The 72,089-nt window shown below is 38.1% G+C and overlaps 1 protein-coding gene across 1 annotated transcript; it reads right to left on the bottom strand.

The window, feature by feature from the left end:
• Positions 1 to 37,018: 37,018 nt before the first annotated feature.
• On the bottom strand, positions 37,019 to 53,028 carry HNF4G (hepatocyte nuclear factor 4 gamma). Its single transcript, XM_049823976.1, has 9 exons — positions 52,866 to 53,028; positions 51,155 to 51,249; positions 47,412 to 47,518; positions 43,199 to 43,354; positions 40,902 to 40,989; positions 38,634 to 38,786; positions 38,216 to 38,452; positions 37,605 to 37,727; positions 37,019 to 37,214 (listed from the first exon to the last, which is right to left on the bottom strand). Exons 1-9 carry the CDS (start codon positions 53,009 to 53,011, stop codon positions 37,096 to 37,098), a joined length of 1,224 nt encoding a protein of 407 aa, XP_049679933.1. The 5' UTR covers positions 53,012 to 53,028; the 3' UTR covers positions 37,019 to 37,095.
• Positions 53,029 to 72,089: the final 19,061 nt, after the last annotated feature.

Genomic DNA, 72,089 nt, shown 5'->3' with positions numbered 1-72,089 from the left:
CATGTAATGAGACTTCTTGAAATAACTGAATTCCTTCTGGACTGTGACTGAGTGAGGCCAGATATGTTCTCAATCTTTCAGGGAAAATATAGTTGATCTAGCTGAGACAAGTCTGAAAGTATGAGTAAATGTAAGTGTGAAAAATGATAGGGGGCGGTTTTTGCCCTTAATCACTAAACAGATCCTTAATGCAAACCCAGTCCTGACAAAAATAATTTAGGTCTATGTTCATATGATACCTTGTATGAGTAAGTGGAATAGGAATATGATGCTACGCTAAAAATATTAACCTCATCCTATGTTGTTATAGAGATATGAGATTAAAAAAAAAACAAACCTGCCTTTTTGTCTCTTCCAAACAAACATTTATACTTTTTTCCTTTGTATTACTAATTTTGTTCTATCATCTGTCAGAATATTAACAATTTATACAACAGGGGTATCCTCTTGACATAATATTTGAAAAAAATAGAATAATTTGCAACACGTGGTGAAAGATAACCAAAGACTTAATTACATAACAAACCTTTTGAGAAGAGCAAAAAATATAATCATTTCTGCACACCAAGAAACATCTTGAGAAGGCAAAAAGATTCAAACTGCTGTCAAAAAAAATTAACAAAACCAAAACATATTAAGCTGTGTATTATTGCAGTTTATAAATTCAATTATATATTGAGACTATATTTTACTAATTATGGCATAAAAAGTAGAGACCTTTCCCAAAATTTTGGACAGAAAACTCACTTTCCAGGAATTTTGGACTTTGTCCCTGCACCACCACCACCCTACCCCAAGTTATTCTGCTGCTCAATGCAAATAGCCTGAAAGCTACAGATTTATTATGGGGTGGGGTTTTTTTGTTTGATGATGGCAACTTTTTTTTTTTTTTTTTTAAAGTACTTATACTGTGGGGTTTTTTAAGTAGATGATAGACAAACATAAAATAACTCTTGAACACTTTGGGAAGGTGCCAACCGCAGAAACTAGCTATACATTTTTGAGTTAAATTTTCCAATCTGTTGGTCCTGAATGTGGATTGTTTCATATTTTCTTTTTCTCTAAGTGGTCACATTATTCAAAACTGAGAGGAGACAATAATTCCTTCCCCCCACACCCATCTCCCCTCCAAGTGCAAGAATGGTAAAACCATTAGAAGTCCATACTACGGGCAAAATTGTTCTCTCTGATCTGCACGGTGGATCCAATATTCCCAATGGGAATTCTGTGCTATGTCAATAAAGAGACAAATTTCACTAATATTATGAAACATAATTTTACTATGCATTCACTGGTACTGTTAACACTGTAATTTCTACTTCACCCATTCATAATCCCCTTTGTCTGTTCCAAACAGACAGAAAGGACAAAAACACTGTGCACTTCAGACAAAAAACTTCTCTTGTATGCATGATTAACCTTATATTGAGCAAATTCATATATGAGCAGGAATGGAAATAGGATATGGAGCATTTCACTTCTGCTATAGGTTACCAGATCAAATCTGGTTCAGGTCACTAGTAACCTAAAGATATTACAGCCTAATGGCCAGTTTGTGACCCACATGAAATAGGCTGGAATTATTCAAATTCATGGAAATACATTTCTGTATCACAAAAAAAACCACAAAAACCGCACAGGACAAGCAACCTTCCTGGTAACGTTAACAGCAAACAGTAACTGTTGAATTGTAGCAGAGATCAGACTATCTTTTCACTTCAAATGGTGGTCATACGAGAAAGCTGCAGCGAGAAAGCAGTTGAAGTGTAGGAAAGATAGAGAAAGAGGCAGAGAGGGGATGCTGTGTTTGTCTATGTATCGTCTGATATGTGTACAAAGAGAAGACTTCAGTCTCAAGGCCTGTCAGTTCGGCACCTTTCACAAGTACAAAATGTCATGTACTACATACTGATGAAATAAAAGACAAAGGTGTCAAAGGCACCATTACACTATATTCTAGCAATGATCAGAGGATCAACAGCTTCCCTTCTAGATTGACACTATGTTAAACTATGCCAGCATATTTGGCCTGAACCTCTTCTTACCTGTCCTAGTTTTATACCATGGATGGAACTTAATTTCTCACAATTGCCTCACACTCTGTCAAGCAGAAGAGAAATGAAATACATATGTATTTCCTTTCTAGGTTATCTTTTGGCTATTTTTCAATAGACTATATGGCTGCATACAATCACATGTATGAGGAAGCTTACTGTTTCTTCTGTTACCAAAAATAAAGGGTGTATGTTTACTCACCATATGGATGGAGTGAGTAATCACAGTAGGTAGAATAACACCTTGCACCAAGAGGGCTGCTTAAAGCTGGGAGAGCAATGTGTGAAAATACCACTGCTTCAACTTCACATCATCCTGCATATTTGGCTCACAATATATTTCTTGCATGAACAGACTCTTCTGTAAGTACAGATAGTTATGGAAGAGCTGTACATCTCAGCTATCATGAATTGTGATGGCCTCATAGATACCAGAATGTATTATCCTCTGGTGTATTGCACCCACAATAGTTAATACATGTTGAGACTTCTCTGAAAGACTAAACATTTGAAAGATGCTCCTAGCAGTGCTTCTGGCCTGAAATGTCAGAAATGACTTGACATGACTTTCCAAACTGATAGTCCAATTAAAAACTTCCGATTTGATTACTGAACTTGAAAAATCATTATCGAAGAAAGAATCTCTTCTTTTTTTTTGCCATTATAGTGTCCTTTACAACCATAACTGCTGCAGCAGCAGTGTCCATTTGTCGAGTTAGGTTACCTCATCCAGTCAAAATTAGATTAAATGGCTTTAAAAAGTTTAGATACTTGCTTTCCTCACAAATGTTTTTACTGGTTCGCAAACCTCCAACAGCTTTGATTATTCAGCGAATGTAGGCTAATTGCCTACAGGTCTCCCTGTATTACACCACTTACATAAATACAGTTACTAGTCTTCAAAGAGTAGCGAGTTCACTTTTACAGGACCTAAAGTGAAATAATATGTAGCTTACTCCTTCCCAGACACACCTTTTTCCTGGCAGGAGATTTCCCCAATCCATTCCAGAAGCACAGCTATAATGCACAGCTATAATGATGGTTGACTGCTGCGCGGAGCCTTCTGTTGCTGACCAGCACACATTCCTAGTGGAATGGAGGCTTCTCACACTCACAAAGAGTTACTACTCTTAGGCTCATTTCTTAAGAAAGATGCCCTAAAAGACTGTTCAATTTTAATTACATCATGTAATGCAAACCATTTAACAACCATTATTTGGACAGATGCTAGGGCTCTGTAGCACAAATGGCAGCCTGAAAACAAAAAAAAAGGACGGAAGGAAGGAAGGAAGGAAGGGAAAGAAAGAAAGGAAGAGAAAGAAAAAAGAAAGAGAAAAGAAAGAAAGAAAGAGAAAAAGTTGTGTTACAGCTAATGTCTTCCTACTGTGTTCATCACCATTACACACAGTAGGAATGTCTTGTCATTCCTACTACATCGCCTCACCATGAAGTATACCTCATGGATAACTTTTCACCCTTTATTATGTTTGCATAAAGAACATACCTACTTCTTTATCTAAAATTAATATTCATAATCAACAAGCGTTGTGGAATGAGTGCACAGTGGAATGAGTACACAGTGGTTCAGTCACATCTGAACTGCTCACATGGCCTACCCTAGTCTTCTTAGTAATTTACTTACACCATGAGAGTCAGTTTCACAGATTTCTTCATGACTGGTCACTTTTGTGGGGGCTCAGGTAGCTTTTCTGAAATTTTTCTCCCATTTTCTGCCATTCTTTCAGCCATTATCCTGCAGGCAAAAGGCTCTAAAACCCTCTTTCCTTTTCTTAAGCTTGCAGGATAGTTTAAAGTAAAAGAAGAAAAGGACAGAGACAGGCACTCTTCTGTTGATAGAATGTCATTTCAGAAGTCCTTCTGTGCTTCCTACTTTAGTCTGACCTGCAGCAGTTCAGCAACTTTGCCTGAAGTTTAAAAAAAAGTCTAGAAAGAAACATGGAGTTTGAAAAGGTTCACTCTGCATTCTTAGAGCTGGTCAGCACAAAAATTGGTGTTAAATTCCAGCTCTTCTTGTTGTCATGCACAGAGACATGCAGTCACCGTAACAGTTCAGAAGAGAAACATCTAAGTAGAAACACAAGCCTGTGTTTCTAGACCAGAGGTGCTCAGGTATATTTATATTCTGACCTATTAATGAAGAAATAAATGTTCAAGGTTTGCAATAGGACAAAAATTCACAAAGAATCCCTTGCATGCTCTAGCGCTGCTGAGCAATGCTAGAGGGTGTAGTGGGGGGGACACAATTTGCCACATTCATCAGATGGGCATACATTAGAGAGGTATTTCCAAATAGTCTCACAGGTTTTACCAATCACAAGTAGTCAGAAAGACATCTGATTAAGAAGTGTATTTATTCCACCATAAAATCCACCTGTGTAAAAAGGTGACGCCCACTTCATCAGCCAAACATAATTTTTCCCCAGTCTCCCTCCACACCTCTCTGCATTCATAAGACATAATAAAGTCCAAAGTAACCAAAAATTTGGCTTGTGCAATGAAAATCAGACTTTAACTACCTCAGACTGAGACCATGTTGTATTGCAGTCTGGAATCACCCACCAGTACCCCCTTACCACACATGCACACGAACATTACTATTGCCTAAAAGGTGCTGCTGGTTCATCAACCCCTCGGTTCTTGATGCTAAAGTCCAAAGAGGCAATCCCTGGTATAGAAGAACCTCTGGTACCTCACTGAGATTTTTAAAACAGGTCACAGGATTTAAATATTTTTTCCAATGACATGTCAAAAATCAGCCACACCCTTTTGGGGAACGTCAGACTACCAGTCTCATGCTGGATCCAGCATCAAAAGAGGAACAATCTGGTTTACACAGGGTCTGAGCTACAGAGGACTTTATTAGTCAGAAGTACATCTCACATTTCATCAAGAAACAAATGGGAAGCCAGTGCAATCTCTGGGGACAGATATCAATGCTGCTCCCACTAATCAGGTACATTACTACTTGCTGAACTCTGAGACCCCTAAAGGGGCTCATTGCAGCCAAGCAAGCCAGAGGTAGCAAAGGTTTAGATAGTGCTAGAAGATCTTGCGTCTGGATCAAGATTTTGCCAATCTGGTGCCTAAGAGGGAACGGAAAGAACATGTTTGGCCAGTTCAAGTATCCTGCCCTCCACAAACAGCCAAGTCTCAAAGGGCATCCATGGTTGTGAATCTGAGTAACAAAACACAGGCACTTGCATTCAAATAACGGTAGCCCTGAATCTGCTGTCAACCCTAAGGGCAAGGACACTTGTACATCTGCCACACCTGACTTTTCGTTATTTTTTTTTTTTCTACCTTTCAGTGTTTAGAGGTATCTGCCATAGGGGGTCTTGACCCTTTAGAAAGAGGACATGATAACTAGATGCTAAAGACTGGTATGAGGGTCTTTTGCTCCCACCTCAATAAGCTGTCCAAGAGGAACATAAACAGAAAAGGAGCTTTCTGAACGCTAAGCGCTGTCCTGTCTCAGTTTTGGGTGCTGAACGTTGGACCCACTGAGGTTTACATAGAAGACAACCAAATCCTTAATCTTCTGTCTCTGAAAAATGTACTGGCATTGTGTACATCTGAGGCATCGCTCCGTGCTTTACCACTTCATTCATGAGAATAACAACTGTGAAGACATAGCTTTTTCTTCCTGCCTTTAATATACACACACGTACAAAGGCAGAAATACACACACATGCACACATATAAACAAATAAGCGCAGGTATAGAGCCACATAAAAATTCACAGTAAGGCTCACAATCAAACAGAAAATTTGCAACTGCTCTAAATGTAACATGCAGGCTAACTAGACATACAACAAAAGACTTCTGAACCTTTATCAAATACAAATTAACAGGAATACATTTGAATTGTTAAGACGAACATTGCCTTTCAAATAGGTTCGGAACCATTCCCTCCTTAGCATAAGGCCGGGAAACCTATTGTCGCAGCTCCACCTAGTGGAAAATGGGGAAAAATACAGGGGCGAAGCACAGTCCCGGGGGGCCGCGACCCCTCGGCGAAGGAGCAGCCGGCAGGCGGGGGGGGGGGAGGGGGGGCAGCGGGACGGGGACGGGGACGGGGACGGCCCCGGCGGAGCTGCGGCCCCCGGCGCCGCGCACCGGCCCCGCAGGCTGCTCTCACTCCGACCGGGGCGTGGACCGGTCTTTTTCAACCATACCAAATGCTCTCCTTTGGAGACCGAAGATGAGAGGTTATTCGGTTTTATTTCCTTCTCAGGTAGGGCAGCTTTGTCAGAAAACAGCACCCTTTGATACTGGCAGGATCATCCATCAAAACAAAAGACAAAGCTGCCAAAAATGATATAAGTTTTTAAGCAAAAAGAGTCTGAATTTTCCTATGCGTTCAGAATTTTCCTACGTCCTCTGCCAAATTAAAAGTAAGGGGATTTACCGTGTACACACTTTACTGCCGTATTCATTTGCACTTCTGTAACACACTTAATTGCTCCAAAGTTCTTTCCAAATATTAACGTGTCAGTATTGTACCTGTAGCTAGACACAAGTGAATCCAGGGGATGGTTCCTGAAATCTCTCTGTGCCTCACTTTTCTTTACCTTTGCCTGACGCTCCCAAGTCGACAAAATATGAGAATCATATGAGGTCATACAAATGCATCACCTCTTCAAGGCAGACACTGAAGGCAGGACTGTAGGCAGGAAAAAAACCAGAACCAAACCAAACCAAACCCCTAAACCCTTTTGGTCTGTATAGGTGTTACGCTCCACAGCAGTTTTCTTTTCTGAAAGGCAGTGAATGAGATGGAACGTTCTCAGCTGAAACCCTTGATTGACTTTATTTTTATTATTCACTTTTTGAACGTTTTCTTACTGTTTCTTCCACAAGCAGTCTGTGTTTCACTGTGGCCCATTAAAATCATCCATCTTTTTGAAAGTCAGAGCACTCTGTCAAGGCCTACTGTGTAAGCAACATCTTCTGCTCCTGTATTTTTACCAAGTTGCTCCACTACTCAGTTTCTCAGCTCCGCATGTGACAGCAAGAACTGACCTCACATTTTGCAGGGCTCTCAACCGCTGGCACTAAAGTCCAGGGCTTGAATAGCCAACACTCCAGCCCTGCTGCCAGAGGGGCAATCTGATGCTGAGCTGTTTCCTCCTACTAGAGGAGGTGACATAAAAGAGAGACCTGCGAACAGAAAAGATATCAATGGACAACAGACTGCAGATGAGTAGGGCTACACTGCCTTTGCTTAAGTGTAGCGTATCCATAGATTAATTTAAAGCAGCAATATAAATAATTTTGTCATACAAATAATTTCAATCTTTCCAAAATATGTAGTACCTATTCTGCATAGTAAAGGGAATAATTGCAATTTTCTGCATGTTCTTACAAAAATGCTTGGTACCCTATGGGGTAAAAATGAGAAGAAAAATCCTGACTGCATGTAGTTTAAATAGTGAAAAGATTTCGTCAGATGTTGAAATTGAAGCTTGCAAGTATTCCTGTTGCAGCTAATGGGACAGTTCACAGACCTTAATTGAGCATGTATATATATATATATATATATTTGCAGAGATGTGGCTCCACATAAGTAACAGAGGGAAGGGATCCATCCACTAGAATTATTTACTTCAATATTTGTGTCTATTCTAGTTTGTTTGTCCTGAGAATGTAAATATTTTTTCCCCAAAGAAGAAACCTGAAAGGTGCATAATGATTTCACTAAATCCACGTTAACTATACAGGGTAAATTAGGCAGAAAACATAAAGGCCAAACACTGTACACAGTAATTAAGCTCAATATTACAGGGCTGTACTGTAATAATTACAGTCAGCATTGCATGCACACTCTGATAATTCACTTAAATTGCCTTCAGAACATGCCAAGAAAATCTCCTTTACCCAGACAGCAAAAAAGATTAAAAAAAGAAAAAAAAAAAGAAAAAAAAAAAAAGAAAGAAAGAAAAGCAAATTTGTACTTTTCATTTTGAAAACTATCATTTTTCCTTTTCCTATCTTGTCTCTTCTGGAAAAAAAAGTCCTAAATATAAATAGAGCATTTGCTGTTGTCTTTCTACTAAAGCTTTTAAATTTAAGGAATAATAGATGCCTGTCTAGACAACCCTAAAATTGTTTTAGTTACTGATGTATGGATGACTGATAAATGTCATCTTTTCTGCCTGCAGTGCATTTTGCATCCAGTCTAGTGACATTTGTCTATAGCTGACCTGAGTCTGCATTTTTCATTTGCATTAAGCATTTAAATTTTACAACTCTGGAGCTTGAGGATTCACTGTTTACCGGAAAATACAATACAATTCCCTCCTCCCCCCTCCACCCCAAAGGAGAGATGCTTTCTTTGCTTGTCACATGGCCATTTTTAATTAAACCAGCAGGGAAGATTCTAATCAGACAAAGGCAATGGAATTTGCTTCATACCTTTCCAAGTGAAATAATTATTAATTCCCTAGTTTCACATTTCTCATACAGATAAAATGAAATATGTAGCATGGGCAGTGAAAGGAGGTTTTTATTTAAATATGGGCAGGTTTTTTGAAACAAAGCAAAAACATTTAAGTATTTCATGGTAAATGACAAATACATGGAGATGTAAGAAATTAATAGGTTTACGACTTGCTTTTAAAATATGCTTTATGCTATTAACATCTTCAGGCATGTAATTGCAAGATGGTAGAATTACCTCATATAGAGATTTCCATTGCAAAACAGATCACTGTATTTTTGCACGCTTCTGCTGAGAAATGTTTGTTGCTGCCTACTTTGTAATACAGATGGTTCCAATATTTTACTGTGTGTGAACCATATTCTCCAAGCCATCATTGCTCAAACAAGGCATGACTTTTGTGGTATGTCACCTTAGAGGACTGAACTCAGTTGAAAATCTTTGCAACCTATAAGCAGTTCCCCCTGATTTTGACCATGGCTTGTTTTGTAAAGACCATGCAAATCTGGGATTGCAGCAAGCTTTTGCTGTTCACAGTTAGTGAAGGCTTTTATGCTCTGGGCTTCTTAAAAAGTCACCAAAAAATAATTCTACAGAAATTACTGTTTTCTATTAATGTTTTTTGGTGACAAAACTAGAACCTTTTTCATTATAAACATTCAATATAATTTTCTCTTTGCAGGTTTTTCCTACCAGTACTTTCACAAGTGTTACCAAGGTAAAAGCTGGAGGAACTGCTTTGCTTTTTTGTTAACTAACAACAGAATGGCTTGGGTGGAAGTAACAGAAACCTAAAGCATGTGTCAAACTTTACATACATGGATAGTGCCATAAAGGCCAATGGATTTGCATACTTTCCATTAAGGGTGTACATAAGTAGTCCACAATAGACTTCTTGTTCGACTGATAAAGCTACATGTGGGTATATGCTTTCCTACAAAACCCTTGGGCAAACATTTTGCCCCGCTGACTGGGCACAGTTACTCACAGCTTTGGGAAAGTCTCACTCCCATATACCATTTTCTTTGACAGGATTATGAAAACGTTTCTCTTTGGTGTAAACCTATCAGGACTGTTCAGCTAATATAAGAAAAGGCAACTATTTCTCCTATGCCTTCCCTACCTTTGACAGAAGTACATCAATGTAAGAGAGAAGCAGGGGCTTGTACAAATCTCACCCTACCTGGTAGGAGACTCCCTATAGTTCCTTCGGTCTAGGCAAATTTTCTCTTGGCAGTTTTTGGTCAAGCTATACCTCATTTGCTCTCCATTCTACAGAGCTGGCTTTAATATTTTCACTTCTCCAGCACAAAGTAGCCCAGAAAACCATCAACCATCAAGCACCCCCAGCAGTCAGTCACAGCTACAGTGGGAAGAAGCATTTGGGGCATGTATTTTTCTACTAACCACCCCTGCTAAAAATACAGCCAGATCCTAGAAAAGCAGAGCAAGTGGAAAAGATTGCTGTACATTTTTAACAAGCATAAAGGGTACAATTTTAAAATGGGACTTTTCACCAGGTCTAGTCAAATAATGCCCCCCCCCCCCCCCAAAAGGTTCTTTTGAAATAGTATCAAGAAAGCATATGCTCTGAGCTCAGAGGAAGTTGTAGAAAAAGGAAAACAGAAAGCAGTTAACCTCCACCTTGTACATAAATCAGTGCAACAGATGTAAAAGTAAGTGTACATTTGGAACCTACTGACCCAGAACACCAGCGCTGAACCTTTGTTTTCTCTCCTCTCCAGTACGACTCCATCCTGTGATTTTTGCTCACAAGGCACAGAAGACAGAGTAGTTTTGTTCTTTTGCAAGATTCACTGAGAGAAACATTTCTGCCTTGTCTTCTAATGCATCTCCTTTCCTCAGGAGAGGTGAGGAAAGGTGTCATCGTAGGACAACATCCAGCATTCAGGCAAGCTAAGCCACCTGGCTGGTATTCTTAAATGCAGGGATCAGGTACTGCCAGACCTGAAGAAAAAAACCCAACCAAACAGTAACACAAAATCACTCAAGGATTGGCCTAAGTACTCCTCATCAACATTCAGCAGCAGTGCGATAGCAAAGAGGAGAAAAAAAAACACCCCACAGACACATGAGAAGCAGAAAAGATAAAAGGAGTCCTGAATGAAGAAAAATGTGTTATTTCTTAACTGAGCTGCGGATTAGGAGGAGGAAAGGGGCTCTGACATGGCCTGCAGCTCTTTGTTTATAAGAACATCCTTCCAGTGATCTGAACCAACATCAGATGGGAGCACAGAGCTACTCTTCATCTGTTTTCAGTACTCTGGCTCCTATGCAAACTTAGGGAGATACTAAGTGTAAATTTGTGTGAAAAGGCTTGTTATCAAAGGCTAGGAACAGATTTTATTTCAACGCCTCACGCAGAATCTTTAAATTCAGTGCTAGGAAACACATTAGAGGTTTACAGGCTTCTCAAGAGTGATGCTCTCTTACAAGAGCTCACACGTACTATACATCAAGGTCCCAATCCTGCAGTTAAGCCTCTGTGAGTAGTCCTTTGCAGCCCATCCCAACTTCAGGAAATCAGAGACCTATGGAAAGATGAACAGCACAGCAAGAACAGTTCAGACACTGATTTGATTTCTAAAGCAGAAGGTCTGCAGAAAGAATAATAATAATAAAAAAACCCTACTTATAAGTGCATATATAATTTATTTTTATATATAAGTACTTTTAAATACGTATACATTCTAGTCAACAGAAAATTGGAAAAGCTCTTACAAGCCTTCATTTATTTCCTTTCATTAGGAAGGTTTTCTCAAAATCTTATTTCCTTTTTAAAGGACTAAGTAGGCATTTTTCTTTGAGAGTCTCATACACTCTACATTGCAAACTAAAACTCTTTAATTTGCAAAAAAACTTCAAAATTGTCTTCTTGTGACAAAAAAATTCTCTCTCCATAAGAGTAGATCCTTATCCGAAGGCTTAGGTTTTAGGATCCAGCTTGTACATGAGAAATTTCTTAGAAACCAGTTGTGCTAAAATGAAAGGGAATGCACCTGTATTGCTTTAAGGATCTGGTTTTATATCAGTTACACAAGCTGAAAATCATTCTGAAACTGCTTGTGTTACATCAGTACAAAACTGATCCAAATTTGACCATTCAAGCTTTTTCAGGAGAAAATGTGTCCTTCTACAAGGGGCAGATTATTCTCTTTCCTTGGGCTTTTCTGTTGTTGTTCTGACTGCTGAAGGAGACAATTATTAGGACTGTCCTCTATAAATCTCTCTGTTTATCATTTTTATTTGTTTATTTGTCTATTTTTAAGCCATCCTTCTATTTCACTTGCCTTTGTAATAACAATAGGGTTTGCTTGACACCTACAGGGAGATTCTTCATGAATTTCTGCATACCATGCATCCATTTATGTATATAATGTGGCATTTAAATACAGAAATAATGCCATGCTATATTGGAGAAGATTGCATCCACCAAATATTTGCCTGGGAGAGATAGGAGGCTAGATAGATGGAAGTTTGGAAATGACATTAAAGGAAGGACAGTTTGCAAATTGTTTGATCAATACAGTGGAGCAATGGAGAGAAGAACTGAAAAAGTCTATATCCTATAGGGATAAGGAGGAATATGGGTCAGTGATGAGAATTCAATTGCCATAATAAAAGAGATGGAAATGAAAAAGCACAACTTTCATGCAGGGGCAATAATTGCCTTTGCATCCAATGGCTAGCGCTCGAAATAAAAAACAAAGCTATAAAAGCAGAAAAATAACATGAAAATAATAATGAACAGTTGGGTCCCACTGCGTGCGACTGCTCTCTCCGTGCCTGTTCTGCCTCTGCAAATCCCTGCCTGTGCCCAAACACATTTCTGGAGCTGGTCCACACAGGTTTTATAACCTGCTTCTAACAGTGCTGATATTTAGTAGACAACTGCACTCAACAGTTGCTTGTATTTGGGGATCTTCAAGGGCTGTGGAAGTGGCATGGATTAGATGTTTTCTGTTTGCAAATGGGGAAATTGAGAAAGCAGAATTTGCATATTGTCTCATGGGGACTCAGTGGCAGGGAGGAAAAGCTGCTGCAGGAGCCTCCTTAACAGCAGGCTATCTTCAAGCCCTCTCTCCAGGGACCAGCCAAGCCTGTATCACCAGATGTGAAGCTTGTAGGAGGGTTTTCTGCCATAAGATAGAAAGCAGCATGCAGTGCATTTCCTGGGCAAGGAGGTACCATAACCCTTGGCTCTGGTGGGCGAAGGGCTGCCCCTGCAAGCTCTGAGGTTTCACACAGTCCCTCTCTACAGCTGAGTGTTCTCACCCTTCCCTGCCGTTTGACTCCCCTGTTAGCTGTGTCCTTTAACATAGGCTCTCAGGTAGTGTGGTCTCTACGAGCAAAGCAGTGAAAACATGAGAGTTCTGGCTAGAAACACGACTTAGCTCTGTATCTTTTAACTCTTAGCTCCAGACACCGTTCTTTTCTCCCAGAGAAATTCCTATACATCCCCCATGCTCAACTGCATGACTGTAACAGATCTCTGTCTTCAAGAGTATGTCTTTCTTGCCATCGTATGAATCAGATGTATAAAACATGAGCCTTCCTTCTCAGCATGGGAGACTGTTGGTACAGACACCATTACAATACAGCATCAGTTGCAACCCTTTTCATGTTCATCAAATCAAATTCAGACTTTCATAACCTCCTGACATACCTATTTTGTGGGCTGAAATTACATAAGTGTAGGTTCTTCCTAAAATGAAATTATTTAGGCTGCAAAAGTTTTCCAGCTATTTCCAAGTGTTAGTAGAAAGACACATAAAAGGGAAAAAAAAGTCCTGTAAATCTAAATGTTGAAGAGATTGAGAAATAAAATAGCTCTTGATAAAAGTTGAATTTTGGCCTAAGTGACAAAGAGCATATAGATTAGTACCCAAACTGCATATTAAAAAAAAAAAAAAAAAAAAAAAAAAAAAAAGCTAGCCTTTTAAAATTGTAAATTGCTCATACTGGGGTGGGGGTGTATGTGTGCGCATTTTAAAAAAGCCTATAATTCATAAACTTTTCACACTAATGAATCTTCTATTTTACCTTATAAAAGATGATAAAGGGTGCTTTACCATATAAAAGATGATAAAGGATGCCATCCTGAATAAGATTCACCAATCTTACATGAGATCATGATAGTAATTTTTTTCCTTACTATAAATCTGCTCCTTTCCAAAGGATGTAGTTAAGGTCTTCCACAAAGTTTTAAGATGTAATTTTTATGTGAAACTAGTGACACTGGAGTTCCTAATTTCAAAAATTCTGCCTGCTAGCAGCACATTCCAGTATGCAGCAGAAGACCTAAATGCCTAATTACAGGTGACTCCACAATCCCTCATGTATTATTTTCATCACCAACACATGCTCAGTTCTATTGTGCTGGGGAGGCTTTACTTCTGGTGGGTTTTTTATGGAATAATACCAACATTGTTTCTCTCCCCTCAGTTTAACAGGACAGTCAAGAAGCTCTACTTTCACCTCCTCAGAACACGGGAAAATCAAGTTGCTTGCTCCCAGAAAAGGAGGATGTGTTAGTGCCATGGCAGTAAGGTCAATGGGAAGCTGTACCCCAGCTCCAGTGCGGTCTGGATCCCAGATCTTAACCAATCTGCATTTTACCTCTCTCTAGATTCTTAAATATCCTTGACAGCATTGCATGGTAACTAGCAAAGCCCTCAAGTAGCATTTAAAAGAAGTAAGATTTGATTATATTTTGTTCAGTGAGAACTATGCAGCCTTCTTACAACTCAAATACGAGTTAATGTCACTTCATGGAAAAAGAAGGAAACCAGATCATTCGAATTACAAGATTGTTGATGGATTAATTTGTGACAGAAGAAAGTGAAAGTGAGGTGGTGACAAGGGGATTAGTTAACAAGATGCAGTAAGAATGCTAGGAGAGCTGCTCTTGCTTTACAAATACACTAGACTTTTTGAAGGTATTGCTAGCATGACAGATAAAGGGAATGTAGCTGCATTATATATTTAAATTTTCCAAAGGCATTTGTAACGATACTGCACAAATGGCTTATTTTGAAAATAAAAGCCCATGTGATGCAAAATGAATTAAAATGTAAGAAGAAAGGAGGGGGAGGAAAGGAATAATGAATATAATACATTTAAAATGGAAGGTATTCTCTTGAGAAGTATCACAGAGCTCTGCAGGCTTAAACCAGGGCACCTGCACCTTGTTATTTAATCTAAGTAATGCTTTGCTTATAAACTCTTATTTGACTGAATTGATGAAAATAGTTTATGGGAATGCTGATGTAAAAATATTTTTTTTTTCCCTTATTCGTAGTATTTATACTATATTTAAAGTATGAAGCTCGTTTCTTGATATCACAGAGGTGGAAGAAGAGATTAGCAAAAGCCTCAGCCTTACAAAACTCACGTTGCAGGCTTAATTGTTACAGAAATCCTTTCCCCATTCAGATACAGAAATGATTTTTCTGTAGTACCTCTGTTACAGCTCAACTTATACTGAATACCTGGAACCTCTAGAAAAGAAGTGCCTAGTGGACTCCATAACCCAGAGGTGTTCCTTCTTAACTAGTTTCTCATTTCAGCCTTTGTGAATCACTGGCTCATTATCTTCATGCACTATTGTGTCCTTAGATATCAATGCACAGAATTTACATCGTCCCATTAACTTTGTTCCTGCAGTTTTATAATTACACTCATAGGATGTGAGAAGCACCAATATCCCATTTTTATGGAGAAGGAAAAAAAGACAGGGAGAAACTTAAAGGGTTGGGCCCTTAAAAGTTAACAACATGCAGTACTGCAAAACTTAAGCCATCACCTAATGGAATCCTCTGTCATTAACCCTCTGTGAGATTCATGAATCTAACCCTGTTTTGCCCTTTTGCAAAGAAAATGACACAAAGAGCATAGAGTAAACTCAAGTCCAAAGCACTCACACAGAGGTAGGAGATCGGCATTCAAGTTCTGCCCTGCTGGAGCTAGACCAAGAATTTTCAGCATAGCTCTGCTAGCTTCCATGTCAGTACCACGTGTGGGGCTGTCTCTTTAATCCAGCAATTTTCATCTATCACATGGAAGGCCTTGTGTTAGCTCACTATCATGAAAAAAGCAGAACAGGGATCTGAATCTGGTTTTCCCCACCCCAAGGGAAGTGATCTTAGCACTTACTCACTCTTGTGTTGGACTCATGAGTGAAAAATATTGTTCAAGAAACATCTATTTCAGATGCATGCTTCATTAGCTCTAATTCTAAGCAATGTGTCTGTTCTGGGCAAGTATTAGCTCTTATGCACCTCTGTCCATATTCTACATGGCCTTGGACAGTGATAATGAGTATGGTACCTAAGAATCAAAGCCTATTTTGAGGAACCCAAGAATTGCCAGGGCCAAGACATTTGCCAAAAGACACACAGGGGAAAAAATGGAAAAACTAAACCCATTGCTCATAAGTCCACTGCCTATCTGTGATAGACCTTCTCTTGCTAAAATGGAAAAAGGGAGAGCATGTTATGGCATTGGTCACAACGCAATTTGTCTCCTGCCACCTCAAAATTTTGGTATTGTACCATCTTTTCACATTTGCTAGGTAATCTGGTCTCCTTTGTAGCCATAGTTTTGAATAAAATGCTGTAATTTGCCTAACAACATAGTGAAGTTGTTGTTTTAGTGATGGTACTTGTAGAGGAGGACATTTCAGAGGCCATTGAATCAGGTTTAACAGTTTAGAACTTCCAACCTGCATGCCATCTTCTCCTTCCAAGCCATGTTGCTGCAGGCCCTGATCTGGGCCCTGATCCAATAGAAAAACTCCATTGACTCGAACAAAGCTGGGGCAGACATATAAATAAGAAAAACACCTGCTCTCAAGGATGTTCTTGCCAGCCCAGTTCAGGATAAATCATTCTACACATGCTCAAATTTAAATTCCTGCTTAATTCTTCTCAAATCAAATATTGCATGCAGATACGAAGAAATTTCTTGGAAGGAAAGTTGTACCTACATTAAATTTTGAATATGTCTAATATTAAGGTTTACTGCTTTCTTAGGGCATCTGGACTTCAGTTATTCTCCAACATGAATCATACAACCTCTTTATTGTTGATATCCAGGCATCTGCAAAATCCTTTGGAGGACAGGAAATTATGGAAGTACTTTGGCTCAGAAATTATGAAGAGAGAATTCGCCATGAGAGATTGTGACTTCTAATACATTTTGGATTGGGTTTTAGTTTATAATTGGGACAGGATATGCTGTTACTTTGGGTTCTTAAAAATTTTGGATTTTTAGCTTGGAAAGCCATGAATCAAAGTACATAGGCCCCACTAAGGCATGCTTAAATTTGTACTCTACCTCCAAATATATGTGCCCGTACCTGAGAGAAAGAGAAAACATACATATAGTCCACAGTGAGCTTTTGATATGTCTTTAAATGGCTGTTTACTGTGACCTTTAGCAGTTGGAAGAAATGGTTCTAGTCTGCTATGGACAGCTATATTAAAACCAATAATGCTCATCTGGCCATGAATTAAATAGGAAAATAAATTCTGCAAAAACCCAACAGCAATTGGAAGGAAAAAAAATATCAGGAAATGAAAAGATATGAAGTGAATTCTAGGGACGACATGATAATTCAGAAGATATTTCTGATGTGTTCTGCTCTCCTTAAATTTCCTGATCTGTCTTCAAGGTCATTTATGTATAATGTCAAACAGATTGCACTTGGTTTAATGAAGGCTATCATGTTCATCAGCATGGTTTGAAGAAGAGTCACAGCCTCACTGCAAACTAAAGATGGAGAACATTGTTGACTATTACTTCTGCCTAGAAATTCAGAAGGAACAAATACTCCAAGACTCAAAATCTAACTAGCAGCATAACAAACCTCAGGCTGCATGTCTGTTTGATAGCACATGATGTATTTTGATTCTTTCCTTGTCTCTCTCCCCTTTCCAACTCGAGAAAGCCTGCAGGTGGTATGATTCCCATGAACCTGTTCTACTGTGCACTGAGGATAGGTTCAGGAGTAAAATAGCACGGACTTTGCATAGATCTCCAGAAATTCACTGAGGGAAGACTGAAAACTTGTGGGAAGGCAGAGCAAGCCCTCAGTGGAAGAACTGGCAGGAAACTATCCACCCACAGGCTTTACCATTAAAGCATCATTAATGAAAGAATGAAACAAAAAGCTGGTGTTGGTTGGGGGGTGAGGTGGTGTCCCATTCTGGGTTGCTGGCTCTGCTTTTGGTGCTTTTGCTCATGACATGCATTTTAATTGCCTGTTAGAGTCCACTGGCATCTTAGGAAAGAGAACCCAAACATCAGGCCTATCAAAGCTCTTTCATAACAAACTGCAAATGTGCATTACAAGGCAGAAGGTGTATCAGTTTCATCAGGTTTTATTTTGGGATGTGGGGAGTATAGTAGGCATGGAATGGCTTTATTTTTAGGGAAGATGTTAATTACTGAATAGAAATAGAAATAGGATTGGCTAATTTTCACATCAGTATAGATGCAAAATTGTTGATGCTGGCTTATAGCTACAGGGAGGTGTTAGCTGTCAGATCCTATTGATTTCAGCTTAGATGTCTTAATTAGTCAATCCTATTGATTTCGATGAGGATGTCGTGAAAAGTAATTACTCTACATTCAGCATATTCATTTTTCTATTTTAACTTCTCTTCTCTTTCAAAAAGCATACTTTTTAAATTGCTAAGGGCACTAATACCAAGAAGGCAGCCAGATTATTTGGTTTAAGAATCAAACCAGACTCCTAAGACCACTTATCATCGTTTTGACAGTTTTTGAAACAGACCACCAGAGCTACACTCAAAACTGTCAAAAAAAGTTGTGTTTTAATACTGCTTCTTCCCCAAGGCCTGATTACAGTTTGGTATTCTTAACTTACTTATTGAATTTTCCCTCAAGTAGTCTTTGTGCTTGAAAATTGTTGAGCTGTTCCATCATATTAGCAAGAAGTGCTTGTTCTAGTATAGTACAGCAAGGACAACAAAGCTCAACCAGTGTTATGTCACTTCATTCATTTTTCACCTCTTTTCACTTCTGTATTTCATCTCTGACAAGATCTTCTCTATGTCTTTGTATGATCAAAGTCAGGAAAGTTAGTTTTTGGTACACTGAAAATGGATCAAAGAGTCTTTTTATCTAAAAAGCTTGCATTTGGTTAAAATCAATATACATATTTTATAAAACATTTCAGTTTAGTCTCAAGTGCTGCTTGGGTCATTCTTTAATTTAAAATTAATCACATTTTACATACAGAAGAGCCCAAATAAAAGTATTAATTCATGGAAAAATACTAACCACACTCGCATATGAGTATATTTATACAAACTGTAAGAAAAGTTGTCCAGAACTAGGACAGCAGAAAACATTTCTTCTGCTACTCTTATTTAAATAATACAAAAAGAATAAAGCCAGCAACTCTTTGTGAAAGTTACCAAAGATCACTAGGAAGTCTTTTTAAAGTACATAAGTAGAGCACAAAATTTTGACCACACAATGCTGTGTGACTCTGACTGCCTGTGCAAGTAAGGTTAACACGTCCTTTCAGTTTTTCTCTTTTACTGAGCCTGCCCCAAAGTATTCCAATTAAGGCCAGTTGTATATCGGTAGCTTTGCAATGTGAATATCAAAAGCAGGCCCTGAGTTTTAGAGTTGGGTAGATTCTTTTAGGAGTTAGGAATACTAGTTTTGGAAGAAGAACTGCAAAGAGATTATGACTATATATTACAAATAAAAAGCAGCAGCCTGATGTCATGAAGTTTGATGACAAACAATGGAATCCAGTTTCAGAGGAAATTTTAGACTTAAAAAGGAAAAGTTCCATACTTCCTTGCCCATTCCTAAATTGCTTTTCCCTTCATAATGATAGGATCGGGGAAAGTAAAACAGAATATAAAATGGGCATGCAAGAATCAGAGAAATTTTTTCTCAACAGGTTGGCTCACTGTAACAGACTGCTCTCTGCATAACCTTAAGGCTCCTTGGTTGTCATCTGATCAGTCCTTAGAGGCTCATTGAAATAAAACCTCATCCCTTCCTATTAGTCCAGAAGTAACACTGATGAGCTGCAAGGCTGTTTCGTGTACTCTTCTTGCAGTGTAACGTGGTTGTTTTGAGAAGTAAGTGATGAAACAGTCTAAATAGAATCCCTGTAGCTTATATCCAGGACATTGTGATCTTGTGCACATGCTGCGCTTTCAGGGAAAAATAATACCATTTTTCAAATTATTTATTCAGAAGACTAGTTGATGATAGTTCATGGACTGATTTCCAACACTAGAAGAAGAAACATTATATTAAAACCTTCTTCATTTAGACTAGATGCTGGTACTTTAAGAGGATAACACTTCATTCACATAGTGGTCCTGAATGCATATCAAAGATTCTGGGAATCATGGAGTCTACAATAACTGCCAACACAATGAACATCCTGTAAAGTATGTTGGACCAGTTTTATATCAGCAGTAATTGTCTGACTATGTAAACCTGTGCCACATCTATTATATTAAATACTGGCTTATCATAGAACTGAGATTGATTTCCTAAAGTATAAACTTTTGTAAAGTCACTGTTCAAGCATCATTCATTTCAGTGTTTGAATGTGATGCGTTATGTAATTGTATTACTATTTTATGTTATTATGAAATCATCAATTGGCATATTCTGCTTCCTTAAGTATGCATGTTTCCCTCTTGAAATCAGATGGCTTTTGTTTTTCAGACCTTCTGAGCATCTGCTGCTTTCATTGGGGTGGGCAGGACTGGTACAAGAAGTACCAGTACCTCAGTATCACAGAAGATAAGGGAAAAAAAAACAAACCCCCAAAAGCCCCAACCCTGAGAATACCTCTAGGAATTAAGTTCTGATAGAAATCTATAGGAACTTGTTTTGTTGGGGATTTTACATTTTGATAATCTACAAGTTTATTTTGTGGCACTTTTTCTGAAAGCCATCTGCTATATTTGTATTCTATTTTTGTATCAGCTTTTTCTTCCTTGAGATGTCAAATCTTCCGCTTTCTCTCTGTCCCTTAATTGTTCAGATTGCTCCCCAAAGTCTAAGTTGTGGAAACTGGCCATGAAGTTCAATGATACAGTAAAGCAATTCTCAGTGAGCTTTGTGGCTACCATTTTAATACACTTTATATCTATTTTTTTATTCTGGTGCACAAGTGTAATATGGTCACCTAGATCTTTACAGATATTGTGACTATTATATTTATAGTTTGCAAGTTCTAATAAGCAATAGAAGACTTTTTTGCATTTTAATACACCCTCCTGAATACTAAGAGTATTTATTTATATCTGTGTCTGCAATGAACAGTGCTACAGAAATGGAAGATCTCTTATTGCAAAATGAGTAGGCCAGAAATAGCTTTCTGTCTATTACCTCCTGAGTTCCTTTGAGATCATCCTCACAAATTTGAGTCTAGTTCAGTGTGCAAATTAGGGTGATAGTCTATAGTGTGCTAAACTTTTATGATTATGAGGGGAAAAACCAGTGTCTTCAGATGGTATAGTAAGCTGGAGTTTCCATGGAAGGAAGAAGAGACGCATTTATCTTATGCTGGATATCTAAGTTTGGGTATACATAAGATGTAAAATGATACCAGTCCATGCAGGGACCAGTTTCTTCCTAAAGCTGCTGAAACAGTTGGACTAATTCAATGTTCATTGTATAATTAGCAGCTAACTAGGAAGTTGAAACTGCTAAGAATTCCTAAAACATTGTGCCAGTCTTTATGTGCATATGACAGTTGATCAATGTAATATAAAAATATATATAAATATAATTTATATGTGTATGCACCATGATATGCATACTTTATTTAAATAAAGTCACAAATATGCACATTTAAAATAAATAAATATCTTAAAATGTTGCAACAGTAGCTTTTCTATAAAATATATAATTCTGAGGGGTCTGAACATCGATATACATCAGAGTTCAATTTTTTCTACTAATATGAAGTTGTTTTTATTTCTCTTTTAGATCGCTTTTGCCCCACTAATGTGAATTGGACTGTGGGTTGTTTTGTGCGTTGATGTGTATGAGGGCTACATGTTAGAAATATGGCATCTCAATTTCTTATTCATCTTCTATACAAATCTCTGGCCTGTGGAGTTCTTATGAAACATTTGGGTTGTAACATAAAAAATTAGGTTGCTAATATCCATCTGATGCCTTTTAATGAACAAGTCAAAGATCAAAAGCAGCAAATTTAAAAATCTCCATTTTATCTTTGGTCAGAAAGATACTATAAAAAATAGGGACTGTCAAAGGTGACACTGAGCTAATGAGCAAAGTCAGAGACAAATAATGTAGGACTGGAGGCAGGGGCTGTATGCATCCTGCCTGTCCTGGACTTCCCTAATTCTTGCAATTGCATGAAATTTTTAGGAATATACTAAACAAAGTTTGAAGTAGGGAAGACTATGCCTTACACTAGGGTTTTGCTGTGTGCTGGGCTCCAGCATGGTTCGACACTCCATGGCCACTGGACCGCCACAGCCCTCCCCAGGCTGTGGGACCCCCCATAGCTGCTGGCCTGCAAGGCAGGTGACTGACGAGCGCGCTGAGTCCTGGAGATGAACAGTGGCCATCACACGGAGGTGAGACGGGAGACAAATAAGTTTAGAGAAAAAATTTCCTGCTCTCATGGGCGGTTCCTCTTTTCCCTCAGGGAAAACTTTTTTCATTTTACTACCATAGGTTCCAAAGATAATTACAGTTTTCTTCCTCTCCTCTGGTCCCATTTTCACATCACCAATAAACATGAGCAGTGGTTTCTTACTTGTCCTTTTAACTGTGCTGATATTGTTCATTCCAATTTCTCTTTTTTGTCTCTAACTGAGAGAAAGAAGAGTATGTGTTACCTTCACCCTTATAACTTTTAAGTTACTTAATAGACTAAAAAGGTTTTTGGAAGACCAAATATATTTCTACTTTCCTTTTCTAGTATTTTGTTAGTATGCTCAGGAGAACTCTAATATATAAAGCTCTGATTCGTCAGATCACTTAATCCCAGGTTTAAATCTTTTTGAAACACACAATTAGGTGGGTGTTCTACTGAGTCAGTCCTTCAAGATGCGATTTTCTTTTATGAAAGCAATGTGGGTTATAATAAAATGAAGGGACCATCGAACTGGTTCAAAATTGTGCATTTAATTTCTGTGGTGGTTTTTTTTTTTACTTCACTGTGCTTGATAAGATTAATATACCTGTAAGTCTCAATATCATTTTATACAGTTTATTCAGGAGAAGGACATATATTTTCTTTTTGTCAGTTGTGTAAGACCTTATACAAAGAACAACAGATTTTCTTCATTATAGTTCAAGTATCTGCATGTCAGTGCATTAAGCGGATTGACCTCAATGTGTCTATCTTTCAGTTTTCGTAATCCTTATTTTGCCTTGATCACCTTTCTGAGCAACACATATAGACTAGGCTTGTGCAGTCTGTTGGCGTTTAAGGCCAGATGATCTCCTGATCTCTATCGTCTAGAAGAGGCATGAGTGATCTGTGGCCTATGCTGTTCCCCAAGGCATGTCCAGCTCCCATGAACCCTGAAGGGTCAGACGGTCTTTTCCATTGGGAGAGGAAGGGCCAAGACCTGGAGTTCAGTCTCACATTGAAACCCACTGGCTCACACCGAAGCTCACATTGAAGCTGGCAGGATGCATGAGGCCAAACACAGCATCACAGACATCTAGCTCTATTGCACGAGCCCTTGAAGATCTGGCTGGAAATAAAAATATTTCCCAGGCATAGAGAAGCTGGCCAAGCCTGTAAGGTTTAGGAGATTAGAGTACGTCAGTTATTGGTACCGAGGTGATATTGGTTTGTCAGTGTACCTGCCCTGGAGACAAATTGGCTCCAGATAACTCCCTCTCCTGATGCTTTTGTATTGCCACAAGTGACAGAATCACAATGATGCTCTGCTTCTACTGAGCACTTGCTCTTTCAGCTTTTTCATGGAAAAAATTGCCTCATCTAAGTCATATCAACTGACCCAACTCTACTTTATATAGTAAATAAAGGAATAAAGAACGCCCACTTCCCCATCCACCTCAAAGCTAAGTCCAGAATAGCTCAGTGTTCATGAAGCTTCAAGTCAGCTCTTGACTAGGGCTTCACATATCCAATCAGTCCTTTTTTCAAGGCTAAAAATTGACCTTTCTGAAGAAAGTGTAGGGGAAGATGTCAGGCCATTATGGAAATGCATTTCTAGATAGTCCCTTCAGGCCTTCTGTCTAGGTACTTCGACTTGTGTCCCTGTAGTTCTTCTGGACACTCACTGGATGCCACTGTGGACATGTCCCTTCAGTCTGAGGTTTTATAGAAAGCTAGTTTCATTGTACCACACTTTATCACCATTTGGGGCACCAATACAAACCTATAATCTGGAAAAAGGTAAATAAGTACTGGAAAAGAAAGGTATCTGTGCCAAACATTTTGTGGCACAGATGAATACTTGTAAAGATGCAGTGCCCAAATATAAAGAAGTGTTTTAAGATGCCTTAACTACTACAGAAAAAGAAAAAGAATGGAGGGAAAGAAGGGGTTCTTTTAGTCAGTATATACTTACTGGAAACACAGCCCCACCAGTCAACTGAATATTTGTTGGAGTGATTCTGGCAAAGACCCTCTAAATCACCTTCCTGTTCCTTTGTTACCTCATCTTTCGAGTGTTCTGGGTTTTAGTAAATAATTATGAAGAAGATCATATACTGTTGTCCACTATTTTTTCTATTACTACCATGAGCTAGGGCATTTGAACAAGTAATTCACTGGGGACTATTGTTCCCAGTTTGTGCTAGGTACTGCTTTCTGCCCATTCGCATTGGTGCCCTGAAGCATTTCATAGTTTTGTTGCTTGAAAAAATCAGCTGCAGCACTATATCTACCCGATCATTCTCACACAGCGAATTCAATCAGCAGAATTTGTTCTGCAGCCACTCGTTGGTCAATTACACAATGACGATTGTCAGGACACTGGAACAAGTCTGTGTTCCCTAACATGGAGGTCAAATGATATTTCAGCTGGTGAGTAGTAGAAGCTCAATTAGTACATGAATCATTTAAAACCAAATTGAACACAGCAGTCAAAAACATTCTTTTGGGAGTAATCTTGCACTTGTGGAGGGATCTATCTAGTCAGCAAGGTAGCCTCAGGGCTGCTCTAAATTGTGCCTGAGGGCTGGCCCTGCACACAGCAGCCCCAGGACAAGGGGAGGGCTTAGGAAAGAGTTCTTCTTCCTGTGCATTCCCTCCCTCCCTCCCCAAATTGGACCTTGCACTTAGCCATCATACCTGGAGATCTGGCCCATGTATCAGCACTTTGTTCCTTAGCCACTTCTTCACTATCCAGCTGCTTAAATTGAATGCCATGGGAACGTGAAACTGAAATTGTTCATTTTAATATCATTGCAAAGGCTTCCTTTTTTTTTTCTCTTTTATTCCCCCCACAACTTTTGAACTGCCAGAACATGTGCAATTGGGATGTTAACAGTAAGCCGGGACCAATTGCAGATATCAGCCTTAGGCACCTACTTCCTACTTCTAAGCATTTAGGGTGAAACCACATCGCCCCTTAAGTCTCACAGATTCCACCACACCATTTACAGGTAAAATTATTGCTGCCATCATGTATTGTATTCTATATCAGCTTGACAATAAATTTCTATAACAGTTATCATATTCAATTATATTTAATTTTTAAATTTACTTACTTCTCTACCATGTCTTCATCTGTAGATGTAATCATCCAGATCAGCTAAGAAGTCAGACTCGGAGAAGTGGCAAAGAATCTTCTGAAGAAAGCACTGAAAACTAGGTCTACAAAGGGATCCAACAGAAATACATGCTTGCCTTGCACAATGCAGCATAGGTGAAGAATACCAAGTTAGCACAGACATACCTGGAAATGCTAGCTTGGGTCTGGAGGCAGTTTAGCCATATCAGTGCATTATATCTTCAAGCTTAATGTCATACTGACACAGCCATAATGCTTGTAGTATGACAGTTGGCATGTCAGTGAGAGCCCAGAGGTGGCTCAGAGGCTGCAGTATCATCCTGCATCATTAAATATACATAGGACCAAGAAGGGCTGAGGTCCCTGCTGCCAACCTCAAAATTGTTCTCAGCCTAACACCAAGATCCCATTAAAAAAGCTCCTAAATTTTAACTTGTATACACAGCCAGAAGCATCTTAGCCTCAATAGCTTTGAACTTGATCAAGTTTCCTCATGGAGATCCACAGCCTGGTCAAGAAAAAGGATGAAGAAGGAGGCAACATCCTGTTCTGCCTTTTAGTTGCTAGCTCAGTGGTTAGCACACATGTGAATTTCCACATGGGAGATACCTGGAATGTTTAACTTTCCAGCTCACTGCCCACTGGTCAAATTCTCACTCGTGATTTAGGGGCTCTGTCCTTAGCTTGCTTGGGAACATACTTTAAACAATAACCACAGAAGCTAGTAGGCTAAATGATGAGTTCCCCGTGTTATCCAGTAGTAAATGAAGACAAGGTTTCATCCTTGTTCCTCAATGGGTGGTTGCTCAGAGAGACTGAGTGTTTCCACTGAGGATGCATCTCTGCCCAGCACCGTGTGTTTGAGATAGGTCAGCCCCTTGAGCCAGAGAGAGATTCTGTAGGTACAAAATTGGGCTAGGGCTTCCACAAGGGAAAATATATCACTGCTACTATAAAGATCTCAGCTTACTCTTTTCAGTGATTTATATACTGCTAGTGTATAAACCTTTTTGTCCCTATATGAACTGTAAATGGTAGCCACATTTTTTTCAGATATGACAGTCTCACAGAGTAGGTTATTTTTTTTCCATTAGAACACATGCCATTAAATCCATTATCCTTTCTAGTTTCTCTGTCAGTGCAATCTGTCTCGTTGCTTTGCTACAGTTAATGCCACTATTAATTAATCTTATCCTTAATTCATACCTCATATATTTTTTAAAGGAAATGTGGAGCTTGCAATGAGCTGGACTGACAATTTTTGAGATCAAAGGCACAGATCCTCAGAGATACCTGGGCACTTAATTACTATTTAGGTACCCAACTTCCGTTGATTTCAGTAGTAGTTAGGTGCCAAAATATCCTTGAAGATTGGCGCCAAAGTTTAGATTCATGAATTAGCTACAGTGCAAAGTTCCCATCACTAGATTCATTTTGAGGGGGACTGTGTCTAAAGGTATTAGAACATAGCACCATCCCTCATAGCCCATTCAGTCACCGACCTTGCTGCAAGGATGTGAGTGTAACTCTACTTGCAAACATAGCTTTGTGATAGAACAAAAGTTTCTACCCAGCTGATGGCTGAGCAGTCAGTTCCACCAACACTTCACGTGCAGGTGGAGAGAGCTACTCGCTCCCTTCAAAACTCTCACCAATGTCCAGGGATAAAAATCAGAATTTTCCATCTATGATCAATTTTGTATTCAAAATGATAAGGAGGTGGGGGAGCCTTTGCAATGTATAGAGGACACTTAGGTTGGTCTTGTCTTCTTACATTGTTTCCTGTGGATAGGAGAGAGCATCCATTCTGCTGAAAGTGGTTGTGTTTTTTAAAATACAGTGGCTGAAGCAGCAATAATTTGTATGTTGGGCTGCAGCACTGCAGTATTTTCCGTTCCATGGAGTGGCATGCAGTGGCATGTCACTTGTCCCTACACAGCACAGCATGCCAGAGTGCACTTGCCTTTAAACCGATAAGCAGCTCCAATGAAGTCAGCCATGACTGAAGTTAAGCATTGCTTAAGTGCTCTGTTGGATTGGGTCAGAGTGCGAAGCACTTTTTCAGATTGTATCTCAAATGTCTTAGCAGGCTGAAGAGCTCTACCTCACGACCTCAGGGCGGCTGCTTACTCCTATACACTAGGTTACATTAGTGAGGGATACCCAGATACTCCTAATTTCTGTACGAACAGAGATGATAAGACCCCTGCTATCTTTCCTCAAGTTTGCTTACTTACACAACAGAGTTTGATCAAACTCCAAGGTAGGCTTGCTATGCTCTTTAGCAAAATTTTTCTTCCAATAATCCTGTAATAATATTGTGCTGTAATATTTTCCATATAAAAAAGCAAAATGCCTAATTCATGAATAAGAATCGTTCCCATGGAGCAGCAGCTTCAGTGGAGCCTGAGCTGTCTATTCCACAAAAAAAGAAGCAGAAAGTGACTCCCTTCCAGTTACAGGGTGATGTAGCCCTACAGACACGCTGGAATAGGCACTCTGCTGCTCCCTTCTTACGTTAGGGGTCATCTGCACCACTTAGCCTCATTACCACAGAGGACATGAGTCACGTGGGACTGACTGAGCACTCTCAGTTGTATTCCTCATCATCTGAAATGAAAGAATATTAAAGGAGCTTGACACTCTACTTCAAAGGTCAACAAATAACTCTCAGTGTCTCCATATATAAAGCAAATGACAGTGGACAATGGGCACAGCTTTGTCTCCTGTGCTGGCTGTAGTTTAAAGCAAAGTGACAGGAAATAATGAGGTTTAAATTGGTGAATTGGTTTGTGTGTGCTGGGGATTAACCTGTAATACACATTGCACCCAAATTACAGAACTTCAGAGAAGAACAGCTTTAAAGCATTGCAGTACATACTCTGACTGCAACGATACCTCGTTTAAGGAAATACTGGTATTCTGCATTACCGTCCCACAGTCACATGTCATAAACTTAGATTAAAATCTTAAACCACCTTGCAATAAAATTGAGTGGTATTAGAAAATGAACACTGCTTAACACTGATTTTAGTAAGGTGAGTGGTAGAGAAAGTGAAATGCATCAGCTAAGATCTGGTCCAAATGTTACATTTTTATTAATACTTCAGCATCAGTATTTATGAATGAAATAAAGTGCAAAGAGGCAAAGGATGACTCATGCATTTGTGCTTTTTAAACAAAAGAATGGGATGAAACAACTGTGCTGCTTACATCCTTCCAAACACTCCCCACAACAATCCAGATGTAGATTGCACAGAGAAAATGAGTGGCAGCATACAGACCTTTGTGTCACCGTATGTCTCCCTGTGACATGAGGAACTACCGTGCAGTCGCTAACATGTTCAGAGGTCACAAACAGTAGGTAGTGAGTTCAACAGCAGTGTGTAACAGAAATGACAGGATGCTCTGTATCTTTCTAAATCTGCTGCAGTTTTCTCTTGCCCTTTCTAGTTATTCTAGTAGGTGCTTTTTTTTGCCCCAGGAAACTCAGCCTGAGCTCACATGAAACGGGGCTAGCAGTGTGACAACACAAGTGCTGTAAGCTTGATGGGTTCAAGGATTCTCAGGCACAGGATTCAATATAAATTAAGCTGTAAATAAATAAGGACTCTTACTCTGGCAAAGATAAGATTCAGGTGAGAGAGAGGACAGAGCAATGCAATTCATAGTTATTACACTAAAGAACCTTTATCACCAGCAAATGATATTATTAGGGTTGAAGACAGTAATTTGAGCAAATAGTTCCATTCACATGCTTTAGTTGAAGTAGGTCCCATGAGTCCATTTAGTGCGCTGATGGGGGCGTATCCTTTGGGTCTGAGAGTTCTCACTGCTTTGGCTTTCTTTTTGGCCTTTTAATGTCTTCATTCACCACCCCCACTGTCCCCCACCAGGCAGAACATGAAGATGACATCTGACATAACATGGTCAATTCCAAGCATTAAAATCTGAGAAGAGCCCTCGAAATACCAGAAAGATTGACTTCTATAAAAAATCAATAAGCTGAGTTATTTCCAAATCAAAATAATATTCCTTCTGATTTTTCTGCGTGTAAATTTCATTGTTTAAGGAGGTTGTCTGTTAACCATGATACCTTGAAGCTTGCTCTGACCATAATAAAAGAAAGATTCCTTTTCACATACTCGTATACCTCCAGAAGCTGAGGCATTGTAAAAGGCAATAGTGCTGTGCAAAAGGCAATAGTGCTGTGTTAGTTCCTTGCCTGACTGCCCTTCTGTGCTCATCAAGCCTTCTTGAATCTATCATCTCTAACTGGGTACCCTTGAGACTAACAACACTTTTTTTTTTAAAAGGGATTTTTTTCCCACTATTACCCCTATCTTCAAAGTGCAAATTTCTCCCTAAGCAGGTGTTTCCTTCTGTAAGTCAAAAGCTGAAAGCTCCAACAGTGCCTTCCTCACGATCAGGGAGATTTGGATTCCTCTCCTGCCCTCCAGAAGGACTCCATCCCTATTTTCATTTTCAAATTATTTGTTGGTTAATGAGCAGCACCTCAGGCTGTCAATCTCTGAAGAGGCACAGTGTCACAGGGGTGGAATATCTGCCTCTATATATTTAATCACACGATGCAATTTTAATCAACCTGCAAAAAAACCCCACATTAAAATAGAGGACAGATCATGCTACAGTTAAATTGTGATTTTGCTGTTGAGATAAAAAATGGATATTAATGTTCATGTTGCAAAAGAAAAGTGTACTTCACAGTACATAAATTAAATATATAAACTTTATTATTTTATAATGCATCTGTCTGCATATTTTAGAGTATTGTTCCATTTTATTACATTTCTGATCAAGACTAATGCTCATTAAAAAAATCTAATATGACAATGAAAAATTTTATATGGAAAATTCTTGTCCTTTATTACAATTGCTATCTGCTCCACTTTTTGGAAACCACAGCAAATTAGTCTTGGGCCATGGTAATCTTAATTATATCTTGGAACAGATGATGTTGGGAATATATTGAATAAACTCTTTTGGTGAGATTGCTTTTGCCTCTCAATGCAAAATCTCTATGTTCATATGCTTGCATTATTTAAATTACAAAAGGGAGGCATCTGAAAAACGGGATGCTTTGTTGGGCAGTCACGTTCATGAAAATTCATTCAACTGTGAGGGGGGTAAAAAAAACGGGGGGGGCAAAAACTGCTTGCTGATCAAAATGTAACATAAGCTGCACCATTTCATTTAAGCAGCAAAATGCATAGACTAAAAAAGAAAGTTTTATATGATCTCAAAACTGTGTTTCTATGAACTTGGCATACTTTTAGCTAGATAGCAGTTGTAACCCAATCTATTTAGTTGTTTTATTTCAAAAAGACAGAAATAGGGACCATTCTAATAGGTGACACAAGCACTCTGCAGATCGAGTGGTTGATGTGAAGGTGACAGATGAGAACATCACCAGCTCCAGTGCTTTTTTTTTTTCTCCAAAGTTGTATCAAATTGAAACATTGCCTCTGTACACAACTGAAAACTTGAACGAGCTTTTCTCTCATCTCAGTTGGCCTGTGAGAAGTATGAAATAAACATGACTTAGCATAACGGATCAGCTGCTGCCATGATCACTTTGCAAGGCGACTCTGACTGCTGGCATTGTAGCATCAGCTGGGTGCTCGCTGTCTTGCAGTGTTCCCAGAATAGGGGAACTTGCAGAGGTGCTCCTGGAAAAGTGGTTGGGACGTGTGCACATGTAGCGCAGGTGACGCAACTGGCAGGTTCAGCTCTGCCACGTGAAACGAGATGTGATGATAAACAGAGAATGGTGACAGTAAGCACTGCCGTGGGCTACATAAAGGGTCCCGTCTCACTCCCATGGCATTACTGCCCATTGATAAGGAATATGTTTAAATAACATTTAGAGGAAGGGTCTTGGAGCAGTGATGCAGAATGTGCCCAGGCCTCCCTGCACAGCAGCCCTGTGAAGAGCCAACAAGCTGTCTGTGGGCACCTTAGGGCACGCTAAGCTGCTGGGATATGTTTCATGAACAGCTCAAGAAAAACTGTAAATGAATCAGCTGTTCCAGCTTAATCTGGTGTTCGCAATGTACAGGTGATATACTGGACCACAAACCAAACTATGTTGACCAAAGCTGTCTAATCTTATACCTCCACTATAGAGGTTCTCATAATCTCTTCGTGGAATTGATGGTGTTATCAGAATTTTGCGGGTCTTCTTTCCTTCCTCCGTTCACTAAATTCCCTTGAAAGACTGTAGTACACCTTATTCTACTCTCTATTAAAATATTTTTCTCTAACCAGTCACTATCTCCTTTAAATTCTTAAGGTAATTTCACTCCCAGAGACACGTCTCCCTGTGCAATCTTTGTCACTACATTTCTTTGAATACCTTCAGGATTCTAAAATTGAAACAGCAACTGCTGTCTCTGGTCAACCTACGAACAAACCAGCAGACGAGGTTACGTGGGAGGCCAAACCCCACAAAGCCACTGAGCCTAATCAGACACACAAGGTTCTCAACTGTTCGACTCTTGCTGCAATAAGACTCAAAGAGACCAGCCAGAGCTATTCAGATCCAAGTCAAAGAAATTTTAAAAGTGTGGATTTTTAGGCTTTCTACTCTAATCTCAGAGCACAGTGCCTAAGCTTTAGATGAAACTACCCCTTGATCAAACTGGCTAAAGGAAAATCTTAAACACTTGCTGCTGTTCACCCAGTGAAGCACACCTCATCATCTTAGACATCAGTGACATTCGCCCTTGCAAAAGGAAAAAGTGATGTCAGGCCCAAAATCATTGGGTAATTAAGAGCTCTCTGCTGGTGCAAGGCTGTACCGCCATGATGTGACCTGGAGCAGCTGTCACATCAGACACTGTTAGTGAGGAGGTGACAACCCTCTCAGCTCCACCAGTAAATCTAGTGTTGATGTGGTATCTTTGACTGACACTTGACTCAGATGAACTTACCAGATAATGTCAGTAGCAACTGTAGCTCCACCACAACATTAAGGAATAGAGATCATTGTCATAAGAACATTTTTTAGGCGTTACACGCTTGCTCCTTGATAAGATTTTGCCCATCCTGTTTAGAGGCTCTTTAGATATGCTGGTATTCAAAGAGAATGATTTGCTTCTTTCCATCTTGTGACAGAAAATGGAAGTTCTCTTTCACTGTGTAAATCATTGTATTTCATTTCTGTCTTCAAGTTTCTTACCCTTTAATAGAAATATTTATTATTTTGATTAGAAATCAGGCATGCATTTTAATTTTTATAGAAGAAATTTTTGAAAATATATTTCCTGCAGATGAGCAACTTTACTCCTCTCTGTAATCAAATTTAGATTTTGACCTCATAGAGGGCTCTTTATTTACAAGTAGACTTTCCAATTATTGAAAATATTTGGATTTGCCACAAGACAATAGGGAACCAGAAGGAAGAAGTGATTGATGCCAGCCTTGATGACACCTATGTTCTCTTTCTTTTTGTATTACAAAAACAACAGAAGAGAGGGAAACACAATTGTATTGTTAACACAATGACTTTAAATTTGGGGGTAAATAATTATTTTTTTTCATTTCTTGTTTTTTTCCTAGAGAGAATAAAGGGAAAGAAGAAAGCTAATGGGTCTACATCAGGGACAATATGAAAAATGTAGGCATTTGCAAACCAATACAGAAGACTTATGAAAGACTTACTGTAAAATGTGGAGCTAAATATTTGCTTACTGTGTACTTTAGCATAAGTTACACAAATATTGGAGGTGCACAACTGGAAATAGTCTGTTGGAAAGACATAAAAAAATTTAGTGAGTCACAAACTGAAAGACATCCTTGAGGTGAAAACAGAACTGCCAAGTATACAAATATTAACCAAGAGCTATAACAAATTTCCTTATATTCTGAGAATGTTACATTTTCTGTCACAGAAGGCTCCTGGAACTCAGCAAATACCTTCACTCACATTCAAAATTCCTTAGTTGGGAGGAATTTTGTACAGTGGTTAGAACTGAAAGTTAATACATCCATCTCCCTCTGTAAAATATACACTCCTGATTCACCTATTGGACCTGTTTGTAAAGTTGATTTATGGAAATCCTTAAAGAAGAGTCTGTCAGGACTTCATGGCATTGAAAATGTAGGGGCTTTTCCATGTTTTCTCCATTGTAGGCTGAAAAAAACATCTCTTCTGTTCCCTAAAATCATAAACTTCTTTCACCCACATCAGCATTTACAAGTAAAGGGCAGAGAAATTCTTCATCTGGGGCAATCAGCCACAGACACAAGTTCCTCAGAGGGACCTGAAGATCTCCAGCATTCACAAGTGGAGTCTTTTCTTCCTCCCATGGCAGCTTTGCCCTGCAGCTCTGCGCTCCAGAGTAAAGTACGTGTGAGCAAAGGCAAACAGCCCAATTCAATGTGTTACCACCACCACCCAGGAGACATATGACTGAACATACTTTCCAAGCCGAGGACATGCTGGTTATCTAAAAAAATATATCTTAAAGAGTCTTTCTAAAGTTTTCAAAGTCTTTATCTACAAAATAAATAACTGCTTAGTTGCAACTAAATTAGCCTAAATAATGATGCACTAGAGCAAGGAAAGGGAATGATTTGTTAAGTTATCCCTGTCCAGAAAATAAAAAGGCTGTTGAACATATGCTTCATTTTAAACACAGATGGAATTAAGCATGTGCTTCAGTTCTCCTCTGAGTTAGAACTAAAAATTGAAAACCATAGCTATGTAATACTTTGCTATGTTACAGTAGAATCAACTAAAATGTTGCCATCATATTCTTTCATATGATTTCAATATCCTGCTTGAGCAGGGGGCTTGCATAAGATGACCTCCAGAGGTTCCTTCCAACCTCAGCCATACTGTGATGCTGTGAATACTGTAGAGATGAAAGCATGTTAAGTTTTATACTTATTTATAACATAAGCAATATAAAGCACTGTCATTGTTTATGTAAATAGTAAGAAAATTACCAAAAGGCAAATGTGTCATTTGGATCATTAATTTTTCTTTATTGAGCTTTGATGAAAAACAGTCCATTTGAAATATTTCCAGCAACCATATCAATTGCAAATGCTCAACACAAAAACTTGGTATCAGAGTTCAAACATATAAAGTTATATCTCATTATAATTTAATATTTAACAAAGCTAATCATTACTGATTTTTCATAATTAAGTTTACAAAAATAATGTTACATTTATAAAATAAATCAGCTTTTCCCAATAAATTACAGCAGTGTTCTTATTCAAAAATGTAATATATCATACAAAATAGATAACAACTTTTTGTCAGATAAAATACTAAAGTATATTTTTCATCCAGTACCTTTTGGCAGTGTGTGAAAACATTTTATTGTACACTTGATATCTAAACCCATTAAACTGTTATGCACATCGCTTATATAAGGCAAGGGTGGCCAACTTGGGGACTACTTTTTATTTCCAGTTAAATGGCAGACCAATACTGCCATGTTCAGGCAACTGACTTAATCTGACCCAGTAAAGTCATGCAGATCCAACTTGAGCCCAACACTCTTTCTATGACAAGTACACAAAAGTGACCCCCATCGGTCAACTCTTGGGCCGTTCAGTATCTCTCATGCATGCTTTAACTTTGTGTTGCCCCACAAAGTGTTGGTAGCCAACTTGTAAAAATAGCACAGTCTGGATTCCTCTAAAGTTAATGGCAAAACTTCAGTACTTTATCCTGTCATAAAAATTCATACTAAAAGGGAGTTGTAAAAAGAGCAATGCATTGATAAAAAGTAAACAGTAGCCAGCAAAAAGAAAAACACTCTAAAAAGCAAAAGGTCAACATAAAGAGCTACTGTATGCAGACTTACTTTACAAAAGCAACTACTTTAAAATAACATAAAGAAAACACAGCATCTACCTGGTGGTAAGTGTATTCTCATTAAAGCCTTCTGAATGTTCAGATCAGCTCAGCATTTACTGTGTTACATTTCCTGCCTGCAAAATGTATCTGAAGAATCATACCAGTTTGTTTGAGCACCTTTTAAAAGCCAGAGGTTTAACTACACCATCTTTGGACGCTGTGATTAATGCAGGTGTCTGGTTCAGGATGATCAACACCTTCTCTTGCGGAATTTCTGACTCCACTATGTTTTCTCATTGCAATAGTTCAGCAAACTGCAATATTTTATTCTCTCTGTTTTTCTCTTACACAACTTCTGGGAAGAAAGTCTACTTTAAAGTACTAAAGGAAAATCATTGCTGTCTGGAATAAATAAAATGTCCAAAGTGGTGATTTTCTTATGACGTCAGTATTGTATGAACAACAGATCACTTTATATATCATAATAGATTATTTTCACAAATTGTAACTGAGTGAGTATATGCCCAAGTGAATATGTGTCACAAGGTCCCCTTTGTGCAAATCCACAGAGGGTTCAAATTCAGATGGGTTATTATAGACTCCAGACACAAAACTTAGTGAATGTTGGATCCCTCCAGACTGGAAGGGGAGGAAGAGGAGGAGAAGGGGGCTTGTCACAGTAAATCAATTCATCCCAAGGTTCTGAAAACTCTTAAAAATTCAGAGGACAAGTATTTGGTGTGCTGGCTGTCTTCTGGCTTGAAATACCATGACTCAAACCAGAAACATCTGGAGCTGAACTCAGGCATGTTTGCTGCTTGAGTTAGTACGCCATACCTCTCCAGACACAGAGCTACTACATATAGGGGAAGTTTAGAGTGATTGCTGAAACATGCATTCATCAGCCAGTTAGGCAAATAAATACAATGGCTACATTTACACTGGTAAATCAAACAGTACAAAGTCTACACTCCATCCCTGAGGTCAAGTGGCATGGTCTGGCCATGTTCCTATTTATACTCTCTGTGCCCCTGAAGAGAGGTGGCCATATCCAAAGCACCTGGCGAAAAGTGTCCCTAGACGAGCCTAATTCCCAAAGTGTGCCCAGAAATCCTTTGGGAGAGTACTAGTTAGTCCTGACCAAAAAGCATACCAGTCCTTGTTCTAACAATTTAGCAATATAAATGCTAGCACCTTTGCCTCGGCACTGTCCAATTGACTGATGTAGACATTACTGTCTGTACAGATTTTTAAAAGTCCTCAAACATACGTGCCCATGGCAGGCCCTCTGATTCATATAAATACGTAAGCAGGGAGGATTCAACTCTTCTGTTGAAATTTTACTTGAAATACACGGTTCTTTCAAAGCAAGAATTTTTTTAAATGAGTTGGGTATTTCTGCCTGTTAAGTATTTTCTCCTTTTTATTTAATGCATGTGCTTTGTTTGGTGGCCTCCTGTTTTACTGTTAATGGAATCTTGGCTTTTGTCTGATTAATCCATTTTTTCATGTCTACAATTCACAGCTAAACAAGCACTAACCAGTTCCGTCACAATGAAAAAATTATATACACATCTAAAACAATAATACTAAGACAACAACTAAACAGGAAATAAAAAATGAATCTGTGCAGTTACAAGATCTAAAAATAATATCAACCTCTATACATATTTGTCAGACTGCAGTGTCCACAGTTACAGTTGTATGCAGCAGTCAGAACAGTGAGTATTACTTTCCAAATCGCAAGGTGTTGCAAGAAACACCCACAGTAGTGGCTGCTGAGGAAATAATTTCCTTTATCATCCTGAGATTTTAAATGTGCAAGTGTCCTACCAATTTGTCTAGTGCATAAAAAGGAAGGGAGGGAGGGAGGGAGGAAGGAAGGAAGGAAAGAAGGAGGGGGGGAAAGGGGGGAGAAAGGAAGGACAGACAAGTAAGACAGAGACCGAAACATTATCACAATGGTTTTTGTTTCAAAATAGACTGCTGTGCAATGACTGAAGCCTGATTTGTAGACATTTTGTATTCTTGACCAGAGCCTTGAGGAGGGGAAGGTAACGGAGTCTCTGGAGTTGCTGAAAAAGAATATAGAAAGAATTATGTATTTTTATATACTGGCCTACTCTATATACACATATACATACTACTGCGCTGAAAGGAAGTTGTTACATTTGGCATGCTAGGAAAATAGGATATATTAGTTATCAGAATTTTGAGTTTATTAAAAATCATGCATGTGAAAATGATGTATCAGAACGGTGCTGAATTTTTAAAATTATATTAAAGTCAGGTCAAAGTCTCTTACTTAACACAGCTTATATGCATACATTTTTAATGCACAATTATTTTAATTTAAGAGTGCTGATGAAATAACTCTATAAGCACTGACAGGCTACCACTCTAATTAATATTTTTAAATGTAACAGTGAAAAGTTATAACAGAAGGCTAACTTGCAATTACTTACAAATCTGTTCTGTATGTACTGGAGCAGACATTGAACTTATGAGGATAGTTTGGCCAGTTAATGGATCTTGGGCTAAGTGAGGATGCACTGGGTGATGCAGATGACTGGCATCATTAGAAGTACCTGCAAAAATAGCATAAGCATAAATTCATTCAAAAGAGCATGTTGTTGCCAGTGACTTATACTTTGATAATTACATTTCCACAGAGCAAATATTTTGATTGGCAATTTGAATAATTGCCTCTGGGTATTCATTAAACAATTTAACCAGACTTTAACCATACTAATCACTGTGTTTATTTTCACTGTTTTGACTGCATTAATAGTAGATTTCATGAAATACTTGTAAGGATTCTTGCATCTGACTAGGGGATTGTCTGTCTAGATACCAGCAATGACTGAGAAGTACACAGTACATTCTGAGGTTGTAGGACTGAGTTAACAAGATGAGCAGCCAAGACAAGAAGGCTTTAGCTAACAATCATACAACCCAAAGCTCAGCCAGTGAGGCTGTGGTCAAAGTGCTTCCTTATATCATGATTCCCCCAACATTGCAGTATGCTAAATTCAACATAATACAACACGGTAAATTTAACAAGTTGTTAACTTACCTCCCAGTAACATTTCCTGAAGCAAACTGTCAATTTTAACAATTCCAAATAGTTTAACCAACTGTATTTGCTCAATCATTTGCCAAGTGATGCTCTGGAGTGTAGGCAGTAAAAGCAGAAGTTCTCCAAATCTTCCTCGGGAGTCATACTGACGGTCATTAATATAATCCTCTAAACTGATTTGGACTTGGAATCGCATGTTCTTAATCTTCATTGGATTACTCAGGCCTTTTGCATCTTAAAAAATGACAAAAACTTGAAGTCAAGGCAGATTATGATTTGGGAGGAGCATCTTACTTTTTTTCATTTTGTTGTTTTCCATCCAGCTAGATAACATGAGCAGATGCTACACTGACAAAAATTACTTTCAAAATAATCAGGCGTAAAATAATTCTGAGAGATATTTTCAAAAAGGTACCTGGATCAAAAAACACAATCGCTTTCAAGCAAGCGTACTCATTGTCGTCTATTTGAATTTCCTGGAAGGGTCGAACTAATTCATCTAGAATCCGATTTGCCACTCGGCTGATCTCTACTTCAGTACTGTTGCGATGGATTATGTAATTGTTGCCTTAGAGAGAAAGAATACCAACATGTGGGTTCACATAAAGACTTTGATGTAACTTACTAGATGAAGCCTATTTTCAAAAGCACATTTCATTTTGCTTAAATTAATTTTTTTAAAGTAATAACTCTCCTTTGTATCATACAAAACTGTTCTTTGCAAACAAAGTATATGTGCAAAATATAGCTGTCACCCAGTAAATCTGTGCATGTAAATATGCCAACATGTACAGTTATTGATTAGTCCACGGCACTGAGGTCCATATTTGAATGCACAAGTATGGAGCAAGTAGGCCTTTACCTTTAAATAGTAGATAAATATAATGGTAAATTGATCTTAAAATTTCTTCTTCCCCCATTAAAATAATACATCTCAAGCTGAATGATCAGGATTTGTCAAGAGACAAAGAAGCCTTCTTCCAGAGGAGACACCAAGAATGCTTCTTTTTCTAAGAGATGCTTCTGTTACTCCTAATAAAATTTAGAAGCGTCATGAAATTTTCAGTAAAGAATTAATTTTTCCTGCTTTTTTAATTTTAAATTTCCATTTTGGAGAAGTCTCCATCATGGTATCTCAATTCACCTTCTGTCCAGAAATCATCTAACATAAGTGGTGAGAACACTGGGAAAGCCACAGAGCTTCCAGAAGCCACCAAGCAGTTTTTGAAAGAAAAGCTGATGATTATATCACAAGAGATCCATGCCAAAACAACTCATAAGCTTTACAGATATCAATCTCCAAGTATCACAAATAAGCCTGGGAGCCTCAAATAGTTTCCTCTTTTGGTATATATGCTGATGCTGGTGATACTGACTACAATTTTCTGCTTGTTGTTTTATCATTAGTTTCCTTATTACCCACTAATCCCAATAAAACTGCAAATATTTCCTTTTTATATATGTTAATTTTGTCAGTAAATCTAGATATCTAGATAAAGAACTAGGTTAAGAAAGTAATTTGTATAGTTTTTAACTTGCAAGGATTGCTGGTGAGAGTAATACCTCCAGAACAAGCCCTTCTTGTCCTTTCAATGTTATTATATGTGTAAAAATAAACTCAAGCTGATTTAGAGCTATGAAAAGGCAGACCCAAAGCGGATGGAGAACAAGTAGTGGAAAACCTCTTTGTACCCCACCACCAGTGAAGAAACTAGTCTGAATCCATATTCCGCATAGTCTTGCCTCACGTACAAAATCCTGTGCAAGAAGACCTACACACTTTCTCACAGAACAGCCCAAGTGCTCCACATGTTTAATGAGAGTGGTTTTGGCAGGGTACACTTCAGACTCACAGAGTGCTGCGTCAAACAATGCTGACAAGGACCTCATCGCATCACTATACACACAGGCACACATCTCATCATATCACTGCACCTCTCTGCTGTGTGAACGAAGGGAAGACATGCTTCCACAACACGACGACATGCCCTTCCCTAACAGCCATGCTCTCCTCATACAACCCAGTGAAGGATCCATTTCAAGTGACCAAGAACGTGCTTGTGCGGGCAAGGCTCCTCACCGTGCCACGGTCACACACCACTCGCACATGGCAGGGAACGACCGGCATGCTGCTTACGTGATGGCCACGTGGCGACTGTCACGGCAGCAGTGAGAGGGCTCTTGGGAAAGCAAGTTGCAGAGAACAGGCTATCCAATTTTCGAGCCTGTAGGGTTTTCTCCGACTACGTCTGAAGGGCTCCTGAGAAAGCTCCAGACAAATGTTTTTTTGTGAAGACTGAAATTAGTACCTGGGCCACAGGCTGGCTGCTCGTCTTTCAAGCAAAGGGTTTTTATGTTTTTTTGTTGTTGATGTTTTGTTCTGGTTTTTTTTATGGGACAAAGGTGCAGAAAGGATGCTAATGTAAGGAGACATTTTGCCAGGAACTCCCTTAAGTTGTGGCTTCTGGTATCCAATATACCTTTAGCCATATTAACTCACAGGAAACTGTCCACCTGCTTTTGCTGGAACAGGGCACATGACATTTTATCTTTAATAGCTATTTAGCATTCACAGAATGCATTGCTTTGATTGTGCCAGAAGAGTTGTCCCACTTAAGTGATTACATGGTTGCTAATGTACTATAACATCTTCATTATTAATTAAAAAAACCCCAATATTTACCTAAAAGTAAAATGTCCTTATATGCCATGGACCGTTTTGCTGCTCCAAGCAACAGGTGTTCCCCAGCATGTGCTCTTAGCAGGGCAACCTCAAGAAAAAAAACAGGAAACTGATTAGAAGATAAAGCAGTAAGTTCCATTAAGGGCAAAAGAAATGAGGATGCATATTACTGTGAGTGTATTCAGCTATAGGTACATGTTTACAACTGTTAAGATTCTAATGTAAAATGTAAAGTGAATGTAAAAACCTTAACATTGTACTAACAGCACACTGTAATTAAATCATCATCCTCTGTCACTTCTAGCAGTTGGTCTAGATTTTAAACATATGGCTCGGCAAAATACTTCGCAATAAATACAATACTTGCATTTATTTCTGAGTGCCTATCCCCTTAACAAAGTTTTCTCTGCAATTTTAAGATGACACTAAAGACTCTGGTCTGCTGGAATGAACTGTTACAGTAAATTTGGCACTATCAGTGTTTCATTTTTCTCACCTTGAACTAAACATTTATGTTGGCTTTTTCCCCAACAAAACCAGATATGCTAAAATATGCACTACTGTCAACAAAGAAGAAATCTGATTCATAACATTAAGGCACTTAAAAATGTGGTCCTTAGTTTGCTCTTTTGTCGCCTGTTTACTTCCCTTTGTTTTTAATGTCTGCTTGAAACTTCAGCATTGGCCTCTATTTTCTCAAGGAACTCCTCTCTTGGCAAGTAATTCTTTCCTTACGAATCCAAGCCAATACCTTATGAGTGATGTAAAGGTACACAGCACCTAGGAATACTTAGTGTCTTAAGACTTTTCAGGTCCTCAGTAGGGTTAACTTACCTGCTCTGGCCTGCTCTATGGTTTGTAAATCAAGCTGATTCCCAGATCAGGAATCATTTGTTCAAAACCAGATGGTTTATTATATAACTAAATGCACAATGCCCCTTAGAAAGAGGCAATCACAAACGCAAAAGGGGCATTTGTTTTAACTCCCAATACCTTTGTCACTACACTTCTAAGGTACTTAAGGTTCTGGAGTATTTCCCAGCATGCACTCTTCAAGCACTGCGGGGGTGTTTTCAGCCTATCTTTCTAAGCTGATATATTTTTATTTTTTTAAAATAAAGACAGCAACTTTTTAATGAGGTCTGATTCCTTCTCTTTTCCTTCATGCCATCTTAACAATAAAAACAGCAATATTTTGCTTGCTTTTGTTGCCCTTGTGTAACCAATGCATTTAAAATTGTCCTCCTTTCACATGAACAGATTTTTAACTTATTCCAGTATGTTGAGTTTGTCCACACATATCATATTCTGTGGGTCTGCAAAGACATCATTAAGCTCCTGTTTTGGGGGATCTCCTGTGACTTGGAACACCTCCATACTCCTAAGGAAGACTAAAAGAGGGAATGAGATCAGTTTGAATCTCAAACCCAAGGATGATCTAACCCTCCTTGCAGGATTTTGTTAAAAACTGAGAGCTTGAAGAGGCAAAAAGGAGGAATTACACTATTCCACTTCAAAGAGTCATTTTCAAGCTGAATCAGATTTTGGTGGATTGGGATCAAGAGATCCTGAGCCATGAATTAACCTCCTGCCCAGGTGGCCAGTGAGACAACTGTCTACCACAACACGGAGACACTGGTTCTGAGTGTGCCAGCACAACTTACTCTGAAACCCAGTGATATATTAGGATATGTTATAGATATGATGATAGATCAGACCTCTGTCATAAAAACCCTTAAGAATTTTCAAGGTTTGATGCTTTTTTTCCCCCACACTCATTATATACAATGAAGTTTTAGTACATCGTATTATATGAAAGATTATTTGCCATGGATTGATATCAGTATGTTTGGCATGTGTTTGAGATTCTAATGGCTTTTATTTTTTGCAAGTAGAGAAGACCTGCTTCAAATTAAATAACACACTGTCTTAAACCATATTATAATGAAAGGTGAACATAAAATAAATACTTTGCAAGGTCAGAAAAAAGCATGGCTTTTTTTTTCATTTTTTTTTATGCAGCTTGGTATCTCTGCTTCCAAAAGAATACAGAAAGCACAAAACACTGAAAGTCATACTGGTTTGCTTCTTCTTTTTGTTAATGTGCTAGAGCCTTACCAATTTCCTCTGGTTTTTTGTGGTGGTGTTATTTCAAAACTTTAAAAATTTTAAGATGGTGGGTCTAGCACCCAGCTCTATTTGATCAGACAAAAAAATAAGTGTTTAATCAGAACATTTCAATATCACAGAAATAACAGGACAGTAATTAAAGTTCTCTCTTTGGTCTCCTCTTATACCTGGTCATCCAGTGGTAATTCACAGAAGCCTGGAATATATTTAGCCCATTCTACCAGGACCAGAAGTTGTTGCTTCATAGACTCACAGACATCACTAATACCAGCAACCTTCTTAACATTTATGTCAGTGCTAGCACCAGGACTGGAGACTGAGATCTGGCCATAATGAGAGAAAAAATTAACAATGTTAATTTTCATATAATTGCGTTTTCACTTGTTAACAACAAATTTAACAAAAAATTGCAGCAATAATCATGCATACTCTTGAGAAATTCCTTTACCATACAGACCATTAGTCTGCACATAAATTATAAAATTTTATTTCTCATTATTACCAGTGTGTATTAGAGTATGTTAAAAATTATGCTATTCATGATATAATATTTTCTCATTCCAAAATACTGTTGTTAAATATACCAGAGCCCTTATTATTTGGGGAGGTGGTGTTTTTTTAGTGCTTTAAAATGGTTGACATTTACTTAATTTCAGAAGAAAAAAGAGCTCATAGGGGCATGCAGTAACATTAAGGGCAAAGAAAGAGAGAGATAAAGGGGCAGCATGTTCTTCTAGTGAAAAGATAAGTATCATTAACTTTAGAAGGTACAACGGGGGTTTTTTAGCGCCTGGAGGAGAATAGTTCGTAATGATGAAGCAGCAGTATAGGCAGAGGCCTGAGATGTTTCAGAGCAAATGTAAAGGATATGAGTGTGCATTAGACCACCTGCAGTGAACAGTGTTCTGCGAAATAAGAAGAGAGCAGTATCTTTCTGGGCCTGAAGCTGGGGCATTTTCACATAATCACTGAGCCAAATCCTGAAATTCTTAATGACTTTTCAAGGAAAGAACAAAACCAAGCTTGCTCTTAAGCCAGGCAGGAAAGACAACTTAAGGTAAAACCAAGCCTGAGAAAAGAATGTCAGTTTATAGCTGCTATCGTACCAGGGAAAAAAAAAAAAAAGAAGGAAAAAGAAGAAAGAAGAAGAAGAAAAAAAAAGAAAAAGAAGAAAGAAGAAAAAGAAAAAAGAAAAAGAAGAAAGAAGAAGAAAAAGAAGAAGAAAAAGAAGAAGAAAAAGGAAAAGAAAAAGAAAAAGAAAAAGAAAAAAAGAAAAAGAAAAAAGAAAAAGAAAAAGAAGAAAAAGAAGAAGAAAAAGGAAAAGAAAAAGAAAAAGAAAAAGAAAAAGAAAAAAGAAAAAGAAAAAAGAAAAAGAAAAAGAAGAAGAAAAAGAAGAAAAAGAAAAAGAAGCAGCAGCAGAAGAAAAATAAAAATAAAAATATCCACAGCAACAACACCCCACCACTGTACAAGGCCTATGAAACTGACTTTCACCTTTCATTTTATTAGAAAGCACACTCCGGAAATTCTGTATTTTATCTTCCCCACCTCTCCTCCCTGCAAACATTGTTTGCTTTTCCAATACTGTGTACCTACAAATTTCAGAATGGTGGATGCTATTTAGGTTGACTCCTACCATATTCCCTTCATTCCCAGATCCATGTTAAATCCCCCAGTGGGATCTGTAGTGAAATCCCATTATCCCTGGTTAGTCAAAAGGAGTTACACTTCTGAACTAAAGCTCAGTGCTTCCTACGTAATTCAGTAGTCTAAACCACTGAAAACAGCTTAGATATTAATGGCAGTTAACCAGCTGAACATTAGCTCTTGGAGAAATACAGGATCTAGGCAGGTGATAAAATCCTCAGACACATAATTCAAAGGCTGCCATGTAGGAAAAAGGTTACAGTTGTTGTCTCTTTGTAGACAGAGCATTTGTGAAATCCCTGCTGTAATCATGAGTCCATTTCTGGCATTTCTTCTAGGAAAACAAGTTGAAAATACTGAATATTATTCAGGTGAGAGCTTCTGGAATGATTTAGGCTAGAAAACCTTCCATACAGAAAGAGAGTAAAAGAAATTCAAAATATTTCATTTTTTCCAGAAGAGTAAGAGGAGTCTTGATCATGATTTGAAAATACCTACAGAAAGAAGAAAGTTCTGATAGCAGGAGGCACTCTGATCGACCAGACAAAGATACCACCATGCACCAACTAGCAGTTAATTCAAGAAGGTGAAGAACAGACAGCTTGTTTAACCATTAGACTTACTGACTCATGAACTAAATATACTGTCCTTCCTTTAATATCTTTTAATCAAAGCTATGCATCTTTATAAATTACACCTTATTGGACAAACTATAGACTCTATGTGTTGAAATTACTTGGTGAGCTTCTTCTGGGGATTCATGGGATGACTCTCATGGAGTTCTTTATGAACTCCTAGGGTTGCATCTCTTCACAAAGATAGGAAGCTGTGAACTTTCCTCTTTCTATTTCTCTGTTGCTTTAACCTGCTTCTCATTTCTGGGGTGCAACATGGGAGTCTCTGACTTCATAGAATCGTAGACTAGCCCAGGTTGAAAGGGACCTCGAAAGATCATCTCATCCAACATTTTGTGGGAAAGGGAACCTAGATAAGATTATCTAGTACCCTGTCCAATCGCATCTTGAAAACATTCAGTGATGGGGACTCCACCATGTCCCTGGAAAGGTTGTTTCAGTGATTGATTGTTCTCACTGTAAAAAATCACTTTCTTATATTGAGATGAAACCTCTCCCAGTTCAACTTGTACCCATCAATGACTTGACAAACATGACAATATAGCACTATATCCCTGTTGTCTTGAGAACCATCAGAGACACATGTCTTTACTCCTATGAGAGTCCAGCATGCCCCTTTCATTTTTATATAATCCTGAAAGCCTCTTCTGCAGCTGCAGGACAAAAAATGTACTTGGACAATTTCCCCCTGTAAGGGATCTTCAGGGAAAAATAATTCATTTTCCATATTTTAGTATGAAAATTTTAAAAGGGATGAATGACACCTTCTTCCTCATTTCACAGCTGAAGGACTTGGCCAATGATTTGTGACACTGCCACCTCCTCCAAGTATCTCCTCAGGACTGAACTCATCTTACAGACCCATTCAATTGAGGGAGAAACAAGGACTTTTTAAGACTTTACTTTTCCATCATGTTTATGTGACCTCTTGGTCTTTGAGGCCAAGAGTGTATCTTCATATCGGCTTGGCATAGTGGGAGCAGTTCTCTCCTACTACAACACACCAAATAATAAGTAGAATACATTTGTGTGTATACACAAGGTGATGTTTTAGGCCAGGAACCTATCATCTGAAAAGAACTTTGTGGCAGGAAAGGCTGAGGATGTGATTCTGTTTAAGACAGCTCTTATTCCTGAATTGCATATGCCAGTTGGAAATGATTAAGGGAGTAACACAAAAAAAGCACAATAAGCAAGTTCAAAGAATTACTAAGGAGGTAAAAACAGGTATATTTTTCATACTGTATAGGTATGAAAGGTAGGAAGGTCCATTATGTTCATCTAGTCTGCACAGACATGCAATATGTGCCAAAGACTATCACCCAGTAATTCCTGCATCAATTCTTTACAGACAGTTCCACCCTAAGAGAGATGCTGATAAAGGATGAGATTACAAAACATTTGGGGATGTATAAATCAGTCAGCATGAAATCATAAAGGTGGCAGTTAAATTCTAAGTAAGTTAGTAAGAGGTGCAAGAATGCAGAATCAATGACCATGATTTATCTGAGGTGCAGAAAAGGACTGGAGACTGTTCCATTCAGCAATTGATTGGATAGGAAAAAAAAAAAGAAAAGAAAATGAAGTTCAGATGAGACAAAGAAAATTTAAAAGCGAGATGTGAATAGACTCTGCAGTTGGAACACTTCTGTTTGCCTTATTTATAATGTCTAAGGATATTAAAAATGGGATTTTCAAAAGAATGTAAGGAAATGAGTGTCCACACCCCTTTGCATGTAATGGCTTTGGACAATTTTTTCCCTAATGTTTCATAGGAAAGCCGGCCTCAAGGATAGATAGATGCCACCAGCTGCCTGAGACAGCAACTGATTTAAAAGCAGTAAGAACCATAAAGCTTTATTAAGAAAGGTGCCTAGGACATATTGTCCTGGACAAAGTAGAATTTTTTTACTGACTTTGCTTTAAGTATGTATTCTATTACTGGTTCTTTCATTGGGAAGAGGAAGTGGGTGCATTTCGGAAGTAGAAAAAAGTAATCTCAATAACTCTATTTAATACAGTAAGAAACTGAAAAGTATTTAACTTTAGAAAAAATAGTCTTAAAGTCATCAAATAAATTTGTGGTAGATCTCAGTACCTGACGGGAGAGTGCCTCAGCTTGTGACAATGTGCTAATAGAGGGAATGTTGCAGCCATCAAAAGTGTTTCTTCTTGTACTTATCCTGTCCCGTTCATTTTGTACAGCTGGAAAACAATAAACATCTCATTTATTGGCTTGTAGACATTGCCACAGAATATCATTTCAGAAGTTTACTAGATAACTATAAGAATCAAAAGGTATGACACTTAAAAAAGACCCTGTGCTTTTAGCTCTGAGTAATGAGGAAGGATGACAATACATGTTTATGGTCTTTATCTGTATGCTATTAGTCTGTAAAAACTATATATAACTACTTGTAGATAGATACTGAATTATCAGCATTTTTGTGACTGGCTTTATTACAGTAAAACCTCTTTCTTCCTTTGAACTTGAACTTGAACACTTGAATGCTGTCGTTTTGTTATTTTAATCAATTTAATAAGTGAGGCTTTATGATAGTGGTAGAAATGGACATCTCCAGACTGCTGAACAGGTCAAGAGGTACAGCACCACCACTGACAAAATGTCTGTCAGAGGAAGTCTGAAAGCCCTACTCCTGCTCTCCTGTGAGAAACCCTGGAGCAGGAATGAATCACGAACTTAATCCATTAGTAAGATAATTTTGAAACTTAAATCTTACGCTCCTTCTGTGACACTGCACTCCTAGCCAGTTTACAGAACATTAACTAAGTTAAAAAAAAAAAATATAAAAAAAAAAACATGCCAAAACCCAGGAAAAATGTTTCAGGCCAGTAAGTTTTGTCTCATGGGGTCCAAAAGAAGGCAGTTGAAAGGGCTTTGGATAAGGAATCCTTAATCAGCACATGTAAGGCTTATGAAGCAAGAAGGCTAACTTTTGAATTGAAGGAAGAAGAAAAAATAAAACTATCAATCAGATTTTTCTAAAACCTAGACCATGTCCAAGGTTAGGCCAAGGAGAAAAGAAAAAAAAAAAAGAATTGTGCTGATCAAAATCTTTTTATTGCACAAGGAATCTCATCATCTTTTAAGAGCAGCAGCTTTATTTCCAAAGATATGTTTGCTATTTTGTGGGAAACAATCTGCATTACAGAATTTAGGAGTAGTACCAAAGGCTTCAATAAAAAAAATAAAATATTCTATACACTGAATAGTTTTCAGGGTTTATCTGAACAATGCACATAGTTTATTCCAGAGGTGTACTAACTTTTTGCCAAGGACACCCACTGATGGGCCTTTTATTAAGGTCACAGTAAGAAATGTTGTGCAGTGATAAACACAAAGTGCTAAATGTTCATGTAGACAGAAAACCAAAAATATAACCTTTTTTAAAAGAATGGAGAAAACCCCACTGAATCTCAGCAGCTTAAGAGCTACATAGATAATTAAAATAAGGTCAGTGCTGATTAGTATTAGAAAAATATTAAGCTATTCTGACAATTGCTAGTGAAAGTCACTGGTGGAACACTTTGAGAATCATAGGGAAATGCTTTAATTTTCTCCTGCGAATGCATAATTTTGGATTATTAGAGTGGATTGTCTGTCTTGCTAAACCCTTTTTGTCAGCTCAGGCTAAAATTGCCTTAAACAGGACTCTATGAGAAAGGGGGAACAGTTGCTCAAAGAGAGCTTGTATAGGTTTTACCCGCTGAAGCCTTTCTCACCTTCACCCTAAAGAAAAGAAAATGATTTGCTAGAAACAAGCTGAGAAACTATCATATAGACTATGTTACACTTACGCTATGAGACAACCCCTGATGGTGTAGAGAGGCATATAACAACACACAAGCAGTGAAATGTACAGTTCAGTGTTTTTAATTATTTTAGCACTGGGAAGCCTTGAATAAACATGGCTTGGACACAATGAAAAATCAAAGTTTTATAGGTAGTGGGATCAGAGGAAGCACAGTGGTGTAAATTAGGTTAAAACTTCCGTGTAGGATATATCTTCACTTCATAAACGTGAGTCAGCAGCGTGCCTCATGGTGATGTCAGCTAGGCATGCACTGGGCTGCATTAGAATCTTGAGGGAAGTGAGTATTTGTCCATTTTGGGCTCCCCAGTGCATGAAAGATGCTGGAAAACTGGGCAGTGTCCAGCGGAGGGCTGTGGAGATGTAACCCACAAGACGCACAAGGTGAAGCAGAGAGAGGCATCTTTGTTTATGTGGAAAAGAGACGACCAAGGTGGAGGTGGAGGTCTTAATTTCTGTAGTTTACAGAAAATGGAGCCAGATTCTTCTCAGATGCACAGTGAAAGGCCAAGAGGCAATGGACACTACCCTAACTGCAGTAAGACACATTCCTACTAGTTATAAGGAAAAAACTCTTCCCAATGAGGGTGGTCAAGCACTGGAAGTTGCTGAGAGAGGTTGTGGAATCTCCCCTCTCAGGGACTGTATAAACCTGGCTGGACAGGGTCCCAAGCAACCTGACTGAACCTAGAAGTTAGCCTTGCTTTAAGTGGGGACCTGGACTCAATGACTTCCAGATGTCCCTTCTGAGCTAAACTATTCTTTAATTCCAGGTTTTGAAAGTCTGTGAAGCTCTGCCTTTTGCAAAACTTTTAGGGCTGCTGTGGACACGCAGGTCTTCCCTTTTCTTCACATCAGATTGATAATACATATACCATATGTTACTGATTTTAATGGCTCAAATTCCAAAAGGCTAAACTGTGTTCAAGGAGATCCGCAAGAATTAGCAAACCGATTTCATACATACACAGTGTAACACTGTTTAGAATATCCCCATCCAGCTGCAAGGAGAAAATCATACCTCATACCAAAACTCAATCACTTTCAAAGCAGTACTATAGTATAGATATATAAAAGCATAAAGAAACAGCTTCCTTTATCTTAGGAAAGTTACAGCACACGAGAACTGCGCACATCACATTGCAGACTGGCCTTCGGGCAGATACACCATGCCTCAAACAAAACAGGCAGCAAAGTTTGTGATGAACCATTTCTGAGTGCTTATTTGAACCACCATCAGGATGCCTTTTGCCTCTACATCGTAATTGCCAGTGAAGCAACAGCCCCAACAACCTAATACAAAATCCTCTGATATTCCCACTGCCTTTCTTTCCCTATTGCTCTGCCCCTGTGGTTGTCTGGTCCTTCCGCTTTGACAGAAGGATCATTGTGACACCCCCGTTCCTTCAGGTCTGTCAGATGTATAAGTAACAATCTTCCCCTATTAAGCCCTAATGAGATTAGAATTTTTTTTAATTAGTGTGGACACTCCACTGAGAGCTACCACTACTGTTCCCGCCACTATTTTGTTCAACTTCACACTCCCTCCTCTGGCTTAAATGCTTCAAACATTTAAATTTAAGGGAAGTACCAGTAAATTGTCACTGTCGTTACTTAGACAGGGTAGAAACAAAGTCCCAGATAGATATTTTATGACTCAAATTTGGTAAAAATTAAAATTAAAATCTCACACTTTGAACTATTCCAGGATAGGGATCAACACTTAGAAATCAATGAATTTTGGTGCCAGGATTCATGGATTAAACAGTTGCAAATTCACTTTAAGCCCACAGATTTGCTAATGCTCCAAGTGTTAGAACTGCTTACCCACCTGAAAATTAGATGACGCATATTTCACCTCAATATAAAAGCACTTCTCCATCATGAAGGCATTATAGCAGACTTTCCACTGAATTATTCTGCTGGAGTTTTTTAGCATTTTTATTATATTTTAAAAAGAATTCAGATTATTTCTCTCTGTATATCAAATAATAAATTACTCCATTACCTTCTTTTTTCATTCCTGCTCGAAAACACTTTTTTAAACGACAATATCTGCATTGGTTCCTTTTGTCCTTGTCAACAACACATTGCCGGTTGAATCTATCAGAGACAAGAAAAGGTAAATGTATAAAGCATTAATAAAGCAGCACCCTGATTACAAAAAAGAAAACGAGCTAATCCAGCCTGTCAGAATAATGTCTATGACCACCGGGTTTCTTCTGTTGTTTTGACTTTTTTTTTTAATTGATCAGTCTTGAGAGGTGTTTCACACCTGCTTGGTTTGCAGGAATATATGTGTGTGTATGGACACATATATGCATTGGAATGGGCAAGTGTGGAAAATTTAGGAGTTATGTGCACCATTTACACCTCAGTTTATTTGTGAGGTATGTCAGTAACTGGCTGCATCAAGTGGCAGTGGGGGAAAAAAAGCAAAAAAAGCTACAAATGGAAAAAGGAAAGGACAATCGAGGAAAATGCCAACTGTCACTGGCACGGAGCAGCCCTTAGCTGCACAACCAATACCCTTGACTGGCCAAGTTTACTCCTTCTGGGAGATAGGAATGAACAAGCTACATGTTGTACCATTAAAGATGACAACTTAAGCAGGAAATGGGAGGAAAATTTTCTAACACCACAATGAAATAAAGACATGAGGAAACACACAGACTGTGACACTAAAAGGCTTACCCAAGCTCTCGTGCACATCTATCGGGGTGCCTAAGGGGAATGTATGAGCCATTCCCCACTCTCCCTGTTTTCTTCTGCCTTTTTGCTGTGCATGTGTTAGATTAATAGATCTATGTTTTGCAGACCTCTTCTTGAAATCACTTGTATCAGTTCGTGTCACACCACTTATGGGTATGTCTATGCTATATCACTGTGGTATGTCTATAAGGGAGAGATTTCCTTATAAGAGTATTAAGTAGCCAAGGACGATCATAGCAAACATTTCCAGTAACAAGCCATTCTTACAAAAAGTTTTCTCCTTTAGTGATTTGCCCAAGATCACAGAGGTTTCCATATATTCTGTGTACTGCTTAAAACTGACATTTTATATACTTGTGCATGCACAGAGCAATTTGTCAAACACGGTGCACAGACCTGCAGTGTGATAACCTGGGCAGCCAGACATCCAGAAATTAGCAGATGGCCATTCAGACTGATGGGGGGAAAATGGTCACTCAAAAGAGCAGTGTGTCACCCAAAGTGGGAAGATGTGCAGATGTGCTTGTACAGGCCTTAAAATAAGACTCATAAATCTTAGACTTTCTATTCAGAAACTGCCTTCATAAGAAAAAAAATTGAAAAGAATTTTTAGAAAATAGTTAAGAAATACACCTTTTATATTGCCAGTGAAAATATGAGAATTCCCCCCCCCCCCCCTTTTTTTTTTTTTTTTCAGGCGATGACCTTTGTAATCATAAATAAAAGAGTGAAACAGCTCTTGAGTGGTGTAATGATATCAACAATATCAACAGACATCTGGAATGTAGTATCTGGAATGTGTAATAACAAGTAGTCTTGAATAAAATACATTTTTTCCAATCATAAGAATATATCACGAACCACATGCTCATCAAAAAAGCTGGTTAGATTTCCTTAAGAAAAAGCTGAAAATACCCTGACATAGTTGTGAAAAGTCTGAAAAGGTCTGAACGTAATTTTTGCTTAAATTCATTGATTTAGTGCCGCTAGATGAACTTTTGAAATACCTGCATGTATAGACGTGATTTTTCCGTATACTGCGTCTAAAGAATCCCTTGCATCCATCACAGCTGGAAGCACCGTAATGTTTTCCGGTCGCTCGGTCTCCACAAATTGCACAGAGACTACTGACCCCATTGTCAGCAGCGTTCATGTTGACAGCTTCTCCTGAACTGTCTGAGGAGAGGCAAGAACAACATACGTAGTTATGGACAAGACTTTCAACAACCACCCCTTGAACAATTTGTACTTAAATGGAGGCTTTTTCTGGCCTTTTCTCTTTTAATTGCCACTTACTACTTATATAACATGGTGTATGTGATTACATCTGTTTCTTATTCAGATGAACGCTTTCAAAGTCATAGAGATGTTAACAGAATTTATGAAGTTTGCAACAACAAATAGTTTTATTCTAAACTCTTTCCAGCTGAAAGGGGTTAAAAATTAAAGTGTATAATTACATATACATTCCTACTAACATGAAGAGGAACTTTGGCACAAAGCAATGTTGCCTAGTCAGCTGGCAAAGATCTCCTGCATCAGTCTCATAGGAGCTGGCAATAACTGGCAACTATCATACAAAGATACAACTGCATACGTGACATTAACAAAAAAAAAAGACAAGTCAGTTTTTGCACAATACTTAATGAAAAAAAAAAACCATGCTAAGAGGACTATCTAAGTGTTATTTCCTTTAACATATTTTCCAAAGGAACACTGGTGCAGACTTTACTTGCACAAAAGAATATTAGCTATGTGGTTAACAATTAGTCACTGAATATGGTAAACAATACTGAAGAAATTAACTTGAAATCAAACCAGACATATTTATTCTTCTTTGAGTCACAATGTTTAACAGACATGTCCAAAGAAATTATTGCAAAATAGATTTTTCTGTTATGCTTCTGGTCTTATGAAAGGAAGGCTGTTTGCAATATGCCCTGAACATTTGTAGCTGTTCAGTGAGGGAGAGGAAAAAGTGCCACATTAATTAGTTATTCAAACATGCATTCAAAAGTCAAGTACATGAGTTCATGAACAGTGGACAGGTTGAAAAGTAAAACTGTTAATATTGATACATATTGTTATTCATATTCTACTAGATCCAACCAAAATGTATTACACAGATGTACTTTAAAATTTTCATTGTGTCCCAAAAAGCTTACAAATTAAACAGAGTTCTTTAGACAAAATGAGAAAAAGCAATACTTTTTTCTGTTTTACAGAGAGATAATTGATAGGACTTATATTAAAACCTGATTAAATACAAATGGAATCTCAAGAGTAAAAAATCAGTTCTGTAAAAATTTTATTTTAAAACTAAGTCTGTCATGACTGGAAATTTTTTTTAAAAATGGGTTACAGAATTACTTCAGCTAGAAAAATAAAAACCCCTTTCTTTTGGAGTTTTGTAATTTTGCATCACAGTGATACAGTAGAATAATTAAACCCACAATATTTAAATTTAATGATGGAATATTTCATAGCAATATAAATTTTGTATATATATATAAGGATATATTTATTTTCTTTGGTATTATTCTGAAACAAAATGTCTGGGAAATTGATCTGAGTTTGCAAAATTCTGTGATTTCCAGAGAACTGCATAATCAGCCTGAATGTGTCTTGTTAAACTTCTCTGAATGTTTCTGATTAATTTACACAGCTACAAAAGACACATAGGAAGGTTCATAAGAGGCAGCTTTCAGTTCCAGACTAGCACTGTAGCTACAAGGCAATGTTTTTATAAATTCTATAAGAAAGTACTTAGGCTAAACTCAAAGCAAACTCTAAAGAGAAAAAGGCTACACCTAATAACTAATAATTATCAAACTAATCACAGTGAATAATTTAACTAGCTCTATCACCAACACAGCATAATCTCCCTAATCTGTTTTCCTGTTTTATGTAACATTAACAGATCTGAAAGGGTGCTATTCAGCAAAAAACAAATGACCAATGAAATCACCCATATTAGAACAAAAAGCAGAGAAATCATCTAAAAGTTACATAATCATTGTTGGTATCTTCAAAATCACTTAGGGCATAAAGGTCTGTTTTTTCTTCCTAAATCAATAACCAAATCTACCTTTCTGTTTACTAAGCTTGCTGTAAAGTAACATCAGAAATTCAGATAAAACTTCAAGCCCAACAATAAAAACTAACTTAGGTTCTATATGGCAGGGATATGTGGAAATGCAGGTGCTAAGTATTCTTCCTGCAAATCACTAAATATTTGTTCTGCCTTTTAAAAATACAATAGATCTATGGATTATACTTTATGATACGATAGAAAAAAATTTTAAAGTATATTAGACGATTTGGAAAGCCACTTTAGAGTAGTATAATTTGCCTGATACTTTTCTTCACTTTAATAGACTGAGATTTCCCTTTCTTTTTTTTTGGTCAGGACTCAATGATGGCAGAATAAAATGGTGTGCTTCTTACTTCAAGCATAACTTATTGATACAATTTCTCAAAATTTATTGCATTAAAAATTCCACCTAAAGTTAAAATGTTACATTAGCCAAATGCAAATAGTTCTTCTCAGCTAAACATTAGTGTCTAGAAAGCCGATATGATTTTTTTAAAAAAAATCACTCCATTTCATATATACACATACCTAGAAAGGCTAGATTAACATTTAAATAAATGAAATATTAGTCCAACAGTTAGAAACTAAGTATCAAGAAACAGTAGCTAATTTTTTTTCACAAGCCTCTGGATAATTTTGTCCTGTCCTTCCGAATGTTATATACAAAATATACTTTCATGTCCAAACTGTCAATACTAGTTATTCATTTGTCTTACAGTAAATAAAACAACTGCTGAATACACCATTTTCTTCCTTTGATTAACTGACTGGTGACAGTACAGTTCAGTTACTTTATTACGTATAACCTCTCTTTTATTTTCCTTACTGTTAAAGAATTATAATGTCATTAACTTAGAGTTAGCGATGAAGTGTAAAAGAGCAGATTTGTAGTTTCAAAACAACCCCCAAATGCTCCATTAATAAGACATTTAGCAAAAACTTCATGGCATTACGAAACCTCACTTTTTCTGTTAACTGGCTTGATTTTGCATCACAGAGCAGAACTCACCATTGCCATTATACAGAACCTGCATAGTTTCGAACTCCAGTGCCGTATACGTCGGATCTAAAACTTCACTGTAGTTTGCCATTTCCATGTCTAGCATTGGTTCCGAGAGCCTCATCATTGAATGCAAAACCAGTGAAAAAGCTGCTCAAATGCACAACCTTCCCATTCTGTTTCCCAGTGGTTGATAATCCAAAGTTAACTATAACTGTGTCACTTACGTGCTGCAATGGGAGGAGCTGGAAAACTGCTTCTGCATGCTATATTCTACCTGTTTGGTTTTTTTTTTCTTTTATGATACAGTGCGACCCTGCTGATAATCTTGGAATGCTTTATGGAATAACCTTATCAGGAGTTGTACTAGTTCCAGTTCTTGAGTGAACCCAAGGACGTGCAGGAAGTTTCCTCTCTCCTATGCCCTGCTGCCTGTTTTGTTGTCAATGTGTGGTATAAACAGTCCTAACCGCAGCTCTCTGGTTGTTCTAGGTAATGAGACTGTAGGTTCATCTGCCGTTTTGTTCTCTCTCTTCAGAACAATAAGGAAGTGTGATATGATTACAGACTATCCTCACACCCCAAACACCCATCATCATATTTTAAAAGACAGCTGCAAAACCTCCCCTTTTTACAACTGTTGGCGTTCTTTAACAGCGGCAAAGAGCTTCACCGAGGCCTCCAGCAACACAAGCTCTGCAGCAAGGCCAGTTTGTAGATCCCCTCCATCACACCCGGTGCTGCTGCGACGGCCCTAGGCAGTGGACTTTGCACGCTCTCAGAGGGTGGCTTCCTGCTCTAACCCTTCTTCACACAAGATGTGATGGCAGCATGTTGTTTTCAAGCACCAGATGCAGAGGGAAAAAGACATTATTCACCTTCTCTGAGAAGAAGAATTTCTGGGTAGGGCCACTGCTCATCAGTTGGTACACATGGCCTGTACAAACCCACCTAAACCCCTCCCTGTAAAGCTGCTTGAATCTGTGCAAAAGACAGCTGAATTTCACCTGCTAATCCGGTGCTTTTAAATGTTGGATAGCAGAATTTCAAACGTTTTTACTTTTCAATAAATTCTACACAGAAAACTACCCTTTACACTGCTGCATGACAGCTACATTAAAGATTACACGTGTTGGAAAACTGCCCGGTTTACTTTTAATTAACCAGAGCCAGTAACTATCTATACAACATTTAAATGCTTATTTGAATGGAAGGAGTGCCTGCAGTTGCTGTTCAGTAAAAGGAGCTGCAAAATGGCACCATAAAACAACTCTTTGATTAAAAAAATAAAAGGAAAGCAACTGATGACAGACAAGCTACCAACGAAGAAGGAAAATTTACAGGAAAAGACCTAGAAAAAAAGCCTTTCAAAATTCATTCTTCTAATTTCCAATTCCCCAGGGTTACCTGAGAGGCACAAATTATCCTGTCTCCTTGTGGACACACAGATGCAGTCTCAGGCCAGTTCTCCTCCTGACTGCAGTGGAGTCCAGTGACATAATTGTGACAACAGGATTCTTGTGTAAGTCACTGAGCTACCCCCAAACTGAAGAGCATTTACGATGCTGTTACTGCTTGTGCAAATTCTCCACAGATTCTGGAAGGTCTTCACAGGGGCTGTCCTTTTCAGCCTACTGCTATTCCTTTTCCTTTAAACCACTCATCTATTATTATATTCAATAAGATATCAAAAAACTGCAAAAGTTACTACCTAAAAAAGGGCAAACCTATAATGTTCTGCCTTCATATAAATAGCATGTTTATTAACAACCACTGTATGTACTCTGTATACTGTGTATACTTCCTATACACTACAGAAGACAAATAATATATGGGAATTTTATAAGATATTTAAGTTTATAACTGAAAAGTTAGAAAATTTCATGCCCACAATCTTGGAAGAAATTCTACTCAGAAAGTATCATTTCACAGTACTGGAAGTGTACAAAGCTTCACCGTCTTTAACCATAGCTAATATTTTGTTATTTTTCTTAAAGAAGCATATTAAATTAAGATCGATGAAAAGCTATTTGTTGACAGCCCATAATCGTTTAGGAAATCCCAGTGGTTTCATCACAAGATGAAATAATTTTATACTACCTGATGGCTCAGTTTGAAAAGTTTCTTCAGTAGCAGAATTTGTTGTATTTGCTACAACAATTTGTTGTATTTGTGTAGTATTTGCTACAAAACTAGTTACTAGTTACATGACAAATGATTCATTGCACTAGTTATGCTACTTAAAATAATATACAGAGCTTTACATGTTAACTAGAACTATCTTTTGTTCCTTAGCGCATACATTTTGGTAAGATTTTCTATAAATAACCTCTGGCTTTTTCATACCAAAATTGTATTTTGCACAAACACAAACCTATCTAAGACAAGCTGAGTTTTATTTCAAAACTCCAGTCCCGAAAACATTCTGGCATGTGAGTAAATTTAAAATAAGGGGATGAATGTAAGATGGAAGATATCATGTATGACATGATCAAATCCTGCTATTCCCTCTGCTGTTAGCAGAACTTCTTCAGTGCTGCCAAAATAGGCCCCTCAGTGACTACTAAAGAGAGGGAATGAATTGACCCTTCATACTTCTGTCATATAAAAACACATTTCAATTGATTTTTTAATATGGAAAAATGTACACTATAGGAAAGACATTCTTTATACTATTTTTTTCATGTTTTGCTAAGGAAACTTCTTACAGTCAAATCTTTCATTCATAAAAATCTGCTTTCTGGGGAATTTTTGGCATCATGAAGTAGATCATGAACAATTAATGTATACTAAGTGACTACTGTAAAATATTAATATGTTTTCTTTCTGCCTTAGGTGGATCCGAATGCAATTAGAGCAGCTGAGGAAAGAAGCTAATGATGAACAGCTTTTGGTCCTACGTCAGTCCAAACTTTATAATGTTCACTAGTATTCAGACCCCCACACAGCCGATTTCTCCTCATATTGGACACCTGCACCGTTTTTCAAATTCTGAATGACCTTGCAGCTTGTAGTATTAGATGTTCTTTCAAATTCTAAGTCAAGTCATCTACCACGACAGCCAAGAAATATTACCCTTAGGTAAGCAGAAGTTTTAAAATTGTATAATTAGTCAAACTGTGAAACACTCCTTTGAGGTAAGTGATACTGTAAACCTGAGTGAGAAATGATTTTTCAAAATAAATTTTGCAGTTATTGTGAAGAAAGAGAAAGCTACACAATAACAGGTTTGTTCATGTGGTTTTGTTGGGTTTTTTCTTTAAATCTGATGACCTCACAATCACATACAGAAAGCATTCCTATCTTATCTTTAAGACTATTAACTCTGTTAATTTTTCAGCTCTCCATATTAGATGTAATTATTCCTTCTGATTGTGGTATAAAATAGAACACAAGCTAATAAAATCAAGGTTATTTCCATAAAAGTCTTCCTGAAAATAAAAACAAATCTCAAACTACTATCACTACTGAAAACAGTTTTAGTTTTCTTTTTTTCTTTAATAATAGCAATATGTCCTTTTATCGTTCTAGCTTAGTAAAAAATGCGCATCCCCAGAAGAAAATCTTAATTTAAAGGGTTTTTTTTTCTTGTTTCCCATGTGTTCTGAGTAAGGAATGCATCTTCACAGTATTTCTTGTTTTACAGATACAGTGAGTTCTGGTGGACATACGCAGAAGGGATCCTATTTTTGTCAAGAAGCTGGCATACTTATCCAGTATGTTCATAAAACGCACATTTTGATATGTCTCTCCTCCCCACACGTGAGACAGGGTACGCAGAGAGTCTGTACTAATCAACCCTAATGAAACCATACAAGCTGAGCCAGAATATCTCCGTAGTACAGTAAATTCAGACAAAGATCTCCAAGCTAGACAGTCTATTTGCCAAAAGCTTTCTACCCAGGAAGCAGTGTGCAAATTTCCACATGCAAGTGGGGAATCTCATCTTTGGCTTACAAAGGCACGCAACCATGTAATACCAGAGACTGAGCGTCCCTCTCCCGTAACACACCCCCAGCGCCAGGGAGAACACTGCCAGTCACCGTCACATCACCTCTGCTGCCACCCACTCCCAAGTATTTCATAAATGGTCCATGAGTAATGACTGGAAATGTTTGCTTGTATTCTAAAAGATATAAAATTATGATGTGTTTGGCATGAAAAGATTTGTAACACTGCAGTATTACTTTATTTGATAGAGATCGCTGGCTTTTTATTTTTTAAATAAAAATGTTAGGATTGGATCAGATCTAAAAAATAGGGATAAAATCTAAATGTGTATTACCAAAATTCTTAGACTTCTTGGAAAATAAATAGCCTTTTGTGCTTAAGACCTAAATACCATGATGAAAACATGGCTATGGTCCTCTACAATTCTAAAACATCACAGCAAGTCTCTTAGCATTGTCATACCTCCCTCCTCCCCAATACAAAGCTCAGAGCCAAACAAGGACAAAGATGCCTTTGAGCTGGTTAATGTTAGAGGATTTTTCAGGACAATTTGTGAATCATGACACTAAATGCACAGCACAACAACTGCTTCCAGTAAGATGATCAAAAGCACCATCTCATATGCACTTCTCAAACCTAGCATCAACTATTGGCTTTACCAAGTGAATTTATGGCACTTAGATGCTTCTGTGCCTTTCCATTTTGCATCTGCCCTTTGACTTTGTCCTGCAAATATAGTGGTTAAATAAAACACTAGAAAAGCAAAGCCAGTACCAGAATTGAATAACAGGTTTTCACGGCACACTTATTAGGCAAGGTGGTAAGATTAGCTGCAACAAATCATGCCAGGTGAAACATAAGTACAAATCTTTGTGGGAAATCTAGGCTAAGCCTGTTTCCATTACACACATTTTTAGACACTTAGACCACCCCAGGCATTCTATAAAAACGAGATTCTTGCACATATTGAATCTGCCTCTTTTTTCATTTGAACTGGTGATTCATTATGTTGAGCTCCACTGTATCATACAGCAAAAGTACATAGCTTTCTTTAATAAGTTATGATGAGGGTTGTTTTTTCTTTTTTTTCATTTTGGCATAACAGGGAACAGACCATTATTGCGCGGTCTGAATTGTCTTTATATTTATGCTTCTGGCTTCATAAAGTACCCATCTTTTGGAACACCCAACTATAACTTCAGCAGCCATGAATATGAATAAACACAGAAAACAAAGAACATGCCTGGCTTCTGACTTGTCAAACACTATGGACCGACCCTATTTAGCAAGTTTTTCAAGCTGGAAATAATCCCAAAATAGTTACGAAGATGTCAGTGAGTAGTCTATATCAGAGTTTCAAAGCTGAGTAAGAGATTTAATACTCCAAATTCTATGAAGTCTAATTTACAATTTTAATCTTGCATCCACTGGAGTATTTGCCCTGTCTGTATTTGAGGGGAAATATCCAAGGAATATGAAAGTTCTAAAATATTTTGAGCCTGAAGAATAGTTGCTGCAGGATAATTCTGAAAATAATTTACACTGGCTGAGGATATAGCCCACTTTCAGATCCTCCCTCCCTATTCCAAATATCATTCTCTGCAGCTTGTTCTAAAAGGATAAATGATTTATTCACTTTATATACCATATTATCATTGAGGGGATATGCTACTAGCATAGCAACAGTAATACAATGGTGTCACATGCAAAGGGAAGATGTTACATCCACTACTTAAGGTCAAGGTAAACAAAGCTATTTAGTTTATCTGATTTTATTTATCACCTACACGTGCTTACATACATCAGTGAGTGCCTTGGGTAGCATCTCACAAAGTACAAGATACATTCCAGTTTGCAAATCCTTAGTCGTGCGCTCTCTTTAACAGAAACGTGTGTTTTGAGGATGATTCTCATATTGCATTCACCCACAATCTGCACAGATCAAAATTATTAAGATAGTATCTTCTGCAATTTCCAGATGTCCTGTGCTACTTTCTGTCAATGGTTTAGTGAAAACAGTGGTATATCTGTGTATGGCGGTCCTGCAGCTGCACTCTCCAGCCCTTGATTAACTACCAGGTTCACAAAGATTTTTGCTATTGTTATTATTTCACTTATTTATTATTCTCATGTTGCAATGAATTTCTTCAACCAAGGAGAGCTGTATGCAGGCAGCTAATAACTTAAAAACTTCCTTCTGAGATTTCTCAGTCTTCAGCTTAGTATAGGACAGCCTTTCACCAAATACTACCACTGCTGAAGAGTAGGAAATAGTCCAGGAAAAACCGTCTCATAGCCAACAGGTGATACATGGACCACTGCATATAGGCCACCACGAAATGTCAAGTAGCAGCTGTGCAACTGCGCTGATGGAGAGCAGTGAGTCTGGGTGATGGAAGAGTCAAGGCCATGATGGTGTCTGTTAAAGAAGCACATTTCCAAGGGAAGATATAGAGGGATAGCTAATGGTGAAGTGAAACCCCGATGACAGTCTGTGGGAAAGGAGACTGAGGGGTGACCTCATTGCTCTCTACAGCTTCCTGAGGAGGGAAAGTGGAGATAACGGGAGGTGCTGATCTCTTCACCCTGGTATGCAGTGACAGGACGCATGGGAATGGTTCCAAGCTGTACCAGAGGAGGTTCAGACTGGACATGAGGAAGCGTTTCTTTACCAAGAGGGTTGGTCAAACACTGGAACAGGCTTCCTAGAGAGGTGGTCGATGCCCCAAGCCTGTCAGTGTTTAAGAGGCATTTGGGCAATGCCCTTAACACCATGCTTTAACTTTTGGTCAGCCCTGACTTGGTCAGGCTGTTGGACTAGATGATCATTGTAGGACCTTTCCAACTGAAATAGTCTAGTCTAGTCTAGTCTAGTCTATTCTGGCAGAACACAGTATGCCAGGTACAGGGGTTAGGAGGTAAAGACTGAGGACACAAAGTAGTTACATTCCTTTATCGAGCTGTTCCAGGAGGCTGTCCACAGTAGACTGCAACATATGTAGATATCAAATGTTACGCAGATTTAAAATCTTGGTTTATGTATACATATGTATGTGTATAAGTATGTGTAGATGTATATATGTACACACAGGAATTTATTTTCTGTGTTTTTGTGACAGCTGGATTTGCCTCCTGAATTATCATTGAGTATACCTACAAAAATGGATCTGGCTGGGTGAAGCTGTCCCTCCTACATACTGGGTCCTAGTAATTCTTGACATTGTATTGTCCATGTGCAGATTCTCTCCATGAGCTAGTAGTAAATCTGTAATTTGCCACTTCAATCCATTCCTCTGCTTGCTTTGTGTCCAGATTAACAGTAAATTTGCTAACCCTATCTGGGGTTAGCAGGCATTATAAGAAAATTGTGCATTTTTATGGGGAGGAAGGATAAAAGATAGGATACTTTTGCTTTTTACGTAACAAAGGATAAGGTTTACTGTTAGGTATGCAAATTACTATTAAGTAGACTTTAGTATTTAATATTGCTATTTTAATTTAATATTCTTTAGTTCATTTTATTCTTGAAAACTAAAAATGGCCATGAAGTGTTGCGAGTTTAGAGGGCTTAAAGGATTTTTGTAGCATAGAGTTTTGTAGCGAGATTTGCTCAGTTGCAGTTAAATGACTGGAGTCACTTGTTAATTATTTCCTTAAATCAGGTAACTTATTATTTTCTGGTACACACAGGAAAATTAATCAGAGACTTGTCCTAGAGAGCAGAATGAAATGAGAAGAAAAGAGGAAAGAGTTAAGGCATAAGATAAAACCAAACCATCGTGATATTGATAAGCAATACTGAACAATCTTGTTCAGTCATCCCCAGGTGATTAGTAATTTCTTAATAAGCCTCCTTGGCAGGTTTTATGCAAACTTGCTCATAAACAACGTTTTATGTAGCCAGTTAGATAAATTTTACTTACAATTTATCCATATTTATCTTGAGAAATACCATATAACAAGTTTGGTGGTTTTTTTTTTTTTACAGATAAACACCCTTACCTTTGTCATGCACAATAAATGAGTTCAAAAAAAGGTTAACCAGTATCAAGGCAAGGTTTGTTTGGGGTTTTTTTTCAGCTTGCCTGGAATCTTTCTTTTCTGTGTGATGAATTAACTGCAGCAAGTCTTCTAATTTCTATATTCTATCCCCTGCTGAATGAGTTATATATTCTACATAAAGTTTCAAAACCAATTCAGTACACTTCTGCCCATGCTAGTGACTATATAACTTGGTCCTACGTAAAAGGCTAATTAAATAACTGAATAGTCAGACAAGTCCCATTATTTTCAGTTACTCTGTCTAAAATTAAAATTTTTAACTAGAGTCTAAACTGAGTCATCACATTCTTGTAGAAAGAACTTTATGTCAACACACTTGACTTAACTCTTCCAAGACACTAGCATGGTTATGCTTAGCTTGACAATTTCTCTCGTTTTTACTGTTACAAAAATCTGTTAATGAGAAGTTCAGAGCATGTTAAAGAATATGAATTTAAAGTGAAAGTACAACAAAGGGACAGAAAATTCAAAATACTAGCCGAATAAAGGAACAACACGAAAGCATAAAGGCATATATTCTGTTTCAATATTTTGGATCAGCTTTTTAAAGTATCAAAATAACTCGATTTTATGCATCAAATAAATATGAAGATTTTTAGAACAGCTCATCTCCTGGGGAGGCATGCATGTAAAATACCCTGATTTTCAAAGGGATACATTTCCCTCCGAGAACAATAATATATGATGGAATTGAATACTGCTGAAAATATAGCTTGTAAAGCATATCAAAACCAACAATTCAAAGCTTCTAAAAATCCTAAATTGGGCCAAGGAAACCATTACACTAGGTCATAAACCAAGAAATTTAACATTAAAATTATTACATTATTTTCCTTAAGAGAACAAAGTCATTCTTGGTTTCAGCAAACATGAAATGACAACAGTACCTCTTTGAAAATTCAAACAATGGGGCTGTCCTAAGAATCAGGTCGGCCCTGGACACTTGGTATCTTTATGGGCAGAGGCATCTGCATTGTAAGTGCAGTAAATTCAGATCCCAGTGCACATAAAACAGAACCCTCTGGAGAACGAGCTTAAGTCTATTCTTTGCTGTACACATACAGAGCCACTCTGCAATTGGCCAGCGGTTATCTCTTGATTTTAACACATGCTAGGTGTGTTCCCAGGTAGGAATAAAACATTAACTACCATGACTTCTAAGAAATACAGATATATCTGCTCCAAGCACATTTTTTAACAGTGATTTTAATAAGCTCAAAATCAGTAAAAGTCCCTTTTAAAAGCTGATGATAAATATTAGAAAAATAAGGTGGGCTACATGTCTCTGATTAATAAAGCCACAATACTGATCAGGCTGAGCAGGAAAAAATTCACTGGCATGGAAACTATGAGAGAAGCAGTCCTGCAAAGTTGTGCTTAGTCTCTATCTTAAGAGCAGGTAAGAGGAAACTTTGAGAAATACTGGTAGGTGAAGTTACGAGTAAAAATACAATGTAAATCATCAAGATACAATCTGAAAAGTTATGTGCAGCTGCAATAATGTAGGTTACATGATCAGGTCTACCTTAAATATTATAGATAACAGCTGCATCTGAGTGGGTTTTCTGGACATCAGCAATATTCATGTGGCCATATTCCTTGTTTTTAATGTATTCATGCAGGTAGGCTCCAACACTTCATCTGAGAACTTTGCAGTCAGTAACATTATTTCCGTATCTGTGAGAGAGGGACAAACTATATTCCCCTTTTTATGAACAGAGAATTAAGGCAAAGGATAACTAAAGACAGTGTTTATGACACTTGAGTCCACGTGTCTACAATAGTCATCTGCATGCAAACTAGATACGTAACACCCTTTGTATACAATGATCAGAAACAGGAACATCAAAACAGATTCATCAAAACTATCTTTAACAGTAGGTTGAACCGAATCGCCCCTCAAAACACCTATTTCTTCCTACAGGCTGTCTAACCAAAGTGCTCACACAAATGCAACAGACACCTAGAGTTAGGTGAGGTGAATCTTTGCAAATGACTCCCCAAAATCTGAGAAGAGAGCTGAAAGTGGAGACCCTGTATGGAGACCCACCTCCTGCACTATCCACCCAAGCACCTCCTCAAAACTTGAAGTATATCACATAGCCCACCTGCTACAGGTTATGAATGCCAGAAAAAAACATCCTTTGTCACATTTTAAAACAAATTCAAATATTGTTCACATAATGAATGTTTGCTCCAACTTAAGATATGTTTCAGAGGGCCTGTGCTTCAGGAAGAGAGTCAGGCAACTTAACAAGAATGGCAGTGTGTGCAATCATAAATGACAGACACTATACCAAGTGAGGATTAACAGAATCAGACCCAAGTATCTCTGTGTTTGATAAAAATGGAGATATATGTAATATAATCCAAAAATAAGCTAGGTGAAGAACGTTCCCCATAACAGAACGCAACAAAGCAAATGTTAAGTTACTGTACCTAAATGTGGGACAGCTGTCCTGCATGGTCTTGCTTGCAGTCCCAGTTTGCCAATGTGTACCCAAAATCCCGGTGACCGCAGGATAGACCTCTGTAACTTCCTTTGGAAGGTTCACCAAGCACACAGGCTCAGAGCCTAGCTGACACCTCCTCTGGCCTGGGGAACCAGAAATAGAAGGCATGCAGAGGACACAGGTCACGTCCCCACCTTGCTGGGACACTATCCAGGTGCACCTCCTGGGGCCAGGACTGTGATGTGCTTACCCCACAGCGTAGACAGGGCCGCAGGAACAGCTTTCCACTCAAAGTTAAGCTGCCTTATCAATGCTACACTCTACATTGAAAAAAAGGAGAAATCACAACTAATCTGTTAAATTTCTCTCAGGAGACACACAAAAGTTGTTGCACTCCAAGGTTTTGGTGATTTTTTAAAACAATGCACTAAAGATATACATCTTTTCAACTGATTAAGGAGAAAAAGCAGCTGTGAACTGTACTCTTTACTGATTAAATGCCCTGGCAACACCTAAAACTGATTCATCTGCCACATACCATTGCTTTAATGAGACACATGAGAAAACATCTAAGGTGACAGTCCGCTTTTGATCAGTAAGTTCTGTAAATACATCAGCATTAGTATTTGAATACCCCTAGCTGATTTGTGAGAATGGCACGGGAAGTTATCCTGTGAAAACTTAGTCTTTCAACTTCCAAAAAGAAGCAAAATCACAGTAGAAAAGAATGTCCTAATCAGAAAGAACTGCAAAACAAATTTGTTTAGGAATCAGGAAGGCTGAGTCAGTAGTGGTGTTGTGCAAGGAAACAAAGATGATTTCACTTCGACAGGTGATGAAAAGGTCACTACTGGGTGTATCCTAACCATTTATGTTAAGGTTTTATTACAGATACAACGAATTAGTGATTTGAAAACTTTCAGAATCTGCAGGGGAGTGGGAAAAATAGGAGTAACAAGATTTTCTTTTCTAGGTGATGTAAGGTCTAGAGTTGGACGCACTGTAGTAGCGACAACATAATCACTCCACCAAAGAGTATATCAACATTGGCTCTTTGAAGCAGATATCCTGATTGATCTAATAAAGATGCAACTTCTTGCTAAAATTTGGCCTTGCCTGAGCGTTTGAATAAGTACAACTAAACCACTGAAACTTCTCTGCTATGCCTTTTTTTTGAGATATAATAAATGTTAGGGATAGGAAACATGATAAATATTTCTAATCGAAGATTGATCTGACGTCTTATTTGATCTGCATAGCATTCTTGGGGAAAAAAAATGATGGAAAACTACAGCACTGGTGTCTACTGTTGTCTTGGAAGGAACAGTTAAAAAAAAAATATCTGAAATCCAACCGTTCCTAGGAAGTGTGGCAGAAATAATTACTTTGGGACCCCAAAGTCTTCAGAGTCATTGACTCCTAAAAAGACATGAAGGCATAGCCTTTGTTGTAAGGAGTTTTATTTTACATAAATGAAGTAATATTTTTCATTTGTTAGGAGAGAAAAACAAAGAGAAGACTCAGAGGTGAAACAGGACACCAGGTTCTTTGCTAATTTCCAAGACAGAAGAGAATTAAAATGACTAAAGTAGTATTGTAGCAGATTGCTGTGCTATATTGTTTTGAAAAAGAAAAATAATAAAAAATATTAATGTCTTGATGTTATTTCCTGAAGGGGATCTGAATATAAAATTCAGTCAAGAAAGAAGAGATACAGAAGTGAACTAAAAGGCTAGGCATTTGTATGACACCCGATAATCAGTTTTATGAGTCCAAAAGGAGGAACTATATGAAATACCACTATGGGTGTGAGGAATCCTGAATACATTCTTAATCCTTAATTTCAAGGACCTCGGGAGATCATCAAGTTCAACTTGCTCCTCAATGCTGGTCAGACCAGGTTGCTAAGGGCTTTATCCAGCCATATCTTGAAATACTCTGAAGGATGAAGACTGCCCAACCTCTCTGGGCACCCTCTTCCTCCACTGGACCTGGTCCCCACTGGTCCTCAGAGGGGGGATTTTTCTCCTTACATCCGGTCTGAAATTCTCCTGTTTCAACTTATGTCCATAGTCTCTTGTCCTCCCACCTGCACCATAGTGAAAAGCCTGGCTCCACCTTCTCACAAACCACCTTGAGGTACCAGAGACTGCTGTGAGGCCCCCTCCACCAAAGCCATCTCATCTCCAGGCTGAAACAGCGCTGGTCTATTAGCTTCTCCTCAACCGGACAGGTGGTCCAGCCCCTGACCATCCTGGTGGCCCTCCACTGAACTTCCTCCAGTTTATCCATGTCTTTCCTGGATGAAAGAAGGGGCGGGGCGGGGGGGGGGGGGGGGGAAGGGGCAAACCTGGATGCAGAATTTAGGTCACATCTAGCAAATGCTGAGCAAAAGGGAATAATCACTTCCCTTGATCCTGCTAATACAGCCCAGGATGCTATTGGACCTCTGTTCCCGGGACACACTGCTGGCTCAGTCTCTACTCACTGTCTACCAAGACCTCTTGGCTCTTCTCAGCAGAGCTCTCTCCAGCCAGTCCCTTAATTCTCCCCCAATACAGGATTGCTCCCCAATCGTCCTCCAGTTTCTCAATTCTCAGTTGAATTTTTATTCTCTAAGAATCACAATACCTTTTCAGCCTCCCCTGGCTAAATTACTACAGCATTCCCTATTTTATAGATGTATACATTAATTAAGTTACCATCATGGACTTGGTTTGAAGATTGACTCAGCTGTCTCAAATAGTTTTAATTAAAATACTGCCGTATCTGTTCACTCAGAGTAAGAAGTCAGCCAGTCACTTCCACCAGTGCTTCTAGACACATTTCATTGAGCCAGCAGAACTCATCTACATCTCCTGCTATCTGTCATTCATTTGACATGAATGGCATTTCTGCTTCCATCTGCACAAGGGAGGGAGTTAAAAGCTGCCATTACAGCTGGAATTAAGGAGCACTAATGGCTTGCCAGCCATGTTCAGGGCATGAGAATGTAGATCTTACAGAAGGAGACTAAAAGGAGTTGGTTTGCCCTTCTCAAGGAAGTGAAAAGTGAGAGGGAGTTTATTCTACAAATAAATCATGCACAGTAAACATCATAGGGGAAAAAAATCATTTATACAATAAAACAATGCTGCCATAATAACAAAGACATAAATTTGAGGCTGGCAAGTGGAAAGCTTCTAAACATGGCAAGGTTGCGGCACTGTAACAAACCTCCTCTTAAGTAGTAGAGGTGAGGAACCTAACTGGTTTTAAGACATGGAGAGGTAAGGAACCTAAGTGGTTTTAAGACACAGAGAGAAATTTATGAAAGGTATTATATGGGTTGGTGACATCAGCGAAGTTGATGACTTGGGAGATCTCTTCTAGTCTTACGTTGCTGAACATTTGCATCATGATTTATTTTTTTTTTTTAAAGTGGTCAGTGAACAATATCAAGTGTGTTATCCTAATTATGAATTAAACAAATATAAATGAAAGTTAACCTTAGTGTGATAAGCAATTAATAGAATTATGCTGTGACTGCAGCTGATACATAATTAACAACTGCTGCAAATGATGTTATCCATCTAATTTGCCCAGACTGGAGTAGCATTATTCTTAGGCATGTTTAGCAAGTTCTGTGGTAATGTGCACTTGAGTGAAGTGCTCTTTACTAATGTGTTCAAATTCACAAAGCTGTTATTAGAATTGCAAATAAGATATACACCAGCATCATTTTCTCTGCCCATCATTTTCTCTTCTTTGGAACTATGCTTGACAGAAAATCAAATTGTAACAAGTTCAAAGGATGTTTGCACAAATTGAGCAAAAGTGGCGTTATATAATTAAACAGGGAAAATGTGCAAAAAATCATCCTGATGAACCAAGTGGGACTGAATTCAAAACACGTGAGTTGCTGCTGAGTAGGAAGGAACAAGAAGCATGGAGTCCACTGGGGGACAGAGGGAAACATTCACAGTAGAATTCACTTAATAAAGTGGAAAGGGGAAAAATATTTTTTGAAGTGTTGTGTATTTAAGATCCAGAACTGAAGAATATCTGATCAGTCAAAGTCTAATGAAATCAGCAGAAAAAAATCATCACCTTTCAAGGACTGGGTCTTCAAGATCAATACATGTGGGAGTTGCAAAGTCTTTAATTAGCTGATTAAAGCATTCCAATTAAAAAAAAAACAAAAAAGAAACTAGTGGTTCTCAGGTCTTCTGTTCATCTTTCCCAGATGGATATTGGAAAATCCGGACAACTGGAGAAATTAATAAGATATGATGAGGGAGCAATTGCCTGATAAGGAGCACACCCAGCCTTGGGTGAACAACATAATGATATTATTTAGCAAAAATCTTCGGGGTGTGCACACCTTCCACCAACCTACCACCAATTTCTCTGATTTCATAGGTATTTTTGTGGCTTTCAGGAGCATATGATCCTTCCAACAGCTGTGTCTCCAAATGGTCATCATTTTCTCTGAGAGTGGCATGTTGAAATAGGACAGCTAATGATAGAGTCTCTAGCAAGCAAGGAGGTTAGTGAAGCATGCAGCAAAACTTTACTTACATTCCAAAAAGAAAACAAAGTACAGAAGCTTCAGTTCTCCACATACAGATGAGGGAAGGCTGGTTTCCTAGGCTGTGTTTCCATCCTCACCTCTAGGTAATACCTGCAGCCAATAAAAGTAAAATAAATGCTAAGCTACCTGCAATGCAAACCAACTATGCTCCTAAAGAAAATTCTTATTTGGATTATAAAGGTTGAGAATACAGTGCTTTCACTCAAGGTACAAAGGCATTTCTGAAGATTAAGGAAACTTCAGGAAAATGCTTAAGTCATCAGACAATGTTGATGCCAGATTTTCTTCCACGTAGAATAAAAAAGCATAGAATTTATACAATGTCTTGAAATACTATCTGGAAGGATTACATATAGGGAATAAGAGACAAAACGGTTTTTAAGACTGTGGAACTGTTGACACAGAAGCGTATGAATAAAAGATTCTCTGCTCTTTGGATGACTCTAATGTTAGGTACTGGGTAAACTACATAGTAAAACAGGATTTGTAGTAGAAAAACCTGAAAGAAAAATAAGTTTAATTTAACTATGTGGAGAGGGTTTCAAGAAGGATGAAGGCATGAAGGAAACGAAGGGACATTTTGTAGTAACCTTGAGAACTACTTTACAACTCTCACAGCCTCGCTGACTTTTCTTAGGTGAACTGCACTTTTAAACGCTAAGCTTTAGCTGGGCAGTCACTATCTTTTTTGTTTGTTTGTTTATGTATATTTATGTCAATACTACCTATTAATTCTATACATCTTTGTGTATGTGTAGTCTGTACATTTAAGAGCAATTTTTAAATACAAACAAAATATACACTGGCCACTCATAAAGTTCTGTGTCCTGGTTTCAGCTGGGATAGAGTTAACTGTCTTCCTAGTAGCTGGTACAGTGCTGTGTTTTGAGTTCAGTATGGGAAGAATGTTGATAACACACTGATGTTTTCAGTTGTTGCTCAGTAGTGTTTAGACTAAGTTAAGGATTTTTCAGCTTCTCAACCCCAGCCAGCGAGAAAGCTGGAGGGGCACAAGAAGTTGGCACAGGACACAGCCAGGGCACCTGACCCAAACTGGCCAACGGTGTATTCCATACCGTGGGACGTCCCATCTAGTAT

The sequence above is a fragment of the Accipiter gentilis genome, chromosome 2, assembly GCF_929443795.1.
Source record: "Accipiter gentilis chromosome 2, bAccGen1.1, whole genome shotgun sequence".
Taxonomy (NCBI): Eukaryota; Metazoa; Chordata; class Aves; order Accipitriformes; family Accipitridae; genus Astur; species Astur gentilis.
This window is presented reverse-complemented; position numbering and strand designations above follow the sequence as displayed.

What these genes read in the sequence shown, in the direction of transcription:
- HNF4G (XM_049823976.1), bottom strand. Translation starts at nt 53,011, where the DNA reads ATGAACGCTGCTGACAATGGGGTCAGTAGTCTCTGTGCAATTTGTGGA. An exon ending in AATTACCACTGGATGACCAG is followed by an intron (nt 40,990 to 43,198) that starts GTATAAGAGGAG and finishes TTTTTTCTTGAG; the next exon opens with GTTGCCCTGCTAAGAGCACA. An exon ending in GATTGTGTTTTTTGATCCAG is followed by an intron (nt 38,453 to 38,633) that starts GTACCTTTTTGA and finishes TCATTTTTTAAG; the next exon opens with ATGCAAAAGGCCTGAGTAAT.